We start from the raw sequence: 72089 nt of genomic DNA, 5'->3' as shown, positions 1-72089 counted from the left end.
CAACAGTTACAAAAGCCAAGTGATGAGCGTCTACCTTTACCACTTACTTGGACAGTTTTGTATTTTGTCATTATATTACCCACCAGGTAATAAAAACAGGTCACGTCAATTTAAACCAATATTCCTCCATGCCTGGAATAAGTCAATATGTACATAGACAAGCGAGAGAAATAAACCATCAGCTTTGTGAATGCATGTCCAAAGCATTGATATCCGGCTGCCATCCTGAGCATCCAATCAGGTCTCTGATCCTGGCTGTAGCAGGGCCAAGAGTAACTCTCTGTGGCTGCTCTGAAGGAGCAAGGCCGTGACTAACATGAACCACCGTCACCATCGCTGAGCTGCCAGCCAGGAAATAAATACAGCTGGAGACGACTGTGGACCAACACGCCTTTCAGTGATGTTTGGTCCCAGGTGAACCTCCATAGAACGGGGGAACTACTAGATCAACACACTCACGCTTGGCAGGCTTTTTGGGGAAGGTGACAAGACCTCAATATTATGTCACTCAGCAACTGCAGGTTCATGTAACTGTAAAATTAATGGTGTTATGAAAGGAAACATGAAAGAAAAAAAATAAAATTACATGGTGTGACTTTTTTAACAAACTGGAACTGCAACATAAATAATCAGTCAAAACACATGTTCTGACTAAAAAGAGAGTAACACTGACCCAGCTGCACCAGTCAACCAAGCATTGACGGGTTTAAGGTCCTTTAATGCCTCTTCTCTCCCATATGTCTTTACTATAAACCTTAAGAGCAGAAATTCCAGGAATTGATGCTATTAAGATATAAATATTGACTTACTCATCATTAGTATCATGACACTTCATAAAACCAGCTGTGGGGTAATCTTCTGTGTCTCAGGAGGAACTTCAGGCAAAAGGACCCAGATGATGTCATCAGGGTTACCTTGGTTTGAACACTACCCTTTTAAATGAAAAGTGTCCAATATGAACAAGACGTTTAGAGTTCAAAGATTTGGGCATTTACTAGTAGAATACAACATTTTTAGGTATCACAGCCTGGATTCTTTAAAGAAACTCTCTCAGTACCAAATAGTCAAGAGAAAATTATTAAATTGTGTATTAATGATAAATATTATGGTCCCATTCTGTTATGCAGATATTAGGAGTTTGGCAAACAAGATTATATAATTAAAACAACACCAGGCTCAAGTTAATTAAATCAATGTAAAAAATGGCCTCCTTCGAAAAGCACAGATAAAAGCCAGATGATGGCCCCATTGCCTTGCCTTCTACCTAATTTCCTGCTAAGCGTAATCAATTAATTACTGTATGATTATAAAAGCAACCAAAATGTGTAAAAAGGACAGATGTAAATGTCCTGCAGGACATTAACAACTGTAAATACGAGCCAAGGCAGCGTCTGTCACCAAGTACGATCCACGGCCCATTTGAGCTGCCTGGTGGAGCCGTGCTGCCCAGGCCTGTGTAACTGTAAGACTGGTTTGACCCATGTCCCGTTCTCTGTGGGCAGAGCAGAGGCATTCCAGCAGCTGTCACGCTCCCATCCTTAAGTAAACCCTGCTGGCGTAATCATCCGAGTGAGGCAGCCAGCGGAGTTGCTGAAAACACTGGAATCACGCACTCACTTAACAGTGCCCGCATTGAAAGCAGCTCAGTGAGCGAGGCGGCCCAGAGCAGATCTGCAACACCTGCGACACCTGCCCCCGTTTAATGTGCCGTTCCATTCCTGTGGGAGAGATGGCATAAATGAGATTCCAGCATTTAGAAGCTGTTCACGTCAGATTACAGCCAGAGAAGGAAATCTAAAGTTCAGAAATAAGGAAATTATATGTTCAATTTAAATGACCTCAACGAATGGGGAGCTTTCCCCTGATGCCTATATGGTGTTTACAAGTCAACAACAAACTGCATTTGTGTTAGATGGATGGATTGTTGGATGAACTTTTTAGATCTAGATAAATTTACCTTTTTAACAAACAGACAACACAGTTAAAAATACAAACGATACGATATACAGTACAATAGTGTAACGAACTAAATTGCAATGAATAGGTAGCAGCAATTTGTATGGATAAGTAGATATACATTTTCATGTTCAAGTTTTGTTTGACAGCAATCCCCCTACTCCCTTTCACTGCGATGCACTCCTCCTAGACATTCAGAGGCATTCCCAGGTCAAATGAGATATGTATAATCTTTCCAGGATGTTCTGGGTTGACCCTGGGTCTCCCACCAGTTGGACGTGCCAGGAAAACCTCCAAAACAAGCGTCCAGGACTGTTCCAAAAGGAGTGAAATGCATTACTGTACAGTACGCATATGTAGGCATATCCTGTACAGTGGGGTCCAAAAGTCAGATAAATGAGAAATTGGTCTCGGACTCTTGCACCCCTGTGTATGGACACAGTGAGATGAATTGTGTGAATCCTTTATTATAAACTGCAGAGAAGACCCATGCATAACAGAAATGGTGTGGCATTTACGTGCCATTAGAAACAGTGTGTTCTGGGGGCAAACAGAGAACAGTGAATACATACACTTCATTATGTAATTTCATTATATTGCCAAGCAAAGAACAGAAAAGCCCACTGACTATCAAAACCATGATATTTACCGAAGCAAGACTGAGGTGTTCTCTTCATTCCATACAGTCTTGTTGAACTCACACTCTCTCACTATTTCTGCAACACACACACACACACACACAAGAGGGCCTGTAAGCGTCCTCCTCAATTAGGTGTGTTTAGCCTTAACAGTGCGCCAGCGTCGGCTAAGCCACAGCTCCCTTGAGACCAAGCCGCCAATCTCACTGAGTCAACACATGAATCCATACAGTACCCTGCCTGCTCCACAGGCTGAGGCAGACACGTTCAATCTCACCCACAATTTGCTGACAGCTGGTAGTAGTAGTTTTTCCTTCTGCAACACAGACAGCGCCCCCTCTGGAGGCCTTGCTGCACGCACACACACTGCTGATACACAGGCAGTGCCACCAGCCTCACCTCTCTGAGCTGTGTTTATATGCTGAATTAACGTGACTGTGTGTGTGTGTGTCTCTGTGTGTGTTTGTGTGTGTGTGTATGTGTGTGTGTGTGTAGGTGGGATACACTACACTCATTCATGCAAAGACACCTGGTTGTCTTGGAGAGCGCATGTGCAAGTGTGTGTGTGTGTGTGTTTTGACAGCTGGGTCTAGGTAGGCAGCACCATGTCCTCGGAGGTCCCACAGAAACCATAACCCTTAACCTTGACCTGGCAACTCGGTCGCCACCACACGCAGCCGGCTACACACTGCAGCTCAGGCAACTCTGTTATACACAGTTAAACATTAGGTGGATTCAAGGGGTGTGGTTTCAATTCACATTCAGGCTAAACTGAGTCTGAATCTGCTGATGACACATACAATATGTGTATGTTCTTATGTGAAGCAAGATTAGGAGCTTTGGAAAGTCTCTAAAAGTAAACACTGACACTTTGCCGCTGTGGGAATATTTATGATTTCACTCTTAAGCTGCAGCGTATGGACATTCACACGTCCAGCGGTTTGGCTCCATATATGATCCATTTGGAGTTATATAAGTGGATGTTAGTTCAACATTCCCCCTCTGTCACCTGCTTAGGTCTCGACACCTGGAGGAGACTAGCTTTTCAGCTTAATGCTCCTCTGTGTTCACCATCTCGTCTGCTGTGTCTGCTGCAGCTCGGTGCTAAGCAGGTAGTGTACAGAGGCATTTTAGTGCTTTTTCCCTAAGACGTTGAGAGTGAACCAAAACAATTTTGTTTGCCAAACACTGAACTGAAACTCACTGTAAAGCTGTAAAATCTTGAGTGGATTTGCAGATTCAGGCAATATTACACCTGCATCAAGGTAACTGTGGTGTCACGTACTGACTTTTCATAAAAAAAAGAATATTCCACCTATGAGAGTAAATTTTTGGCTTGTTAAAGGCTAATTTATTTTAAGCTATTAGTGTTTTTTATGCTAACTTTGTTTAAATCTTGAGGGGTTTTGATTCTAATGGCAACTGTTGTAGAATATGGATATTATGCCTGAGTAACATAACAAACACGTAATTTGAGTTATACAAGTGAAGAGAACGGCCCCTCAGGGAGCAACAGATGACTAGTGAGGAGACTAGTGACATTTTGGCTTTCCTTTGTAAGGATGACACAAAAGAGCTGAAGCACCACCAGAAAAACTGTCGTTGAAGTCATTGAAACTGGGAACAAAATAGTGCATCAGTGTTGCAGATTTAACCTCACATTGACCCTTTATCCAAAACTTTATTAATTTCAACTGAATATTCTAATATCAAGTAGCTGTATAATCTGTATAAGAGTATTGCATGGAAATTGAGCCCTGGAGGATGGAGGTGCCCTAACTTTGACTTTTTCTCAAACTTAATAAACATATTTTCCACTTCAAACAGGAATTTGCTGACAACAGTAATAAGTCTACGCATTGTTTTATAAATAACAACAGTCTGCCTTGCGACTGATTAATTAGACAATTCAAAACTATAAACTAAATAAAATAATTTAACAAATTAAGAAACAATACACCCATTGAGAATGCACAACAGTAAAACTGGTAACTGGTTTTAGCATTGTGGCTGATCATTGTATATGCCACCCTTATGTGAAGCAGTTATGATTAAAGCATCATCACTGAATATACTGTACAGGGAGCCCCTGTTCTATAGTGGCCATTAGTCTCTTTCACACAGTTGATATTTGTACACGAGTCATATTAATGTCAAGTTGTGAATGTTCCTATATGCATGACTTGCAATAATGTAATTTTTCTGCCAACGTTGTATTTTTTTCCGGCTTTAACGCTGCAGAAGGGGTTCCCATTCCTCCAAAGAAAAGAGTGTCTGTTGGTCATAATTCAACATCATTCTGTAACATTTTAACCACAGGGCTGCAGTGTGTCTGGCCCCTGTTGGGAAACACTCTGTGTGTGTGTGTGTGTGTGTGTGTGTGTGTGTGTGTGTGTGTGTTAACCTGTGTACAGTAGTTGTAATGATTGCAGGAGGGCTCAGCCAGATCTGCCTGTGTGTGTGTTTGCACGTGTCGTACTGCATGTATATCTGCATGTGCATGCATCTGTGTATACCTTTGCCAGATCCTAAGAATGCGTGTATTGTTTATCACATTCTTGGTGTGTGGAGGGAAACCTAAACCTAACAGGGCTGTATGCTCGCTGCCCTCCGCAGGCTGTCCAGAGGCCGTCCCAGACAGAAAATTGGGAGGGTTGGGGTCCAAATTACACTCGGTAAGAGAAGAGAACGCAGCGTTTGTTTCCTCCACTGTGTGTTCACTGTGTGTACAGTGGCTGGAGTGTGTGTTGTTGAGGGTGATGGCTGTGTGGCAGATGTTTTTCTCTGGGTCGGCCGGCTTTGGGTGAGAGCAACCCCTCTGTGACAGGCTCTTTAAGGGAGATTATCTATAACAGAATATAAACAATAAATGCAAGCACTGCGTGTGTCTGTGTGTTACATTCACAATGCTCTTACCCCAGGGGGAGATGTGTGGGATTAAACCAACAAACTCATGCGATGTAATGCTCAGTCATTACTGGCAAAGAACAATGACATTTGCATTGATACTTTTGGTTTTTAACAGGACATGTTATCCAATGCTGTGTGAGAAGGTGAGGATGAGAAATACACAAGCAGGACCACAACATCAGACAAAGGCGGATCACTGAGAGCAACACCATCAGCAGTTATTATACGACACAAATCAAAGTCAGCGTAGCCGTTTCTAATTGAATGGCTACTATCACCAGGCTTCCTGCCACTCGATTCGTCTCCACCGCAGGGCCTGCGACTTCAAGCAGTGCCCCCTGGGCAGGGTGCGTCTAAACAGGTAAAAACCCAACTTGTCTATACAATGCGATATTCTCTTTCTACTGTTAACATTTCTTTCCTACTGTGTTGCAACATAAGCTGTTTATCGGAGAAAACTCTTAGGATCTGTATCACTATTGGTGTTGCTGTCGTTATTTGTTACATAAGCTGTATTTTAATTACAACTTTCCAGGTATATGCAGCCTAGACAAGGAAACTAGACGTACTGAACACATACAGTAATCATGGAAAAACGATACTGTGGTATTGTCTATAATCAAACCTGACTACCTCATAAACTGCATCAAGTCTTTAGCTTGACTATTCAATTGCAAGGAGCGTTACATTTTCACAAAGACACACTGTACCTTTGTGGCCACAGACGCACATAGTTAGGAGTATTTGTATGTTATGACTGTTTAATCCAGATAAAAGCAGCTGCAGACGTCTATAAACTAGGCGATAATCACTTTTTTGGCAAATGACGATCACGTTGATTCTGTCTGCACTGGTGCACCCCCACTGTTCTGGAACCAGGCTTGACAGTACACACTTTGGAGTTTGAGAGAGAAGTTTAAGCCTCATTACTTCACACCTCTGCAGAACTGGCCAACTGCTGTGGGTAATGAGGGTGCTTGTGCAATTGTCAGTTGTTGTTAAAAGTTGTTGCTCCTGAACTGCGGCGTTGGAGAGGTGTGAGTGGGGGCAGTTGAAGAGGACGAGCAGACACACACAAAGCGGCACATCTCTGTAGGATAGATGACTCACATACAGTAAAGGATGCAAACCCAAGCTAACATCTAACATTTTGGTGTACAAATGCTAAATGGCCATGATGTGATTTGCACTGCTGGGTTATAATTTCTGTGTTGTTAGTATCATTATCAGGATTTTAGTGTATTGACAGAGCAGTGTGTGTGTTATATGATTTTCAAGGACAATTACAGTTTCCTATTTGAATAATGCAAATTAGAATGCAACACTTTAATTATCTCCACCAAGGAAGTTACGCTTTCACATCTGGTTGTTTGTTGGTCGGTTTGTAAGCAAGCTAATGAAATTCCCCAAAAATATGTTGCAGGTTTGAACCAGTTAATAGAACTGGATAAGAACTATTAAATCAAGCTTACCACTCACAGTGCATGGGTCTTGCTGACCATGGTATTCTAATGTGAACATTGTCTTGTATGTTACTGAACCGTGTTGAACACCAACAACATGTTAGAGAGCTCATGATACAGTATGCTCTCCAATTCATAGTTCTACAGGAACACTATTAGTGTTTCTGGGCACTGCCATCTCCACCAGAAGTAGTTGGTGGTAACTCAAGTCCTGTTCCCTCCAACGGCCAGAGATTTCTAACCAGATGCCTTTAAGTCTTTTCAGTCGTCCCTGATGGTCTAGTCTAGTGGCTAGGGTTTGGCGCTTTCACAGTTGTGGCCCAGGTTCGATTCCTGGTCAGGCAACATTATGGAACTTATTGTGTGTAAATTAAGATAGGGAAAACTGATTAACGTGAAATGAATCTGCAACATATTTCGGTACATGTAGAAAAATGATGATGCAAATATAAAATGATAATGAAACAGATAGGAATGCTGATGAACTAACTAATTGTGTAAATCAGCTGCACAACAGATCAACAACCAGATTTAAATAGATCAAATGTTTGTCATGCAAACTCAACTGTTCCAATGATGAACAGAAAGCAGAGTGAGTGGAAAGAGAGAGAGTTTACTGTAACAAAATGAATGTATTGATCATTGAAAGTCTCTTTGGTGGTTGACTCAGCATGTTTCAAACAAATAACTGTAAACCGAAACCAAAGGGACAGCCTCGTCACGGCAGTACACAAACAATTAAAAATCAGTAAAGTAAATATTATGATGACAGTAAAGTTATACTCTTGTGGCACATTCATTCCTGGTGTACCATTTCAAATCCACCACGTCTTCAGCCTGGTTTGACGTGTGTATAATCGAAGGGGGGGGTGTCCATGCTCTGCAAAAGTAAACACAGTGGTGTGTTTGGCTGATCGCTGGCGTTTAGAGATTCTACTAAGTGGCACCTGGCCACTGCCAAAACAAACAAACCTGTGTGTGTGTATGTGTGTGCGTGCGCATGTGCATGTGAGATGCATGTGTATCTGCATGCACACATGTGGGCGAGCGTGTTGCTGCTAAGTGCCACTGTGAGACGGCCAAAACAAACAGGTTTAATGAGAAGCAGCAGCTCTTGGGACAGAGAGAGAGAGAGAGAGAGAGAGAGAGATGGAGGAGACCCAGCCAGGCCAAACACACTGACCCTAGTGTCTCTCTCACGCAGACTTAAAGGACACACTGTTCCCCTCGGCCCTCCTCCTATAGCCATCACCCTCATCAGCCTCAACCCTCTCTCTCCTCCAAGCTCCTTCCTGCCCCTGACTCTCACCCTCCCACTGACCGCTGAGGTGTGAGGGTGAAGGGGGTGAGAGGCGGTGAGGGTGTATGTGGGGCAGGGGGGGTGTCCGAGGTGAGTGAATGCAATTAGAGGTAGATTTGCTGTGTGGGAAACACAGGGCAGTTATGCTGCAGTCTTTCTCTGCACTGGCTCAGCAGCTGTTAGCGACAAGAAAGAACATGAGAACACGCCTCAGTGAGTCAGACGATGAAATGTACTGACTAACCCACAAAGCCACAATATCGCAGGCCATTTTAAAACGTATATATCACATTTAAGGATTGATAAGTTACAAAGAACAAAATAAACGTCTATTATTTATCCATGATTGATGGTGGAGCCCTTGTGATGTTGTTGGAACTCACTGGTTTCCACAGAGATTTATTAAAGGAGCTAATATATATATATAAATTATTATTATAATCGGTACATGAGCCATGCAGTCAAGGAAAAGTTATTGCTGTCTTCTGTTTATAATGTTGCACTGTCATGGTTTTCTAGAGCAGGAACTGACTGACATGCCTGGAGTGTTTCCTGACGGTCGTCAGAGTGAATCTGTCAGTGTCACATTGTCAGCTTATGTGGTGAAGTGAAGTAGTTGATAAATTGCTCCGCAGAGAACATTTTGGTGTTCTCACAGATGTGAGGTTTGTCTGTAGACAGTCTTCAGACGTGGCCTGTGGAGGATCTCCAGAGAGTTGGGGTCTGGACTTTCTCCGCAGTGCACATGCTCAACGGTTCTCTGCTCAGACGTGTTCACAGCAGCTACAAATAGTTGGCAGGATTCAGGTGAGGCGTATTCATGACACGACAAAGATCACAAGATTTTGTTTGCAGCACATCTACGCCGGCGCTCTGACCTTATCAACCACAAACTTGTCTTGACATCTTCCTCCATCTTTTTCTACACGTGTGACATCACGAAGCCAAACATTCAATTCAGTTCAATTCCATTTTATTTGTATATCGCCAAATCATAATATACATTATCTCTAGGCACTTTTCATAGAACGTCAAGACATTAAAAATAGTTCCCACAATGAGAAACACTTTGGTGACTGTGAAAAATCTCCCTTAATAACTGGAAGAAACCTCTTGAACAAGAATGAAAATATATTTGTTTTCTTTTAGTTTATTTTTTTTCATTTTTTCATTTGTTGCGTGTTAGAAGATAATCTTTCTGGGGCAATTTAGCGAGCAGGGGACACCTCGTTCTACCGTCCGAGGCACAGCCGCTCCTGTGTGAGCAGTGTTTCAATTTGTCCAGGTAAGGTTATAAATAGGACATATTTGCCCGTTTAATGGAGTGTACATGGAATTTTCTGCGTCCACTTTTGTGCTTGTTTTCCTGGGTTGGGCTCACACATCAACAAACATCATTAACAATCTTTAAGTCATCTTTTTTAGAGACACTCTTGAAAACACCCATATAAAATTTAAAATGGCAACTGCTGTTGTTCATATGCTTCATGTTTATCATGAATTGAGAGGGGGGTTCAATCTTTCAAAACTTAAAAATGCTTAATGTTACTTCTATAAATACCACAAGTGCTTTCAATAGGTGTAAATATAGCATGTAAACTTATATATCTTTCTTTGCAATGATAATGAGGGGGGCAACTCTCTGTTACTCTAAGGATGAAGTTTTGACCTGAGCTTATGTTAGGACCGGCTCACTGAAGACTAAGGCCCTGTACACACCTGGTATTAACATGTGGTTTGTGTGATCCAATCACAAGTGGACAGCTCTAAGTACAGCTGTGAACGCACTCAGATCGGTTATAGATCCTGTCATACCCGACCACATTCGGAGAAGGCCTGTGCCACATCTAACACTGGGAACGTGAATGTATTCCTGGACGCATTGAAGGACCGCCTACTCAACTGATGTCCTCTGTGTGATTTGCTCTGCCATGAACTATCGGTTATTTTTGTTTTTTCTTCTTCTCCTTTCTGCTTCCCACCATGCATTGCGTCTTTGCTATAGGAAATTATGTGTTTATTTGCATATAGTGCAGGGTAGTGAAATCTGCACATTTTAATGCCAGGTGTGAACGCCAGTCTCATATGTGGCTCAGGACATAGCTGCGGTCTCATGCGGGTTCATGTGCGAGGAAAAAACGACTTTACCCAAAACTGCTCTGCACATCAAAGTCCATTCCTTATATTGTGGGATGTTTTCTCTCAGTAGAGAGCAGCCACATTAATATCCTCTTTCTCTTTCTGACTTTGCCCCATCACCAGATGGAAGTGTGTCTCTAGCCCTTTCCTCACACCTCCTCACCACACGTCTCAGCCGATACTGCTGAGGTGCCAGTGACCACAGCTACCGGTCGCTGTATGAATATGAATTTGAAGCGGAGTGGTGTTAAGAAGGCATAAAATCATTCCCGGCATCAAAATAGGAACATACTGGCAGGGTTCATAGTGTGTGTGTGTGTGTGTGTGTGTGTGTGTGTGTGTGTGTTTGTGTGTGTGTGTGTGCATGCGCTACATTACCCACACTGACCCCTGCTTGTCAGGTCACATCCTGTCCATATCTTTTTTTTTTTTTTTTTTTGCTAGTTGCTGTTTGCTTTGGCGGGTGCAGGTCTATTGGGGTTCAGGTGTGAAGAGAGCAACAGAGTGTGTTCGCATTTTTGTGCCTGCGTGTGTGTGTGTGCGTTTATGAAGGTCTTTGTGTGTGCGTGTACAGTAAGCGTATGTTTGTAGATGCGTGTGTGTCCAGTTATTTTAGGCACAGTCACCATGGTGGCTTATTTTTAGTCCTAAAAGACTTTGTGTGTGTGTGAATATGCACATGACTATGGGGATTTGTACACATCATGCTTGCGTGTGTGTGTGTGTGCTTTGTATGTATGCATGTGTGTTTTTTGGCAGTGGACAGGCGAGCAGGATTAGGAGGTTGTGGTAAGTTTGTGTGTTCAGGGCCGCTGGTGTGAAAGAGCAGTCAGAGCTGTGCTTCCCCTGGAGAGAGGCAGTTTAATTTAGAAGAACAAGGCTCCTAACACACACTTGTGCTGCTGCCGTCTCCTTGGCTCGTCTCTCCACACCTCATCCATCCCCTCTCCAGCGCTCTCTGCCACTCTATAAAACTTTATCCATCCCTCCATCTTGTCTTCCCTTACTTCTTAACCTTTTCATTTCTTTTCCTCCTCACTCTCCTCACTCTTGTGCTCTGACTTGACACTTAATCCTCTCAACTTATTTGATAGGTTTTCATCATGTAGGTTAATATATGAAGCTCTGTTTGTGTGTGTGTGTGTGTGTGTGTGTGTGTGTGTTTGTGTGTGTGTGTGTGTGTGTGTGTGTGTGTGTGTGTGTGTGTGTGTGTGTGTTTGCGTGTCTGTTCTTTGCATCATAAATCCTCAGGGCAGCATCTTAAGATACATCTTTTTCCAACCTCTAGTGTTTTATATAGATTTTTGTGTGTATCTAAAAGGTCAGAAATGTAAAAATATCCCCAGTAAAGGGAACTCCTACGCTGAAGCTCCTGAAACCCCTTGTCACTAGTCCAGCTGATACTTCTGCATCATTGTGACATCACATGACATCACTATGACCCACACCTAACGGCTAGAGCGGTCCGTTTTGCCAAATGGTTCACTCAGGACGGCTTTGCTTTCTAGCGTCCTCCATTTTCGTGGCAAAACAAAACAGTACATCACTGGCTTCTTACCCCCCCCCCCCCCCCCCCCCCCCCCCCCCCCCGTTGGTACGACAATATCAATGTGATGCATATCAGACTCTGATGAGTGTACGATGAATCATAGGCACAATAATGTAAATAGAGAACGGTCTAAGAGAGCAGTGGCAGGTCATCAGCGTCATCTATTGCCAGAAAATACAGAAAAAAATAAATAAACATGCAGTGGAAATAGTGCTGGAAACCACAAAAAGATGGAGGAGAAATTGTTTTTCCTAAAGTTGAAAATGAAGCCAGAGGATTCTGCATTCTGTATTGAAGACCAAAGATTTAACCATGCTTCTCTCACAACCGTCGCCACCATGAGGAGCGATAATGTGAATGAGAGGTTAAAGGAATCCTGAAGATTGACCCCTCAGAATCCTACTGAGATGATGAAGGAAAGGAAAACAGAGAGAATGGAGTGTGTGTGTGTGTGTGTGTGTGTGTGTGTGTGTGTGTGTGTGTGTGTGTGTGTGTGTGTGTCTTCGTGTGTGTGTGTGTGTGTGTGTGTGTGTGTGTGTGTGTGTGTGTGAATAATTCTAGTATACTGTCTGTCCCCAGAATATGATCCTTAATCCCAAATTACATGAAATAGAGAACAATAGCTGCATCACATTGATTTATAAAGGTCTGAGAGTACACAAAAAAGAAAAGTGTACAGCTGTAGGAATTTCAGCAGCAAAGCTTTATTGAACTGCCAGGTTTTTCAAGAGGACTCTGCAGAACGTCCATGGTGACAGTGACATTGATGTAAGATAGGGAACAAGCCATTATCCTCTTAGTTATCCGTTATCCCTATGACCTATGTCAAAGACAGTTCAGAAATGTAAATATTTTTATATAAAAAAATAGATACCTAAAGGCAGAGACGATGTCATTTTGAGTTGCAGTGAGGTGTATATTCACCACTGCTGAGCAGAAGGCAGAAAGTGGTGTTATCTTGAAGCCCAACTGTGGAGCTGGTTCCATCTCACTCCGTATCCCTGAATTTCTGGCAAGGATTGGCTGTGTACTACATGTGACAACAATCTTCAGTATTCTTCGTATGTTTGTGCTATGGGGTAGGGTGGAAAGACAGAAGCCTTTTCTTACCAAGAAAAACATCCAAGTCCGGCTAAATTTTGCAAAAACATACATGAAGTCTCCAAAAGCATGTGGGAAAATGTGTTATGGTCTGATGAAACCGAGGTTGAACTTTTTGGCCATAATTCCAAAAGGTATGTTTGGCGCAAAAACAACACTGCACATTCACCCAAAGAACACCATACCCACAGTGAAGCATGGTGGTGGCATCATCATGCTTTGGGGCTGTTTTACTTCAGCTGGAACAGAGGCCTTAGTCAAGGTGGAGGGAATTATGAACAGTTAAAAAATACAAGTCAGTTTTGGCACAAAACCTTCAGTTAGAAAGCTGAAGATGAAGAGGAATTTCACCTATCAGCATGACAACGACCCAAAGCACACATCCAAATCAACAAAAGCATGGCTTCACCAGAAGAAGATTCATGTTTTGGAATGACCCAGCCAGACCCCAGACCTGATTCCAATTGAACATCTGTGGGGTGATCTGCAGAGGGCTGTGCACAGGAGATGCCCTCGTAATTTGACAGATTTGGAGCCCTTTTGCAAAGAAGAGTGGGAAAATATTGCCAAGTCAAGACGTGCTATGCTATTAGACTCCTACCCCAAAAGACTGAGTGATGTAATAAAATCAAGAGGTGCTTCAACAAAGTTGAGGGTGTGCATACTTATGCAACCAGGTTATTGTAAGTTTTTTATTTTTTATTTTTCCTCCTAAAAAATTTCAGTTTGTTGTTCAACTGAATTGTTCACCTTATAGGTCACATTAAAGGTGGAAAAAGTTTGGACAGGATTTATCTTTGTCTCATTTGTTTACATCACAAAATCCTTGAAATTGAACAGGGGTGTGTAGACTTTTTATATCCACTGTAAGCATGATGCAAAGGTATTACTGCTTAAATGATCTATATGACACATATTATATATCCTGCAGTATAAGTGAAAATATCACTTGTCCTTTAATCTTCATCAATTTACTAATTCCACAAACATGTGTCTGTTTATGGAATGCATATCTCGCAAACCGTGCACCTCATGGTCTTCACACTCGGCTTGTGTATTGTTAATGCCCCAGGGAAGTGCAGTGGCAGATTGTGTGAATACTCAACTGATCTCTGAAATAGCCAACAGGCAATTAATGAAAAAATAAAACCAGTTCAGTAAATCATTCAAACTTATATATGAACCACACACGTGAACTGAAATAAAACCAATGCAGTTTTGTTTTATGAAAAACATTGGCGATAAAATATTCATTGCAGATGAACCAGGTAAGATGAACACAAAGCTTTCTGTGTCATGACACTGTAACTTCAATCTGAACCATAGACTCTTTATAAAAAGCTCTGCACAAAACATCCAGGACAAACAATAAAAAGACTCACTACTGACAAGGAATAACTCTGAAGGAGCTCTGGAGAATTAACAAAGGACAGGCAAGCAGGCAGGTTTACATCGGGCCCTGCACTATAGTTATCAGACAATAAATTCACCTCATGAAAAGGGTTCATCTCTAACCCTCCACTGTAATGTCTCTGTCTTAAATGCAGCACATGAGCTTCTCTAACATCATCCTTACAATATTAACAACATCTCAGCAGGTTCATTGTGGTGCCATGCAGCCGTGCAGCCGTGCTCCACCTTCTTCCTGTGATTTGCTGCTAAGTTGGGTCCTGTCATTACTGCGGCTGTTTGTGCTTTGCTCTTCCCAGAAATCACTTGTCAATCAGACAGTGTGGTCAGCGCTGTGACGTCTTTCACCCTGGACTTTCTGTGGGTGGCACACGTCTCTGACAGCTGACAACTCACTAACTGCCCAGTTTGTCGACTGTTTCGTTCAAATAAACCCAAACTACATGACACACACCACGTCCTTTCGGGTTTTGGGTATTTTTCCCGCAACCCTCCCGGCTCTGGAGGTTTATGACAGATCATTTCAAATATTTCATCAGCTACATCTGAGTCAGAACAACTTGTGTGTCACATTAACAGCTGACAGGAATCAGCATTAAATCATTGTTACTTTCATTCCTGGAAATACAACTTTTAGAAGCAGTGCTTTGAACCAAACACACCGATCTGTGAGTTCAGCAGCACATTCAACCTCTGCTGGTGATTTCCAGGCTTTTCACGTGTGTTTTTCCTTCATGCTGCTATGTGCATATGGAGCAGCAGGTCTGGCTGTTGTCTGCAGCGTTCAGCTGAAGTTGCTCTTGGCAGGATATTATTCCAGGGGAGAGCGCTCTCCTGTAGTTGGAGGATAAATCCAGGTAAACCGTTGGTATGCCACGCGATAAATCTCTGTGGTGTAGCTGCTGCCAGAGGGCACACATGCACACATTCAGAGCTCAGGTTCACAACAACACGGGAGACTACCAGTGCTGTCAGGTAGCCTGGTCCGAGAGGATGGTTTCCCCACCTCGTATGTGAGAGTGTTCAGTTATTCTGTCCTCTCATAATGACTGTTTTTGTTTCAGAGGTGATAAATGTGTCCTGGACCACCCTTCAACTTGTGTCAGGCTCACTCCTCACCCAACTGATTTATGCACTGCAGAGGAGCCCTGAGGGGGCAGTGTGTGCAGTATGTATGTGTGTGTGTGTGTGTGTGTGTGTGCATATATATGGTGTGAGTATTCACTATCCGCTATGAGCTCTAAATCAAGAGTGAAAATACAGGGAAGCTGTTTGATTGTTTTATAGTTATTATTTTTTGCCCTTTAATCAGCAATCAGGGGTTCAGACCAAAGATTTCAACAGTATTATTATTTCATTAGAGGCTCTGCTGTCAATATTCTCTTCTCTTCACATGCTACTTACAACATTAGCTTATTGTAAAAGATGTTCTATGTTAAGAATATTTGTGCTATTCAAAATACTCTTACATTTAGCTGATGTCAGTGGACTGTTGGACAAGGGCGACATCTTGTGGTCAGAGCTGGACGGAGATGAACTGTAAAATCAGGGATAGCTGGTAATGGTCAAATAGGTAAATCTAAAAGTACTCCCACCTTCTTTTCTTTTCTTCTGTGTGAGGACACTGACTGGACCCCTGCATAAACTCATCTCAGCCTAAGTTTTGAAGAAAATTTGTGAATTATCTTTCCTCAGCTGTTGTTGTTGACAGACTTCTAAAAGACATCTTTACCACCGGTGGTTTGTTTTCCCATGTTGAGTGTGAGCATAAGCTGTTGCGAGATACTAGACTTAGATAATGAACGGCCACGGACCAACATTCCCCTTAAATTCAATCATACTGCACCAAATTATACAAACTTATATCAGCACTTAACTCTGCCTACTACAACTTTTTTATCGAGAACCATTAATTTGTAAAAATTAAGAAAATTTAAGCCCTATTTCCCTATGTTGAAAAATGTTTTAAAGAAATTTACTGGACCAGCCCCTTGGTCCCTATCTGAAAAATGTAAAGGCTTCTTCGCTGACCTCTTCACTGACCCATGCTGCATCCTTCCACTAAGTTTTGTAGAAAACCATTTGACTGTTGGAGTGAAACCTTGCTTACAAATAAACCAACAAACGGAGAGGGGTAAAGAAAAAGTCCTTGCTGGAGGTAAACGTTACAATGTTTACATAGAACGCCAACCCCGGTTCACCTCAACAAGAGGTAAAAAAGAAGGGAACCCGTTTGTTATTGTTCATTTGAACAGTTGCTACTCTTTAGTGTCTCTAAGTTGCTTAATTATATTATTTAAATTCATATAGAAATAGGGTGAAATTAGGGTTCCTTTTTGTCATTCTACATTTATGGATGTGTGATCTACCGACTACCATACAGAATCATTGGGTTTATAATGAGTTCAATGTGTAATAAGAATTTTACCGTCAAATCTGACTAAGATAAGATTTACACAATGTATGATGCTTCAATTGAGTCCAAAAATGTAGAAATGGATTCAAAGAGTCTGGCTCGTCGTTCTAAAGTGCACAACACTGTTAAACAGGGAGTACCCTCACAGCTAAATTGTCATTATAGTCATAGGCCAGGAAACGGAACATTTATTCAGACGTTTTTTTGTACCCGGACTTGTTTACTGGTGGCACACTAGGAACAGCTGCTTTGATTCGGCTAGGCTAGAAGCTAGTTACAGTCAACTGACTGACTAACTTAAGTGAATTTTGTTTTTTATAATATTCCTCCAGCTCCTATATTTCCCAGGTAAGTGCTCCATTATCTGGACTCACATGGTACTGTTACTGAGTTATTACTTTAGGAAATTTAAACGACAGTTAGCTAACATTAGCAAGTCAAACGTTAGCTAGCATCAACTTCATTTGCTGACGTGAAACCTACCAGGATTAATATCAGACTTTAAGCAGAATAGAAATATACAAAATAGAAACCGATGTTTTGTACCTTTGTAACGAGGCTAGTTTATGACAGAAAGTGTCGATTACAAGTGTTATTGTTGCTAATAAACATGTTGCGTCCCTCACGTTACTATCGGTCTGTCTGTCAGTGTGATAATAATGTTAGCTTGAGGAATGTAGCCTCACCGTCAATAGGATGAATCTAAACCTATTGCTAAAGTTTTTCACATTAACACTGAAGACTAATGAACTGTTCTATGTACTTCACACCTCAACAACACAGAGCATCACTTATTTAAGGGGATTATAGCCACGTTCAGATGTTGTCGTGTGTGTGTGTGTGTGTGTGTGTGTGTGTGTGTGTGTGTGTGTGTGTGTGTGTGTGTGTGTGTGTGTGTGTGTGTGTGTGTGTGTGTGTGTGTGTGTGTGTGTGTGTGTGCGTGCGTGCGTGTGCGTGTGTGTGCCGAGTTGTTATCCTCTGATAAAGGGGCGTTGCTGATCACTTGTATGTTGCACTTAAGTAGGAACTCAATGTTGTTGTTGGTTGATTGTGTTATAACTGAGAACCAGCTCAGTCTGTGAGATTGTGTCAAAAAATATCAAGCTCTCTTGAATCTCCTCAGGTTGATCAAGGCCTGTTGCCATGGAGCCCGCCTGCCGTAAGGACAAGCCGAAGCTGAACTCGACCCCGACCAGAGGAGACCGAGCCAGGCAGAAGTCTGCACAGCAAGAGCTCAAACAGAGACAGAGAGCCGAGGTGACACACTTCATCACTACTCCTCAATCATGAACCTGATCTGATGTCCAAGTTAAATACTTAACATTGCCTCCGTCTTTATTTTCAGATCTATGCCTTGAACAAGGTGATGACAGAGTTGGAGCAGCAGCAGTTCGAGGCCTTCTGTAAACAGATGCAGTCACAGGGAGAATAGATTGTCCTGCCTGCTCTGTCTTTGTCCTTCACCTGGACAAGGTCACCTGAAACCATCCGAAAACACAACATACACTGTTGCATACACACTTGAGTCGTTTTCAGACATGAACTCCAAAGAGAATGTCCGGATGAGGGGGTCTAGACCTTCTCCGGAGTTTTCCTTTCACATATGAAGAGTGCAGCAGGAGATTCTCCGCTCAGACATGTTCTCAACAACACATACATCTCTGCAGTGTTCAGGTGAAGGGTGGCACTGCATTCCGAGGCTGGATGCAACATATTGATGGCTCTTTGGAAATCACATATTTTAGTTTACTGCATATCCACACCGGCTTCAGCCCTAATCACCAAAGGCTCTCTTGACTTCTTAATCAGTGTGGCACCACTTTTTTATTCTGAGATATTTATAAATATACTTTTTTGAAACCCAGGAGAAAGTTCCATTCGGACATTTGTCATTAACCGGAGTTCAGTGCATGTCTGAAAGTTGCTTTACATTTCCATGCTGATATTCGGTTAGATTTAATGCTGTTTGTACTTCCCGGGAAGTGTTCAAAACAATCCTCTTTGTCCCTGATGTGTTTGTGACCCGAGTCCATAATAAGAGCAGAAAGCAGAGTTTCATATTTCCTACAGACACGTCAAGTCACTGACATTTCAGTTCCTTCAATATCAACCTTTGTAGCATTGAGGCAATGTAACTCAGGCAACAGAGTTTTTGTACCTTTTTTTTTTCTTTCCACTAGTGTCCACATTCACATTTAAATGTTATATAGGTCAAATGCTCATATTAACTTGAATTGAAATCACTCAAGACACCACAGTGTTGATAACAAAGGAATGGGACAGTTAAAGGTTAATACTTTGTAGATAAGATCTATTTTGAGTACTTGGTTAATGTTACATTTCATGAGTTTGCTCAACTTGAGCATCCAACTCAAGTCCTTGTCATCCATTTGAATGAGTTTTGTCCCTTTGTCTCTGTTTATAAGTTATTACCACAATCAGTGTTTGAAAGTTTTAGTCTGTGACCTTTACCTCTGAGGCTCAGTCTGTGACTACATTGCTCACAGCATTACATCTAAATTATTTGTATGTGTTTTTGTTGCTCTTTTGACGTACTAGACTTTTTAACATGGGCCGTGATAAATAAACATATTGCACTAAACTGAAAAAACTGGCAGCCAGCCACAGCTAGTGTTGAAAGACTGCATTTCACAGCCAGGGGTTGTAAGAATGAGTGGCTGAACTTAAGCTAATTTACTGATTCATAAGCATGTAGCTTTAAACTAAACAGTGCCCTTTATTTGCCGAGGAGTTTTTTTTAAATTTCTGTTTTTATTTGATAGTGTCTACATGTTGCATATATGTTGAATCTAAGCGTATTGAGACATTTAAATATAATTTGAATTGTCATCCAATGAACTTGATTTATTGATCCTGGATGAAGTTATCGTGAGTAAACACACCTATTTTTAAATAATAGCTATACATGAGTAAATGTTCTAATTATAATTTGGTTAAATTAGCCTACACTGCTGACAGAAACCTTCTGAGCATAAAACTATACTAACTTCTTTTATTCTCTTTCTGGCCTAGTTTCTTTAGACATTTTGCCAACATGTGCCAGGCTATGGAGGACCATACATGACTTAAGTATAAATATATATATAAATACATGTATAAATAAATACAGAAATAAATAAAAAAGGAAATAAATACAGAAATAAATAGTACAGAAATCTATAAATCTCTTAAATTTATTTCCACATTTATTTATTTCCACATTTATTTCTACATTTCTGTGTCCGTATGCTAATGAGAATGGCGGGCCTAAGCGCAACCTCATGCAGGATTGGTCACAGGAGTGTAATGATCCAGTCCTCCTTCTTCTGCCTTTCAATGCTGACTCGTGTCCAGAAGCTGTTTGCAGCGTTGAGCCAGTTCACACTTAAAATGAACTAGTTCAAGTTCATAGAGTTAGTTAAGGTTATTTTTTATTGGGGTGATTTAGGTGTCAGTAGTCCTGACTGTGAGCGCCACGTCTTGTGTTCGACTGAGCACAAGGAGCGAGCCGAGAGGAGAAGGAGGAAACAGAAACTCCAGCTCGGTACAAACCACCTGCAGCTTCTGCTCTGATCATGAAGCCGCTGATCTCTGAGCAGATGTGACCAGAGAAGCTCTGTGTTTCCACTTTTTCCACTGTTAACCTTTTTTATTTTTATTCATTTATTTATTTATACTTAAGTCATCTATGATCCTCCATAACAGGCCTCACATTAATGGTCGATATTCATATCGCATGTTTTCTATTCTTCATAACAACTCAGAGAAAATAACTAATATGCGATGTTAAAGAAAGGGATGAAACATTCATGGATCTGCACCATGATTATGGTTCAGGATCTTCACTGAACCAAATTGCATACTTCTACCAACTCTGATGTTAAGCTGTCGAGTAGTTTTTGCATAATCTTAACAACAATTAAACGGACAAGGATGGTGAAAGCATAACCACCTTAGTGGAGGTAAACAGGGGGACACTTTAAATATTGGTGCAAACTCAAGATCTGAATTCAGTGTTTCTTAAAAACTGAGTAAATATCATGTGAATTAGGTGAGAGTTTTTGAAAATATCCAGAGATCAGCAGTTTCGGAAACACTCAAACTGAGTGTCACTGAGCTTGTATAAGTTTTCCTTCATTCAGATGTTTCATGTGAACATTAACTGACGCTACTGACCTGTTTCTGCTGGATTTTATACATTGCGTTATGAACTTACAGCCAAATGACAGTGGAGGATGTCGGATGTCCCAATTCCCCTGTATTAACCAGCCGCCACCCCACTGATAAAAGTGTATGGTGAACAGAAGATGGAGTCTTGGCCCACTAACCCATGTCTGCACCAGAAGCCCCACAATATTGGCCATTGCCACAAGAGGCTAAATCATCATCAGACAAAGCCATTGGGCACTGAAATTGAGTAAGTAAAAACTGTCCAAATCAAATCACCCACCTACTTCCACCTACAGTCTGACGTCATTTTATTCAGTTGATTAGATCTTAATAGCAAAATTTTACTTGATTAAACAGAAAGTACAGTAGACGACAATTTATTTTATCATTTTAATTCATATTTGACTGATTACAACGATCAGTCATGTGGTTTAGCCCAAGCACATGTCACCGTGCAGAGGTAGTAGTTCAGTTATAGATCAGGAATCATGACTATTTTGTAAGCAGTAGTTTTAAGGTAAGTAAAGCCAAGCTGTCACCATGACAGTGCTCTGTGGTGATTCATAGTACTAGATTAGTAACTAAAGTCTTCATAGCAGCTGCATGTTTACACTGCACGAGCAGCGACATAAGGTGGATTCAGAGAGTTTTCAGACCTTTCACTCTTTTAAACTAATAAAATGAATGTTTACCCATCAATCTACACTCAATGATCCACAGTGATTTAATGAGATCATGTTTTAAGAAGATCCTTTAGCAGCAATTGCAACCTCAAATTTGGTGGAAGTGCTTTGTACAGATGGTTTTAAGGCTGTTTATCCCATTCTTCTCGGCAGATCCTCTGAGGCTCCATCGGATTGAAGAGGAAGTGTGTGAACTAACGTCTTAAACTCTCCACAAAGGTTCTTTATCTAATGGCCTAGATAAAGTCCAAACTTTATCTAGGCCACAGTCAGAGACGTGTCCTGAATCCCTTGTGTTGTCTTGGAGACATGCCCCCAGGGCATTGCTGTGTTGAAAGGTGAAATTCCCTCTATTCTGACCAGTCTCTGTGTCCCTGCTGCTAAGAACCTCCTCCAAAACATGACACTACCACCAGGTTCTCCCATATTTCACAATTATTGTGGTCAGTGTGCTGCTGGAAACACTCAAACCTCTGCCATATGTTTACTGGAGGTCTACAGAAAGTTCATTGGAATTGACTCGGTTTTTGTTCTGAAAGCACTGCGCGCTGTGGGACCTTATAGACACACATGTGCTGTTCCAATTTACAGCATATCCAGTCAATTCAGTTTATCCACAGGTGCATTCAATGTCCTGACACTAGTGGAGGTAATTTAAAGCTGCACCTGACCACAGTATTTAGTGTCAGAGCAAAGGGCCTGACTACTTTTGCAAATGAGGCATTTCAATTTTTTTAATTTGCAGGAATGTATGATTTGCAAAAATATAAAATGGTTTAAAATTAAATCTACAAAACAATCAAATGTGTAAAAAGTGAAGGGGTCTGAATAATCTCTGAAACCACTGTGCAGTGGTGAAAGCTACAGTAGGTGCATACCCCCCACTCTGTACCCTAATATATCCCCCTGCCTCTCTCCCCTCTTTATCTTTCTGCGTTTTCTTTATTTCCCTTCTCCTCCCTCTCTTGTTTTTCTTTCCAATTAGACTTCAACAGTAACAGAGCTCCCAGTGACCCGCACTCCAAACCAGCCGTTCCAGAACTTGGCGTCTTGTCCTCCATGTTCAAAGGAGATGTGGCGCAGTCCGGGGCCATACTCAGAAAATGAATTGCTGATCTGAGGTTCAAACAGAGAGGGGACAAAAAGCAAGTCACCAAGGTGATATGCCCCTGATGACGTGCCCACTGAACCTGTCAAGGCCTCGCTAGTGCCCTGACCTTTATTGGGGCAATGCATCGCACATGTGTGTTGCGTTAATTTCACAGGATGTACACAACCTATGATCCAAATGGATGCAGGACACATAGGTCCTTATGTACACTTCAAATAGTAACAACGGTTAAGGTTAAAGTGAGTCTTCAGAAAACCAATGTTAAACAAGTAATATCCTCAGAAGTCATGCAGACTATGTGTGCCTATGTGTGTGGGTGTGTATGTGTGTAAAGCTATCTTTGTGAGGACCAGTTTGAAGACCAGGCATTTCGGGAAAGTGAGGACATTTAGGCTGTCCTCACTTTGTGACTCCCCCACCCCCCACCACCACCACTACCATTAATGAACTGTTTGGCGGTTAAGACTTGGTTTTGGGGTTAGGGTTAGAATTAAGTTTAGGTTAGGTTGAGGTTTAGGGTTAGGGTTAGACATTTAGTTTTGATGGTTAGGGTTAGGGGCTAGGGGATGCATTATGCCAATGAGTTTCCTCACTAAGATAGCTGCACAAACGTGTGTGTCTGTGTTAGTGTGTGTGTGTCTGTGTACCTGTCTCCACGAGCAGTCGTCACTGTCGGGGTCGAGAATCACCGGCTCAGGTTTAAACTCCTGCATGACCTCGTGATTCTCATCCAGCAGAGACACGGTCATTTGGTAGGTGCAGCCGCAGTCTGTCCTCCCACAGTACCTGCAGGATGAGCTTCAACGTTAACCAGTGATGCTCCACACCTATCCACTGTGTCCACATGCATTCTCAGTCTGTCTTTGTCTCACCAGTCTTCCACGTTGACGACAGGCTGAGCGTCAAGCTGCTCACTGGAGTAACCTTCTGCCATCAAGTCAATCACCTGCCTCTTCAGACACAGCCTGGGACACACAAACCATAATGCTTTTGTGTTGGATTGATGAAAACAGTAACTCACTCACCTTCATATGGACATACTCACACATTTATAAATAAGTCATATTCAATGGAAATTAAATAGAAGATACTCCTGTGTGTAACATGATGGCTTTTATTATGGGGCTAATTGACTTTTGTATTATCCAACTATACAATTAAAAAGACAACATAATAATGATAAAATAAATAGGGTCAGTTTTTGTGATGAAAAGTCCAATACCCAATTATTTCTCCATTTGTGAAGACTTAATAACTCTATCTTCAACAACTTCAGGCACATAATCCTGGTTTTATTATGAAACTCCCTCTTCTCATGGACACGTGATACATAATTAAGTATTTCAAAGCACAAATCTTTAACACTGACAAAAGTTTCATCTGTTTTTAGCAAGTTGTTTTCTTTTAGCTATTATAATAATCTGATTGATGATTGATGAGTTTTATTCCTTCGATATCTTATTTTTTTATTTAACTATTCTATTCCATTGAAAACCATCCAAACCATCCATACTTTTACTGATAAACATAGGTAAAGTCTGAAATAAAAATATATTTAAATCGTATCATAATAATGATACGCATTAATAGTGTCATAGTTCTATTCCAAGCTGTTTCATAAGTTGTCTACAAGCAGCTTATTATAGACCATAGTTATTATTGTTAGGGCTCCTCTCGAGAATGTATTAATGGAATCAGAATCTGTTTTTATTGCCAAGCAGATTTAAACATACAAGGAATTTGCTGTGGTATGTTTGTGCATTAATATAAAGAAAATTACTAAATTAAAAAGTGGGTAAAAAAATTAGATATAATAAATACTAAGTAACAGAGGAGGGATTGTGCAATAAAAAAAAGTTTTAAATAAACACTAGAGACTGGATGCTCCAAAGAGCGGCAAACTCTAACCTTAAGGAGGTATAGCCAGACCTAACCCAAACCTGATAGTCACTCACTCAAATGAGGTCGCAAAGTACTTGGTCACTCCATCACTGCAGAAGTCGTGGCCACAGTCTCCTGGCATGTCTTCCACCATCCACTGGTTTCCACCGTTCTCCGTCAGCTCCCAGAATTCCAGCTGTTCTGGGAGGGGAAATGCACAGTCTCACGCTGCCAATAGTAGTATGCTGTATTGTCTACTGTGTATACTTAGAGCCATGTTCAATTACAACGGGAGGTTTGATCAAGTTTGACCAGCAAGGGAAGACCATGACCAAGACCAGAACTAATCTTATCCCAATTTTCTATCTATTCTAAATTAAAATTATACTTAAGGATAGTGAAATCACACTCATGCCTTAAGAAATAGTTCACATACTAAATCAATCAGCTACATAGTTGCTGATCCTCTCTAAATAAAAGGACACCTTACCTTCACCACTGGGATTCTTCAGAAGGTTTCTGGCCATGATTACAGCTCATACAGAGAAGGCAGGACCTGTATGCATAAAATAAGGAAAGAGCAAATTGGGTCAGTACATGTGTTCACTCCAGTTTCTATCAGGCTGTCTGGACGAATCAGCACACAGCTCAAATCCAACTGAAATGTTTGCAGTGTTTAGTAGAGTTGGAAACAAACGACTGTGGGTTTGATCGGGGAGGCTGTTGACGGACGTAATGTTTGGTCCCACAAAATTAAACCAGGGCTGAGTCATCGCCCTTGATACCAAACCCAAACACCATAATACCCAGTCTGCTGACTCACAGCACCGCAGCTGGGGCCAAAGCCTCCCTGTGTCCATCCTGAATAGGAGGCATCACAAAGGATCAACTGTCAGAAATCATCCAGCAGGAAAACAACCTGGGCTGGCACATTGGTATAGGAACGATGGTTCAAGGGGCTAGTTTCATTTGACTACTTAGGGAGGGGTAGTGACTATAGTTGTGTTTTATTTAAATTTTTTCTTACCACTATTGTCCCATGTAGCTCATTCATACCATATCAGAAAGAAACCTGATGACAATTTTTCCTTTCAGGTTCCCCCTGAGTCTGTGCCATAATGTTTGTGTTCTTCTGGGTCAGTCATAACACAAGCAATGAGAGCCACTGTAAAAAGTGGAAATATCAGTTTTAACTAAAAGCTATATTTTACCAGAGGCATAGAAAACAGATTTGTGTATGTCAAACACTTTGCTGCATATTCCCTCTGCATTTCACTGCTCATCCTGGCTCCAAACGCTAACAGCTGAGTCATCTGCCACTGCAGACTCTTGTGTTGCATTACAGACAGATGAGATTACAGTGCATGCAAAACAGTGTCCTGCTCTACTGTAAATTACACGTTCAACTCTGTTTAATCACATGCCACAGGAGGAAAGTGTTACTCACAGCCAAGTGAAATCAAGTGCAGTCGTTTGTCTCTTCTATCCCTTTCTAGGATCGACACTTGTGCTCCTCTCCAGAGTTTTACCCTTGTGATGGTGGCTTATATAACCAGGGAGCGCACACACACGTACAGTGAGAGAGAGGGGGGGGGGGGGGGGGTGCATAAACACTCAGAGTAGGGAGGGAGCATCCATCCAGCGGAACTCAGCAGAACCATGCAAGCTCACACTCAGCACAAATGTTGGTTAGAGCAAACACATCAATACCAACAGTAGGAGAAAATATCCAGGACTCTCCAGAGGTAACCATGTCGTGAACATCGCTCTCTCTCTCTCTCTCTCTCTCTCCTGTTCGACCTGTTAAAGTGTGTTTGAACAGAAGCAGAAGCATACTTTTGTTGATAAATTTGCATCGTTGATACAAATGTATCAACAAAAGTATGCTTCTGCTTCTATCTTCTTTGGAGTGGTCTGAACCTCGACTGCTGACAGGAGGAAACTGGACGGTCTCTTGAGAAAAGGCCAGTGGAGGTAGTGGGACAGTGAATGAAAGCTAATCTATCATCTCTGATGGAGAACCAGTCACACCCCCTGCAGGACACCATCACTGGGAAGCTCCTTCAGCTTCATATTGATCACCCTAAGGGTCTGAAGGAGGGGTAGTGCAGGTCACTTCTTCCTGCTGCTGTTAACCTGTAAAGTCAGCTCTGCTCCCAGTCGACCATCCAAGAGTTTAATCTCGTAAAATAATATATATGTGCTATAATTATTTTCTATCAGGGCTATATCAATCATGTTACACTGTTTGTATCATGTTTGCATTGTATTATTTTCTCTGTTATATATTTCCTTGCATTCATATTGTATGACTTGTTTACTACTTCTACTGATGTGTATTTGGACTGTCCCCTCTGCAACTGTAACACAACATATGTCCCCATAGTGGAACTAAAATTATTCTCTTCTCCCCTCTTATCTTATACTACAGTTGGGTATTTCCATTTGATAAAATCTATGCCTCTACTTCTGCATGTGAGAGGTGATTATTACCATACCTTAATATGTTTATCTGAAGGCTATGATAACATTTCAGATTAACATTTTACATAAGAACACATGACCAGCCTACATTGCAGTAAAGACCATATTTAAATAGTGTATAAATTGTGTTAGTAAATCTTTCTCACATGGTTTCATTTACGCTCATTCCACTAAACATTTGAAGAAAAGTCCAGAACAACTTTGATGTCGAACTCTGACATTTGTTCTCTCTGAAGTTTGACATTTGTCCCACTCAAACTTTCCTTCTGACTGGTGATGTCTGTTTACATCACATAATATCGTTCAAATTGCAATGGTAACAAAAACCTGCAACATGCTCTCATCATTACTTCACTGGAATGTATCAGCTTCATAGTGCTTCATCGTGCCGTCGTGACACAAGAGATATGTGAAAACGTGAAACCTCTGATATCTCTTGAATGCATTAGAAGACGTGCATGTACAGTGGTAGTAACATATGACACTTAAAGAGGGAAGTAATGAGGCATTAAACAACTTTACTAGAGTTGAGAAATGCAAAATCTGAGATTGGAAAATGTTTATGTTTTAAATCCACTCTAGGTCATTTTTACAAACCCAGTTTCAAATACTCTAAATCTGAATTTAGACAATGTTGTCTTTTTTATCTCAGTCTTCGAGGTCATCACCCACTGCCCATAGAATCAAGGTTTTTTGGATGGGTATACAAAATTAGGCTTTATTCTGTGCCACCACACCAACAGATCATAACACAATGAATACATTACATTACATTACAACAAACAAAATACCTCCCAATATGGGAGAGGAATGATTCAAATAAAACATCGCAGTTTCACCAGGATTGTCCCTCAGACATTACAGTACAACACTCAACAATCAACAGGAAAAACACTGGGCCATAAATAACAAGTGGTGTATACATTGTACAAAAGCAGGAATTTCAAAAGATATTTAACACTTGGGCTGCAAACGTGGCTTCAAACACACATTTTCCGGTTGAAGGAATTCTGTAGCGTTAGTGCCTTTGTTGGAGGTGCATTTGTTTTCCTGTATTTGGGGAGGATTTTCCAAAGTAACATTTTTCCACAGGGTTTGGCGTTGGAGGAAGTCTGTGTTGTTTTCTTTTTCTCCAGAAGCTTCATAAATCTCACTCCCCAAAAGAGCAGTGCGTATACGACTGCATCACCCTTGTAGTCATTAGTGCAGCACCAGATAGTTTGTATTCCAGTGATACAGCTCCCATAATATCCCTTCATTAAATGGGTTGCCTGCTTATCCTTCTTTGTTTGGGAATGCAACGGGGATTCCAGTTCCTTGGGGCAGCTGCAGGGGAGGATCCGTCTTGGATCTAAGCTTCAGAGGACGCCTGGGGTTTGAGCTGGGCCTTCTCCATGGTGGTACCGTACGGATCAGACCTTTTAAAGAAGCCCATCTGGAGGGAAACAGAGGGAGATGCACATCAATCTGACAAATTCTGGAGGAGGAAATATTTTTAAAGGTTAATATTCCCCGTCTCTTTTAAAGGTTTTACTTTCATCAAGGTTCCTCTGTGGTTTGTTATTTTGCTTAAGTCGAGACTTTAGAAAACAGTCATTTCTGAGCGCGGCTGCGTTATAATATAAGAAGTTGATTTCAGTGTGGCAGACTGTATGTGTTTGTCACAGTGTCAAAGTCAAAGTGCAAATGCATGGGCTCACTACCTGCAACAAGTGTACTACTGCAACGTGGGTATATTTACACAATACCTGAAGAGAAGGTTTTACCACATGCCAGTTATTTTCAATTGTGATGGTATTATTATGGCTATTCTTGAGGTAATTTACCTTGTACAGTAGATATATGAGCAGGGAGAGTAACAGCAGCCCAGCCAACACAGCCAGGATGATGATCCACACTGGAACAGAGTACATGCTGTCCGGCTTGTTCCACATCACGGCCGTCACCACCTGAACAACAGGAACCACAGCACTGAAATGAGCCTCCACATACCTATTCACATGCAAACAAGTTTACGAGGTTTGGGAAATTGTAAAATCGAATAAAAGGATCAGGTTGTGTTACCTTTTTGGATCCCAATGGCTTGGATTTTGGAAGAATAGAATAAGGCATCCTTTCTACTTTGTAGTGAACGGAGCACTCCAGAATATACTGCTTATAAGCCCTCTGTGGACAAGCAGAGAACAGTAGGTCAAGTTTTAAAGAGGCGTCGGTGTCTCACTGATGATAGCTGATATTTTGTATCATATATTTAATGGGCAGATGTGTCTGAGGAGGTAGAGAGGGTTGTCCATGAACAAGAGGGCCGATGGTTCAATCCCCCAGTCGGTATTCTGAAGTTTCCATGGTCTAGATACAAGAACCCCAAATTGTCCCTGATGGCTGTGCAAACAGTGTATGAAAGTGATGGAAAAAGAACAGTGCATAGATGTGCTGCATGAATATGTCTGTCCGTGGTTTTCAGATTGAATCAGGGGGCTTCCTTCGAGGTCGTCAGCAGCAGAAAGACACTCTGGTTTGTGATCAAACTGTTTAAACCAATTCCATTTTTTACATTTACTTAAGCTTTATAGAGCTGATTGGGCAGATTGGAAAACAATGTATACCCCTGCCCCCAAATAAGGTCTGATTAAATTGTAATAATTTTCAAACAACATAAAATGTTGTACTGAGCAGTATAAGTGTCTTTGGGCAAAATTCTCAAGCCCAATTTCCCCCTGATGAAAGTACCACCAGTATGCGAATGTGATACAAAAAGCGCTGTGTATAGATGTGCTGTATGAACATGTGAATGGGACTTGTTCGTGATTATGAATAATAATATTTTTTTAGCTTTATTTATTCCTCAAATTTGCATCTCAAAATGGTGTCCCCCCGTTCTAAAATGATGATGAGCGGTAAAATATTCAGTATAGAGCATGTTGTATTGAGCAAACTGCTGGTATGCTGACCGCCAACAGAGGGCAGTATAACAACAGATGTTGTTGGTTTTCCCTTCAGTCTAGATCGTTCCTGTACTAACAGTGTACGTGGGACCATCAATGCAGAGCAGATTGAGCTCTGTAGTCTCACCTCGACGAAGGTTTCAGCCCAGAGTCTGGAGCGTACAGTCAGGATAACACTGGCTCCTCTCTCCAGCAGCCCAGCGTCACACTGCAGATGCCAGCACTCCACTGTCGAGCAGGTCTGAGCAGGGACAGACACAAACACAGACATTGTGGCATTAGAGCCTGTTTCTCCTCATTAGTGATTGGACAGGGTTCATATTCTTCTGCAGTAATCACACACACGTTTGTACAGCTATCTTAGTGAGGACACTAATTGGCATAATGCATTCCCTAGCCCCTTACCCTAAACCTTACCATCCAAACTAAATACCCAACCCTTAACCTAACCGTAACCTAATTATAATCCTAACCCTAAAGCTAAGTCTCCCAAACAGTCCATCAAAGTGTGGTCACAGGGTCGCAAAGTGAGGACCTCACTTTTCAAAAATGTCCTCACTTTGTAGTTTGTAGCCTCAACTGGTCCTCACAATGATAGATGTACAAGGGCACACACACACACACACCCACACAACCACAAATACACGCAATAGAGTAAAACCTATAAAAAATGTTTTACTGAAAACTGACTGACCTACGCATCTTTGGCTCTAAGTCGAGAGAAATAACCTTTTTTGGCCTCTATGTTGGGCCCAAAAAATTCCCGGGGTGCTCTGTGGTTTTCAGGATTTCAGGTGGCGTCCTTCCAGAAAGTCAGCAGCAGAAAGAAACTTGGGGCATATGTGTAATGTGTGTGGTCGAGTTTTTATATCAAGGCTATGATGTGAATTAATACCCATGTCTACCAAACAAGGTCTAATGAATACATTTTCAAAGACATAACACATGTATTATTGTTTCTAATGTTTCTATGTTCTACTTATAAACTATAAACAGTAGGATTTGTCCACGTTATCTCATGCATATTATTCTATTAGAGTGATATTTTGGACTTTGTTTTTCCAGATATTTTCATGCTGTTAAAAATCTACTTTTGCCCTCGCTGGACACGTTGTTTAGAAATGCTGTTTTGCAGAGGCTCATAAAAGTTTTAAGTTTGGATGTTCTGAATTAAAAAAGCCAAAAGAAAGGAGTGGGGTGTAAAGGACATCTAGACAATGCTCTTGTTATCTGGCTGGTATTTGTGACAACGAACAAAACATCCAATTGTAAGATTTTAAGTTCTTCTGACCGGTCAGATTCCTGAACAAACTTTGTTTACTTTTCTAATTTGCAGGCAGCTATTAAATGCTGTGGAGTTTGACATTTTTTTTTCACTGCCTGCAAAGTATCGATTTGAAACCACTATACAAATTATAAAATTTTCACTTTCACTCAACAAGTGTACAGTTCTCAACTTGGTGAGGGTCATCCATCACACCCCCACCCCGACCAATCACAAACATACACACACACACCAACACAGAAACACACACACACACACGCACAGAAACACACAGACACACACAGACACACACACAAACACACACACATTCTCAAGGCAGGCACAGCTGTTTCAAAGATACAAATGTGTATTATATGTTTTCAATGTTTCTTTAGCCCAGTAAACTTGAGAAGTAAATGCAAAATCATTCTATAATACATTGAGTTGAAGTCAGTTGGATCTAGTTAAAAATAATTTTCATCTCTTACATTATTATCCAACTTACAAACACATGTGATGAAACATCTTCATGTGGTTGGATTTTCCTATTTATCTGAATACCATAAGAAATGAGCTGTCAGTGACATCACAGTCAGTGGTGAGCCGCACCAAAGCAGCACAATAGATCACCAACATAATTGATTTCATCTCAGGAACAATTACGAAAACCAGCAGAGATGTTGACCAGAGCTCATTATATCTATTATCATTTCCTCCGCTGAAAGAAAGAATCTCATTAGGATTTAAAATGGGCAGAGCGGCCTCCTCCCTATGGCCTTACTGGACTACTTTAGTTTAAATGTGCAACATGTAGCGTGCACGCCCACTCACCAGAGCCACACACACACAGTTACCCAGGGGGATCGAACAGTCAACACAAGAAGCAGTGACTTTATTTAACAGCCTCTGTTGTGGTTTGTTTGGACTAAACAGACTTGCATCCCCATGATTCCCTCCACATGCTGAGTCAAGGAGGAAAACAAACACTTCCTGGGGTCTTTGGAAAACGCATGGGGTCGACTGTCATCTTGATGAGGAACAAATGTTCTCAGGGGTTAGGAAAGAAACATTAAATCCAAACAGAGTTTCTTATTTTCTCTCTCTACACTCCTTCACATCAGAAGAGAAAATCAATTTTTTGCAGTTGACAGAGCATATATATAATATATATATAATATATATAATTTGTTCGCTTTACCGCACCGTTGTAACGAAAAGAGAGCTGAGCCGCAAGGCAAAGCTCTCGATCTACCGGTCGATCTTCGTTCCTATCCTCACCTATGGTCATGAGGGCTGGGTGATGACCGAAAGGACGAGATCGCGGGTACAAGCGGCCGAGATGAGTTTTCTCAGAAGGGTGGCTGGCGTCTCCCTTAGGGATAGGGTGAGAAGCTCAGTCATCCGTGAGGAACTCAGATTAGAGCCGCTGCTCCTTTACTTAGAAAGGAGTCAGCTGAGGTGGTTCGGGCATCTGGTAAGGATGCCCACTGGGCGCCTCCCTTGGGAGGTTTTTCAGGCACGTCCAGTGGGGAGGAGACCTCGGGGAAGACCCAGGACTAGTAGGAGAGATTATATCTCAACACTGGCCTGGGAACGCCTCGGGATCCCCCCGTCAGAGCTGGTCAATGTGGCCCGGGAAAGGGAAGTCTGGGGCCCCCTGCTTGAGCTGCTCCCCCCGCGACCCAACCCCGGATAAGCGGATGACGATGAGTGATGAGTGATAATTTGTATATAAACAAATGACATGACTGCTCCCCAAAAGCGGTGACAATACGTCTTGATCTCCCCCTAGTGGCTGGATGCAGTACAAGTCCTTAACCCATCTCGATGTTATTGAATGGGACCGGAGCAAAAGTCGGGTCAATTTTAACGTCAAATAAATTCTACTCAAAGACATTTTCTGTCATTTTATATAATTCTGATAACACTGATGTATGTTCAAATGTTAATTTTTCTGAAAGATTTGGTATCAATTATTTGCTATAAAAACGTTGTGATTGCCACTTGAGACTGACTCTCGATTGGTTGAGTGTGAGTATCGGTGGGACACTGCACCATTAGCATACCTGACTGAACTATCACTATCTAGGTGCTAGGTTTTGATGCGGAAGACTGTTCAGAGTACTGAATCTCTTCTGCATTGATTTCTATGCTTTTGAAACTGTCTTCCAGGAGCGCAATGAAAAATCTGTCAAGTGTTTGTTTAATGTAGTCAACAGAAATGTAGTTTGTATACAGTGTGTCCCTGCATATAACTTCTACCTATTCCACATTGTCTCACCAGGTTTCCATGTTCAGCCAGAGGATCACTGTACACCTCCCTCCTATGGATGTGGTGCTCACTGTTGGGTTTCAGTGACGTGAGACTCACTGCTGCTGGAGGCTGGAGCTGCACACATGAAGACATTGACGGATTCAGTAACAGACACAATCGAATTTCCAGGGACAGGAATAGAACGAGGCCTCACCCATGCCAACGATGCTGTGCATGTGTTTCCTCACCTTGAGTTTCAGTGCATTGATGGTTGTTCTGGAGGAGCAGCTGAGTGGCCCCTCGGTCACCACCTCCACAGGGTAGAGCAGCTCATGGCCGGGAGTCCTCAGAGGACATCTCACCTCTAACGTAGAGTGGCTCACCGCACTGGGACCGTTATTCACCAGCTGAAAGAGAGGCGCAGTTTGAAGATGCTGTTTCTGCTTTAACCTGCTTAAGACACCGAATGGCACATCAATCCTCGTCCGATGGAGGTTATGTGAAGACAAATCCACTATTTTCTATCAAATACTTAGAGTATATTCTTTTACTATGATGGTGGAAGCTGATCTTGGATTATGATTACAATAAAAGAGAAATAAAGATCCTCCCTGCGCTACAAAAAACTCATAGACTACCTTACTACAAATACTCTCCCCCCTTTCTGACATCCATCCCAGTGCCTCTGACTAATCCTGTAAATCTGCACCTGCAGTTCATTTCAACCATCATTGAAAACAAAGAGACAAGAGACAGAAGGGAGAATTGTAGAAATATCAGCACGTAAGGTTTTGAAAGAGCTCACTGCTGACCTCATAGACCTGCTGAAGCTCAGGGCCGATGTCCTGCTCCTCCCTCAGAGTCTGACGAATGGTCCAGTTGGGAGGTGGAAAGATGACTTTGTCTGGCCGAGAAACACTGCGACACGCACAAACATGGAGTTTAGGAGTCGTCCTGGCAGCCATCACACTGATTATAATGATTATATAACAGTAAAGCCTCACCCCTGCAGGATGACGTCGGCCACAGCGGCCACCTCCAGCTCGTACAGCACCACGTCACTCTCAGAGTTATTTACATTTTTACTAAAACAAACCACAAAGAGACAAAAAGCGTTTCACAGATATGATAAATCGTCTGACATAACAGGATAGCAAAGTTAATTAATAAAGCATGAAAAAATGAAAATAAAATCAATTGTAGCTGTGACCTACCTACGTATTTGGAGCTCAAACTGAACTGGACTGTTAGTGTCCTTCAGTCTGGGCACAGTAAACCGAAGGCCGGCCCAGATCTAGGAAATAGACAACAGATAAAAGAAAACAATTATTCTCAGGAACAGGAATAAAAACTATGATAAACAAATTTACTAAAAAAGATTCTCACAATGAACAGATAAATAAATAGTTATCCGGGCCTCTATTATTCCATAGAAACAGGCAATATTCATTTGACATTAGAGTCAGACCAAGGTATTGTGTATGGTAACAGGTCAAAATTAAAACATTTTAAGTTTGCTTGTTTATCAATGGATACATTGGAGAGCACTTTAACCTGATTTCATATTACTGAGATGAAAAAACAACAAAAAAGGCAGAAAGGGCAACATGTGGGCTTTGTTGGCTCTTACACTGCTACCAGGCTCCATGGGGTTTCCCAGATCACAGAGGAGATATCGGGTCTGATTCTCTGCTTCATAGCTGCACGTCAGCTGAGTCAAGCTCTGGAAATGACACAGAAACATCAAATATTATCATCTCTTAACTTCTGATATTAACTTTGAGCTTTGAGTTACATGGGCTTTAATAAGAGAATAATGATAACATATTGGCAACTGAGACTTTATTAATATTTAACGGTATTAACTCTGTACATAGATGCACTGTTTGATTCAGTGTATTTCTGATTGGCAGAACTGTACTGTTCAAGACTAGAAAATGTCTATATGAAATACAGAATATTCATACGGCTTGGCGAGTACAGTGACCGCCGCCCCCTCTCACCACATTGTTGCGTGCTATCCCGCTGTAGTCGGCCTCTTGGGGGAGTACCACATACAGCTCAGCCTCGTACGCCCCTCCCTCTCCCTCGTTCCTGGCATTGAAGATCAGACTCAGGGAGTTTTCATCGCCCAGGTAAACCTCTGTTCTGTCACTGGAAGAGGAGAAACACAACATCATCACTGTATTTTCATCTAAATGTTCACTTTTTCTTTAATAAAGTATCAAATAAATGTATCAAGGTTAACATTCTTAAATCAGATGTAAAAAATATTATCATTTTATAAATGAATTAAGTCTTAAAGAAGACCACAAACAGAAATATCCTATCATGTTTCAACATATTAACGTCCTCCCTTTTACATAACATTAGTTTGAGTTTATGTTGGGTTTTTCTTGTGCCACTTGGGGGCAGTATATTTACCTGCAAACTAAGCCTCCTTTAATTCCAGATATAAATATTAAATCTCTTCAGGAACTAAATTCTCTGCCACGGTCACCAGCTTGTCACTAATGTACCCTATCTGCTGTTTGGACCTGAGTAGGAGCTACACTGAGAGGTTCTGTTACTGAAAACAAGTGACTACTGCAGCAGGAAGCAAACACTGATGAGAGTGATAAGAGTAAAAACAGCAAAGCCACAGACCATAAAAACAAAAGCAAGCAGCTGAAAGACACATGTTCTGAGGAAAGCAGTGTTCAGAAATAATTCTCCCATGGGTTCATCTCAGAAAGCAATGATCATGATCCGCCTCTAATATAAAAAACAATGGTCCCTGCAGTGTTAAAGCTACTGAAAAGATAATCAGGTGGGTGTTATGGATGGTTGGTTTCAAACACAGTGACAGGGTTGAGTCTTTATGCAACACTCATTATCCTATTATCCAAGAGTATTTGATTTGTGCACAAATGTAATCAAATTATTTCATTATAGGGTTAGAGCAGACATGGGCAAAGTACGGCACGTTGGGCTTTTTAATCCGGCCCGCCGAACTTGTATTAAAAAAAATATATATATATTTTTGAGGAATTGTACTTTCTTGCTTCTTGTTGTTCTGGGTTTGTACCCTCGGTGTTGAATGCACTTATTGTAAGTCGCTTTGGATAAAAGCGTCAGCTAAATTAAATTTGACCGGGAGTGTGGTGTAGAGGGCTCGAAAGGGCAAATGATCTCCCTTCACTTTTTCGCTTTGCCCTGGGAGCACTTCTGTAAAATGAGCGGATCAAGGAAACGAAAAGTGGACAATGAGTGCCGAGTGTTTAACACGGAGTGGACAACAAAATACTTTGTCACTGAAGTCCATTCGAAGGCTGTATGCCTGATATGCCGAGAAACTGTCGCAGTTTTCAAGGAGTACAACATCAGCCGTCACTTTGCTACGAAGCATGCTAACTAGGCTAGCAAGTAGTCAACGCAAGAACGGGCGGCTACGGCTCAGAGGTTGGCGGCTAATTTACAGACTCTGCAACATTTTTTTCACCGACAAACTGCGATTCAAGAGTCAACTACCAAGGCAAGTTTTGGTGGCATTCGAAATAGCAAAGGCTAGCAAGCCTTTCTCCGAAGGCGGGTTTTGATAAAAATTGCCTTGCAAATAAATGCTTTGCTACTTGTTAAAGGCCAAATCCTTTCTTGTGATGACTTTTCCATGTCATTTTTATTAGTTCACAAAAATACTCCATCCATCTGGTCCTGATCCGGCCCCTCTGTCAAATTTTAGAACCCATTGTGGCCCACGAGTCAATAAGTTTGCCCACCCCTAGGTTAGGGTATGGGTTAGGGTTAGAAATACAAGAGAAATACTAAAGTAACATTGGTAACATTAAAGCGGATAAATCATACTGACTTGAGTGATCCCCTGGCTTCACCTCTACGACCATGAGATGAATATTTGTGTTTTTCAATGGGAGTCTCTTGAACAATTACAATGAAAGTTCAGCATTAATTAAAGATCTTTTAACTCTCATGTAGCGCCATAAATAAATCAATCTTTAATATGTCCTAACCTTTATGACCAAATACCACCATGAAACTGATGTTGTACTTTGGGTACAGTGCTGATTAGCAAATGTTAACATAATAAACCTTTTAAACAAAAATGTTTAACGCTCATATAAAAGCTTGACTGGATGATTGTGATGCTCTGATTACATGGCTGAACCAAAACATGATTGCACAACTTTAAAATATTGCAAGTCGACCTACAAGGCCCTACATGTTGAACTGGATACAGTGATCAATCGTTTATATGGATCAAAAAGCTTGGGACAGAAACGTTCCTTAACAAATTCTGTTTATATAATTCGGTGATGAATGAGACGGCTTATAGTGTTCATTTGAGGTCTTTTCATAAACGTTTGTATGTAAAAAAGTTCTTTTCTTGGCAGTATTAGAGTATTAATTTCCTTTTTCTTCGGTGTTTGAAAGATTCTATATGAATAATATTATTAATATTATTTTCACTCTGAACCTAGTTTACATATCAAACCAACAACATGCCAAAGTGCAACTAAACAAAGCATGGCTGTAGAGTTTCTACACAGATCTAAGAAGAGGTGATATTTCAACATTACGTTTTTACTGTCAGTGTGGAAAAGCTGAATTATCTACGGCAATCAAAATGACCAAACAACAGAGATTGTTTTTGTGCCATCTCTGCTCCTGAGTCCATTTTAAGTGAGTTGGTGCAGCGTTTAACCAAAACGCCCCAGAAGCAGCGATTGTGAAATCTAATATAAAGCAGGGACGTGAAGTCTTTTCCAGACAATGCATCTCTTGTTTTCCACAGCTGTCCCCACAGGCCCTTTTCCCCTGCATATCTGTCCATGACTGACCTGGGAAATGACCCAAATCTGATCACTGTGATTTGTCTCAGGAAACCGACCCCCCCCCCATTTATTCTGCATGTTCACAGAGACGCCCCTGTATGCAAACACGCGTTCAGCGTAGTGATAAATCCTCTCGACACTCTCCAGTTGCAGCCCTCCCCCAGCAGCTACATTCTGTGGTAGTAAATTCATGTTTCTATTGAGCGTCGGGAGGAGAAAGGAGTCTGGTGGAGGGCCGGAATCAGGGTTCTTCTTTCATTCCCCATTTCCTCCTCCCCTCCCCCTTTCTTCTGAGTCTGGACACGGTGACCCCTCGCTAGGTGAGACGACCGCCAGATGATTTTAATTAGGCTCAGGAAAGTTTAGCGAATGCGGAGGAAGCAACGCTGATACGCCAACACTGAGCAGATGATGGGAACAGACACATGTCTGAGGCTGAAAACTACAGTCTCATTTGTCGAGAATATGTAGCAGTGAATCATAAAGCTCATAAAAGTGTAATGGAAGCCAGAGGATACAGCCGGAGCACCAGTGACAGACCTCATGGCTGAGAATGTTAAACGTCCAACTGTTTGCAAATTCTTGGCGAGCTAGAGAAAAACGCTGCATCTTATAGTGGGTCAGTGAGGTTAAATTCTGTTTAGGGGAAAGTGCTGAATCATTTGGTCCCGAGGCAGCTCTTTGACTTTTCATGAGAAACTCTTTTCGCCCTGAGTGTATTTCTTCAGCTAAGAGAAATCACATGCATGTAATAAAAAACAGAGCGAGCTGGCTGGGAGGACAGAGCCTGAGCGAGTGTTCTCTTTGTGAATGGACCAAAACGTTGCCAAACATTTGGCCCACGTCCATTCACAAGCAGGGAGACATGATTAATCAACGATAATAAGTGAGTGTGCCAAGACTCAGGAATCTTTCCTCTGTTCTCCACTGCATGTTATGAGCTGAGCTGTATCTCATCCTTTGAGTCTTACTTTGATTCACAGATTGTCTCCTTTGTATACTTGTCCATTTTACATACGGTTTCTGTTTTGTATATAATTCCTGAGACTCCTTCTTTCTTTTTAAGCTGAAATCCAATGATAAACAAAGCTTGTTAACTCATAGGGAAATCAACCATAAGTTAAAGGGAAAGTCAGTAAAAGTCTGTTGCAAGAAAAAGACTTGTTTACATTCAGTCCTAACAAAACAAATGTGTTTTTGTGTGTGTGTGTGTGTGTGTGTGTTTACTTTCTATTCTTGTGAGGACATTTCAGAGGACAAAGGGCTGTTTGAGGGTTAGGTCTTGGTTACAGGGTTAGCATAAGGTTTAGGTTAGGTTAGGGTGACTGAGATTCTTTTCCCTTGTTAGACCCAGGCATTCTGACAGAGATATGGCTTAGGGTTAGGGTTAGGGTTAGGGATATCTCCTCCCATAATGCACTGTGGCCTACTCATTATTCTCTTAAAAAGTCAAAAAATAAAACTTTATTTCATTATCTATATTGCTTATCCTTAAAGGATTGTGGGGTGCACCCTAGGCAGATTGCCAGTGAATAAATTAGATTAATACAAAACCTGATTAAAATGTATTCGGCAAACCCCTGTGGGTTCTCTTCAGGACAAGGCACAACAACACAAAACGAATTTGTTGCACAGACTAAGCAGGTTGTGACGTTGGTCTGGTCAGAGCAGGAAAAAACACTAGTTTGGGGCTCTGCAGTTATTTGTGATGTGTAAAATGTGTGTGTGTGTGTGTGCGGGCATGTGAATTAAGGAGAATACTATAGCTCTATAGATCATGTCAGCTCATTGTTTTTGCTTTACTACAGCTCCACAGTTCTGATTCCTCTCACTGCTCTCAGGCAGCTGTTTCCAACTCAGCTGCTGCTTCCTGCCCAGCACCGCACAGCAGACAGACAAAGCTGGCAGAAAGCTGAAGAACATATCGGAGCATTTTGCAACTGAAGAGCCGCATATTTAGCTCAGGAGTTGGTGGAGACCACAGTGATGTCACTTATATCAATGGGGTGGCTGGCAAAAGACTTAACACATTACCTATATGATCCTTATGTCAGTATAGGCTATAGCTTGTTCTGCCAACAAATTCAGTTAATACAGCCTCAATCCCAATCACATTGAAAAAGGGTTTTGTGTGTGGTTTCTATAAGTGTTGTTTACTGCTGCTCATCAGCTGTGCTTCATACTTGTTTTCCCTCCACAGTAATCAAAAACATACAAGGCATCACTTAAAGTGCATCAGACAAATGTCCCATTAGAAGTATGGTTTTTTGCAGATCAGCATTGAGCAGAGCTGCAGGTTTTAAAGTTGGGTTTGCGTTGCACCATTTCCCCTTTGAGACAATTTAATATGCTAAAAGGCAGAGAATCAGCCCTTAACTTGTATATTTACTATGAATTAAACAGTTCTTGATCAGGGAGACAAAACAGAAGCTTCCGATATTTAGGTTGTTTCTTTCTTTGTGTGTGTTTGTTTGTTTCTCTTTTTCTCTTTCTTTGTGTCTCACTCTCTTTCTTTCTTTCTATATTCTTTCTTTCTTTTAATTCATTTGTGTTCTTTGTGTCTTTAAAATCATATGTCGTGCTCATCATTACATTGTTGTTATAGACCATGGTTTCTTGTGGAATGAAACTTTTTTTCTACGTTATCGAAGCATGTTCAAGTTGTATTTTGTGAGATCTACAAAACAAATGAATATATGCAAGTCTAATGTTGTGTTTTTGAACTCAGGTATGTGAAGGTGATTTCCTCTCACCCAATTACAGCCAGTTTGAGGTCGGGCACACAGATGTTGTCCTCTCCGCAGTCCAGTTGAATATGGGCCTAAGAGAGAGAGAAGAAAAGGCATAAATGGGGAGAAGAGGAATGGATATTAGGGCTAAAAAGAGAGCGAGAGAGAGAGAGAGAGAGAGAGAAAGAGGTGCCCAGGGAACAGAGTCCGAAGGTAAGTAGAGAATAAAGCCTTGGAGGAAGAGGATGTTTACAGAAGCCAGTACACTAGATTCATGATTTAATTAAAGGATAAAGTTGGATATAGATTATACATAATCCTCCATCCATGCACAAAAACTCTAACAATATTTGTAACAACCAGACACCAAGACACTGTGTGAAAGCAGGATCCTTTACACTGGCGGGATAGAAGTGATGCATGTTTTACATGTGGGAGAGAAGAAAGAGAAGAACAGAGAAACATGGCGAAGGTTAAGGAGGATGAAAGGATGAGGACTTCAGTCTGAGCAAGTGTTTTGTTTCTGTGGAGAAGCCTCGATTAAAAGGAGTGAAAACCGTAGTTGTTATGGATGACTTGGTGAAAGATAAATGTGATTTCCATGAGATTATCTTTTCAAGTGCATCCATTAAATCTTCTGTTTTACTCTCTCTTTTCTGTCTCCACCGTTTCTCCTTTGTGTTCTCTACTGTCATTGTTGCCGCTCGGCCCCGTCTCTCCAACATATGGGAAACATTAGATCCTAAAAGAATGCTACACAGAGCGAAGAATCAGCCTGGCAATGGTTAACAATGTCTCAGAGGAGATTCCTCCTTCAAGTTCCTGGTTTTACATTCACTCTGGACTCCATCGCTCATTTCCCACTGAGCAGACATGAGCTTGCATGCTCTGTGACTGGCTCACTAAGATGAAGTGATGGCTTCCCAACTTATCTTTCCCTTTTGTTTCCAACCACTTTTGATCTCTTCTTCACTTCCATCTCTCCATATTCCCACACATTTGATCCACGTGAGCCATGTTTCCTTCCACTAGGCCGAGCTGTTGCCCTTTTGGCCACCTCCAAGACGTGAAGCAATGAAAATACAAACATGGTTATTATACCTGGTAGACAAATGACTACTCCACTGCATTTACAGACTATGTTCACTGACTGTGGGACACCACCAGAGTAAGAAACGAATGTTAAGTGTTCACAATTAACGTCTGGGAATAGTTTTTTTATCAACTTCCGCGAAACAACAAAATTCGGCAAAACAACAAAACACCTCTCTGTGTATTACAATACGTTCTCTAAAAATGATCGGATCGTTTAATCACTTCAGCTAGAATGGCAATTGGTGCACGGAACACATGCTTCCACTATCTTCACTACCCGTTCTATTTTACAATGAAAAAAAAATCTGTGCCAAAATGTAATGTGCTCTTTTTTTGCCAATGTCCTTTTCCATCACCAAATTCCGTGGAAATCTGCTCCTTAACATCCAAACAAACAGGGCAGAGGTATTCAACCAATTTAACAGAATGATATCAGAAAATATCTATCACAAGAACTCAAATCGAATTTGTTTCATTGGAACAATGATTTGTTTCATTCATTCCATTGACTATGGTGTCACCTACAATAATGGACATTCTAAATTGTGAGCATTATGGAGCAAAGCATTAGACTACATATAAACTAAATCTTATCATGATTAAGAAGTTTTCACATACTGAATCATTTGTCATTTTTTAATAACCCTAACCCTAACCCATCCTTCCAAGTTTTGTGGTAATCCAGCGGCTAGTATTTGTGTAATGATTCCAAATAAGAGACAAAACAAATGCCGATGAAAACATAACCTCCTTGAGGTAATAATAATAACAACAACTCCATATTCATCAATAAAAAATGCTACTATTTTTGCTCCTACTAATATCCAAAATAAAATAACATGTTCCTTTCACATAAAGATTCTTATGAAAACAAGGATTCCATAAAAACAGCCAGTTACAAGCACGTGACATACACACCCACCTCACATACTCACTTAACCTTATATCACTCACATAAACATGTGCACGTTTTTTTCGGCTCTGGCTCTTGCTTTGGTGAGGAGACCACTGACAAAATACATAAACAAACCACAACCAGATGTCTGAGAGCTGAGCCCCGCCCCATACGGAGCTGTCAGTCCTCCCTCTGTGTTTTTGCAGAGCCATGACTCGCCAGTGCTTCATAAAACTTCCAGCTCTTTATAATGGAAACGAGAACAAAATGAAAACCCACATCCAGTGCTGTAATCAGCTCCTGCTCTATCAGGCCTGACCCTCCACCTCTAACCATATGGGCTTCAGCATCACAGAGGGCTCTCACATTTGATGTCAGGTTTAAAATGGCGCCCTGTGACCTCCGTCTTTGCCTTTCAAATAACTTTCCTGCGTGCAGAATGTAAACAGTGCAGTGGTGGGCAGAGTGAAGTTAAACAAATATATCCCAGAACTCCACCGTGTGTATAAGAACAACTTGTACATGATTTTACATTGTTTGGTGAAGTTAAGTGAAAATCGTCCCCGTGGCTTCTCTGCTCTCTCTACTCTGGTAATCACTGTGGTGACCATCTGTTTAGTTCACAAAATACAAGGCGTGTGGCCATCTAAGTGGTGTGGTCTGGCTGTTTGGTGTGGTAATGTGATATGAAGATACACGTCATAACTCCACACAGACATACACTATATCCTTGGGGATCTCATCTTCCAAGAAGAATTGAAACAGAGCAGCGCTTCAGTCCAGTGTGGAAATTCCATTTGGAAAATTCTCAACCTTAATATTTATGTGCGAGCAGCATACACTGTAAATATGTTGCAACCAGGAATTTCTATTGAAAAATTACTCAAATCATGAATCCACTTAAATAGCGACTGCTACAACGATGGAAATATATGTCATGGCAAATTTTGTTTTTGATCCAACATAAGGCTTTCCAAAATCTATTTTCTCCTACTAACCTTTAATGATTCAGTTTAATAATCAATGATATTTCTCTTAAAAGAATCTTTGTACTGTCCTGTGGTTGCTTACGTTCGAGTTACACTGTGGGTTCAGTATTTGATACTTAACAACCATCTGTGGGCCATTTGTGGAGCAGACTTTGCCTCTCAGGCTGCATAGAGGCTTCTGTTCTGTGATCATATTAGAGAAGGTCATCAACTGTGTCTCAATTCCGGAGCTGATTTCATCGCAGCTGCGTGACTGCACTGTCCCATTTCAAATGCGGCTGACAATGCGTCCTTCCATCCCCGAGAAACAAAGCCTCCAACGGGTGGATCCTCCCTGGACCAAACTATCCCAAGATTCATTGCACTTCAGTGACGAACCGTTTTCAAGAGGTAAAGCAATGTGTGTCATTAGATAATCCTTACCTTCTGCTCTATGAGCTGTACTGTCTGATAATCCAGGATTGGTCTGAGGCCATGCTCGGCCACCGCAGCTTGAGGATCCAGACTGAAGTTGAGACTGATGTGAATGGGAGAGAGTTTATCCCGAAACTCCTCTTCACCCTGCAACAAAGAGGCCAAAGTCTGAGGAACTGATGTTAATGACACAAATCACGCATATCGTCTCCACAGGCCGATGAACCTCTGGCTTGTACAACTTTTTCTTTAATTTCCAACAGTGTTGATACTTTTACTCTATAGCTGCATCATTTATGATAAGATTTACTAAGATTTACCATGATTATAAATGAATAGTCTAATTGACCTCATCACACATTAACTATGTTCTACTAAATCAATCCTTTGCTTATATACAGTTTATATTTTGTCCTTACTATATTATTGTTATTATTATTTGTAGGGATTCTTTTTGTGATCATGTGATCATATTGTTTATATATCTGTTGAATCAGTTTTATGCGACCAAATTTACCTGCAGGTTCCTGTGTTTCGTATCATATTCAGTGTTTTATTCACAGTTATGATGATGTTACTTGCATGTATAAATCAACCTCTTTTTTCATGAAAGTGCTCATAGCTGCGAAACCCTGAGTTAAGGGAGCCAGTTGAAAACCAGTTTGATGATACAAGCTATACAGAATTGGACATAAGGTTCGGTGAAGCCAGAAAACAAGAAGATATCTGGTTATGTAGAACTTGCTTTGTCGTACAAGCCTCAGAGATGGAATCATGTTTTGTTCTGTTTCCTTGAACATGTTGACAATTCAGGTGAGGTGCAATTGTATTAGATGGTTTCAAAAATAAAGTCTTTGAGTGGAGACTGTTGAGAAACCCTGTTGCAAATGACCGAGAAAAACAGTCACACGGAATGAAATCAAAAGCAGATGTTATTGAAACTATTTGCTTAAATGGGCGATTCCAACTGCTTTAGTTTTCTGTGATGTGACATGAATTCTATTCGACCACCCACAATGCCGTGGCCCCTCTAAAGAAACGTGAAGGCCCATAAGTGTGGACTGACAGGTGAGTGCATGTTTGGCAGCTTCTACTCAGACCATCTCTCGTCCTGTCATGGCACACAGACTCCTCTGATCATCATGCTCTTACAGTGAACACCAACACGTATGACTTAAGCATGTTAGTCAGATATTCACTTTGATCAGGTCACCACTGAGTGACGAGAAGATTGGTACTGTAGCAGTTTCCCCACAAATGGCACTTCAAACAGAAACTTCAAGCTCGGCCAATTAGGAAATGACTTTAACCTCGCTCTGCAGCGGAGAGTTAACTGCATTCACCTGGTGCTGCAGGTGCAAAACAGCCAATGACTAGACGACATCAATGAAAAGCAGCAGGACTCCAGCAGAGCCTGGAGAAGCAGCACATTTGTTCAGGCTATAAAGAGCCTGAGATGACTGGACTGTGAAACTGTTAGCGCACAATACTTGAACGTTTGTGAATGATCTGTCTTTGTTTCCTTCCTCGGATGGAGGCAGTAAACATCACTGGAACTAGAACTATGAGACCACATTTAAATTCACGAGATCCGGATATTTATTTGGATCTGCACCTTATTACACACACTCATAAATACCAGTCCCTTAACCATAATTTTTTCATCAATATCCATTAATTACTCTTAGTGAAGTTAACAGAAATGTTGAAAAACTGCCTAACAATATTAAAGAATGTGAAAAATGAAATCATGGATCTGCACCATGCACCCATCTTCCTTGGGCTATGCCCCGCCCCTCCACAAACGTTAATGCAAATTGTTTTTGCATGATTTAGCTAACTTACTTTTTTTTCAATGTGAACCGTTGTAATTTGCTCTATTGAAGCTCCATGTGAATTTTGGTGTAAATCTACCTTTTCCTCACAGATGTGGGTTATGAATAGGAAGTTCATTGGCACCAGTAAAGTTATACACCCACACACGCCTGCTAATAGTGCTGGGAAATTTCCCCTCCTCTGAGCCAGCTAGCTTCTTCTCCCTTACCACATGTTTGCACGTTCTGTAAATCAACCCGGTGCTTGGGTTACTTGAAAGTGGATAATCTCACGATTCAGGCACAATTTAAATATTCTCTCTATCGTTATTTGTTCAAAAGTTATTTATTCTTTTGTTGCTACTCTCGTCTTTTGAGGATACAAAAGTGGGACTTACTGTCATTGTTTATAAGATGACAGACGTTCACCTAGAAGAAACTGTATGTTAAGCACAAACACTTAAACCTTACGAACGGTCCAACCTTAAAAGTAGCCATGTGCTGGTTTTGGCCCAAACTGAAAGGTGTGAAGAGTTATCAGACGAATGACCTGACTCACATGAGGTCACTGTGCTCCTTGACCCCTGAAATCCAATCAATTCATCTTGACAAAGCGACAACTGATCAAAATATGAAGAAATTCCCAAAGGCAGACCTAAGATACCATGTTCAACCAGAAAACATAACACTTCCAGCCAGGGTATAAAGACTCTGATATGAAATACTTAGATAATTTCCAATCTCTTTGACACTGATGTTTAAACACAGCTATTGTCACTGACCCTAAGATAGATCATGGAGTCATGGCAGGAGGGTTCTCCATTGGTGAGGCTGAGGGTCTTCACCAGACTGGGCTGCTGACTGTCCAGGAACAGAGTCCTCCTCGTGGATTCCTTCTGGGCTTTTTTCACACTGTCCAACTGAACCTCCACCACAAAGCCTAGATAAAACACACACAAAAAGACACATACACACGCTGGTAAATATTGTTATGGTAAAGTACTTTTGCATGCAATTTGTTCTCCATACAGTATAGAGAAAACACTGCGAGGGTACTGCTGCAGCCCACATGACAACAACTATGCAGACATCATAGACAATACACACACGTGCATTTAAAATAAACACACACACACTTTTCTAAACTGCTGGAGTTACCCTGTATTTACATGATTGTTCTTTTATCTTGATCTTAACTGCCAAATTGACCACAGAGAGGTCCAGCATACTTGTGGCTACACAAAGAAAGCTAGGTAATAGGGACCATATGTGTGAGTTTGTGTGTGTGTGTGTGTGTATGTGTGTGTTTGTATATTTGTGTGTGTGTGTGTGTGTGTGTGTGAGTGCCTCACCTAGATGAGAGGGGAGGTGCTTCCCTTTAGCCAGCAGGCAGAACGTGATGCTGACACTGGAGGTTGGACAAAAGCAAACAAAAATACTTCACATACGTCCACACAGAGCTTCAATCATAAGGCTTAAAGATTTGAATGAAATCCCTTTTTTTTTTACTGTTAATGGCTGAAATGATCATTCAAAGGATTTAAATTCACCATTCTTCAATATTGTAGTGGAGTCTGGCGTGTCAGCTCCTGATTCAGATTTCTCAACAATAAAATACTCAAACAATATCTGGCAACATTACACACATCTCCCTCAATGAGAAGACTCCCTCTCTCCTCGTTTGGTCCTCAACTTGAGCTCTTCGTCCATATACTCGCTCAAACAAGTAGGGACGACCATCATAGTCAAATGCTTTCGTTGTCCACATCAGACAAAGTCAGTTTGTCTCTATAAAATCAAGACTCCTCTCTCCGACTCTTACGTTTCTACCTCCGTCTTCCTGCAACAAATTCGAGAGTGAAACTCAATTTCAACTTCTTGTGAGACTTGGGTTGTTGCAGAGTGAATGAGGAGAGAGAGAGAGAGAAAGGCAACAAGCTGCTGTACAGTCGAGAGTGAGATTTCTCGTTGAGATATGTAAAGTTGCCAAGGCCCATAAAAACAATATGAGCTTTTTATTGGCGGTCATTTTGTGGACTGTCGCAGTTGCCCCATAATGTCACGGATGCTGATGGAGGCAATCTGCTGCACTGTTTCCAAAAGTACCATTTATATACACACCTACCTTTATAAACATTGTGCCCAGGATGAAAAATACCAGAACTCCCCTAAAGCCACTGTAGAGAACATCACACTGCCACTGCTTCACTTTAAAAACGTTCAACTGATGAAACACAGATGAAAGCCACAGCGGGTTTGTCTCTGCACTCTGCAACACCATGATCCTACATGGAAAATGCATCAGGACAAAAGCGATAATACAGAATTTATTTACCAGTGAACAGTTATAATAAGATCACCAGTTATCTGTTTTAAAGTTATGGCTGATCGGTTGTATAAAGCTGTGGCTCTTTGTGAGAAAATAGCTCTTTAGACCACACTTGCTTTCACCACAGTAACCATGGGTGTCGCCAAACCAAATAAGGAGTGAAAATATCAAGGATTACAACTTTAAAGCACCAAGTGCTACAGGAAATCAATAGAGACACACATAAATATGAATGTGGTTGTGTAAATGCTCACATGAATCGAGGATAGGCCTCATTCTGTTTATGGAGATGTGCTGATGCCAAATAATATCTGAGTCATTTCAAGTTACAGCCCTTTTCCAACCTTTTCAAAGCTCACTGCTCAGTTCTACTTTCTCCACTTTTTCATCTTTCCATACAGCGACTCCACCTTTCTCCCACTTCCTCCTTTCGGTTTCCAAGGCAGCAGAAACACCAATAAACACAATAACAAGACGTCCTTGTATCAACATCCTGGGCAGATGCTAGCAAGTCAGGCAGTTTGGCCAAGTGGTCTTAAAGGGTTCCACGTTTAAAATAAAGGTTAAACTGAGCTCGTGGAAATAGCCTCATCCAGATTGAAAGAGTGGTGTGTTTTCCCTTTTCTTCACTGCTTCTGAGAAGTATGACAGTGAAGTGCGGAGCAGCCTGAACAGGAAACTGGTGAACATGAAGTCATTTGACATTCTCGAGAGGGAAAGTTTAGAAAGCTGGAAATGAACTAAGATGTGAGTTACATAACATTTGCAGGACTTTCCATGTTGTGTTACTCTGTCAGAGCGCTCACTACCCTCTCTTAAACTCTTAGGGGGTTATTGTTCAACCATTAAGGACATTTCCACTGCAGTCACAAACACTGTATAATCATCTCGTTAGTAAGTGAACTTTACCAAGACACATCAGTGGCTTCATTGATCAGCCGACAAGTCTTCTCCTCCTGGTTGAACATGGTCGGCTGCACTGTGAGAGAGGCGCTGGCGCTCACTATTGGTCGAGCCCTGATTGAAGACACAGACCATGGACAAATATGAATACACGTAGAGGGTCTATTTATATCTCCTAACACTGCAGAGTGGAAACGTACCTGTAAAGCACTGCTTTATCTGCCCCAAAAGCACCAACAATCAGATCTGCAACATGGGAAAGGGAGTTAGAAGAAGTTGGCCAACAAGAAGATGGAGTGCTGAGAGAGCTCTGCTGCTGGACGGTTTCCTGCAGTACCTGGGTAGCCATTTTGATCCAGGTCTCTGTTGCCGCGCAGAGCAAAGCCAAAACTGGCTGGGAAAGAGCTGGAAGCCCATTGGCCAGAGAGAGTCTGACTGGGCGTGTCCATCAATCCTTCAGCATGACCGTTATAAATGAGGACCAATCCCTGCTGGTCGTCTCCTCCGTAAGGACAGCCAATGGCCATGTCTGATGGTAAACAACAGCAACATACAAACTGAGCGCATTCAATCAATGTAGATTACATACAGAGCAATGTAAAGTAATTGTAGCACAATATACATATATTTGTAAATCTTGGTTGAATCATGACTTGATAAAATGCTGACTTGTCATAATAACTCAGTTAATTGATCTTTTTGACCTAAAGTTTGCTATAGAATAAACTATTAACTAGGGCTGCAAATACAGATAAAAAAAAAATGTATACTTTCCTACAACCCAGGATGAAGAAGATGTTTTTTTTATCCAAAACGTTACAACCTCAAATTAAACCAACCACATGTTGTGAGTCCTCAGTATATGAATCAATGTGTAATGTATCACAGAGACCCTCATATCAAGTTTTAGTTTGAAAAAATATATATATATCAAAATATGCTAACAAAATAATAATCATCTGCTGTCCAACATGTAATTCCTGCTGCATGTGTCACCAGTACCATTGAATCCATCTTGGTTGAGATCACCCAGGGGAGCCAGGGAGCTGCCAAACCGGCTGAAGGCCTGGGGGCCGATGAGGTTGGACTGGCTCGGCTCCAGCAGCAAAGGGCCCTTCTGGAGGTACACGTACACCTTGCCCAGCTCCTCCAGACGCCCATTGGTCCCTCGCCGCATGAACATAGGAGCTCCCACCACCAGGTCATCCAGACTGGGGAGACAAGCAAATCGTAGCTGGTAAACCCATCAGAGTGCCTTCTCCCATTCCCTTTACTGGGCAGGTGCTCTTGCACCTTTGCAGACTGTCGTTATAACAAACAAGAAGTCAAAGAGAAAACAGTTTTCTGCAGAAATCTGTTTGTGTGTTCTTCCTCCATGCGTCAATTTCCATGCATCATTTGTGCTGCATGTCCCAGTGTGTGACACACACTGTGTGTACACACTTCTGGTGTCTGGGAGCATATTTCTATCACAATCCCTAAAAATAACTGCAAAATACTTTTGCAGTTACTTTTTGCTGGTCAAAAGCAGATCACAATAACAATGTCCCAACTATGAGCCTGGTCACAACTCATTTTAAATCCAATGGGTGAGAGTTCAGTTGCTATTTGAACGAAGTGCACTATGGATGGGAAAATGACAATGGGGTGTCACTTTGAAACTAGCAAAGCCTTTGTGTCAGATAGAGCCTCCCTGTCTAAATTAGTTTCCACAGGGAAACTTAAAGACACAATTAAGTATGCATTTTCTAAATTTATGTTCTATATGTGTTAGTATATCATCTAACCTCTACCACATGTTAAAATTTATTTTTTATTATATCAATGTAACCACTGCTCACCTCAGAGGAAATATGTCTATCACGATAGAAACTACGTTAATAACAGTATTAACAGTTGAACTGTTTAGTCTCTCTATAGTTTTGTTAGCTCTTGAACTTACTATGTAAAGAGCCTTGAGATAATATATGTGGTGATTTGGCACTCAACAAATAACAGTGAATTGAATTGAATATTCAGTACAATTACTGAAAAACATTTTAGATCAAATTTAGTTTTTTTGCATCATTTACATGCAACGGTCATTTTAAGGTCTACAGTGAAACTGTAAAAACCAAACCAAAGTTCTCAGGGTGTGATTCTACCAGAGTTAGAGAAGTGAGACTGGGAGAAAAGCTTCACACACAGACAAACTACTAACAGAATGAAAAGAAGGGGACATTTTTCTGACACATTACAGAGTGACAGGGTGAGAGAAGAAGTTTGGGTAACTTCTAAAAAGTCCCAGTGTTGACCTATGTTTCTGTGACCTCTCACTTCACTCCTCCAGTTTCTCTCTCGCCCAGTTCAGTTTCTTTTTTTGCCACCATCTGTGTCTCTCCATTCACTCACCCGTCGTTGTTGATGTCGGTGGCTGCCACTGCGTATCCAAAGTAGGACCCCATCTGGAAAGTATTACAAACAAGAGCCAGTTAGCCTGTAATCACACCATGGTGGATAGATCCCTTTTTTTAGATCCTCATTTTTTCCAATTTCATTTTCCTTCTGCGTGTCCTTTTGACTTTTCTACCTTACACCACTTCCCCCAGAAGCTATCCTCTCCAATCTCTCAATCCCACAATCCCCTGGGGTGTCCTCTTCTCTCTTTTCATGCAGCTCAGAGTGAAAGCTTCTGTAAGTTCGAGGAGAGGTAGGGGGTCTGGGTATCATGGACTCAAACTCCTTTAAATCTCACTCAGAGAGAATACACATGGGGGCTTTGTATTTTCCGGTTTAATTTCATACCATAAATGATAAATTAGGGTCAAGTTTCCTCCTTGGGTGACTCTCAAGTCAAAGTGATGTTGTAGTTGAGCCACACAACAGTGAGTTTGGAGAACCTTGTGAAAAACAAGAACGATTGGCATAGTTTTTCTGTATCTCACATGCGGAACAGCTTATTGCAACATACATCAAACTGAAGCTCAGGACAAACTGAAGCTCCTATTGCCCTGTAGGAGCAGTACTGTATTCATTCACACACAGATATGTATATAAATTATGATATATATATCATCATTTTCTTGAACCGGCTGATTGTTCATCTGTTGTAGTTTAAGATCAACAATTTAAAACACATATATTTTCATGTCATCAACTGTCATTGATTGCATTCATGATTCTAAAATGTGATTTCCAGGTTGGTGAAAGCAGCCTATGAGCAATTTTCTCAAAGGGACCACTTATCCTTTGAGTTGCTAATTGGGCGAGAGGCAGGGTACAAATTGGACCAATCACCAGTGTAGGGCAGGACTAATATATACAGACAAACATTCACACTAACATTCACACCTATGGTCAATTAAGATAGTCAGTTAACTCCATGTGTCTCGACTGTGGGAGAAAGCTAGAAAACCGACGCAGACACGTGGAGAATATGAAAACTGGACCAAACCGGTACTCCAACGACGCAGTGGCCCTAACACGAATAACAACTGTCATACTTACAAGGGCTCACATCACTTGACATATTTTGTTGTACTTATGTCATGCCACAGATAAAATGCACAGTTAAGAATCGATCTTTTTAAGGATCTGGTTGTTTCAAAGTCAACACATAGGTCTAAAGGTCACCATGCTTCTACTATTAGGCCCCATCGGCTTTGGAACTTCTGAAAGCCCATTTTTACAGACTTGCCTTTGTCGTTGTCTTTTTATATATTTTTTGTTTTATTTCTTTTATTCTTTTTTATTGTATTTATTTGATTTTAAGTGATGTTGTATTCTTGTTCCTATTATTTGTATTTGCAATCACTGCTTTAACGTTATACAGTGTGAATGCGTGAATGCACACTGTACACTTTGAAACACTTTGTAAACCCTGATTTTACAGTTACTTCTATTATTATATACTATATTGTGTCAGCCACCTGTGGTATGAAGTGTGCAAGTGTTGCAGGTATCGTCTTTGTACAAAAAAAGACACATTTTGAAGTCTTTTTCACCGGAGCAGCATGGTCTCTGCACAAAGAACCTCGGGTGTGTTTTCTCAGCTGACTTCCACAGCACAGTCCCAGATCCCACACAGGGAGAAGCGTTCGTCCACAGAGAGCAGAGAGTCAGGGAGGCTGGAGTTTACCTCCGATCACTCTCACTATGACTTCACAGTTTACTCAGCTCCCTCCACCCTGACACTGACACGGTGAACACTCAGTGATGAACTCCCACACTGAACACACACTCAGACACATGTTCTCCCATGTGTGCTGAGTCACATGCTCGTAGGCCTTGTGAAATTAACAACAAGTCAGTTTCCATGTGATGTCACAGAGATTTTTGGTGTCCATAGTAACACCTTCTTTCGATGTTGGGTCTGAAGAAAACTAAGTCACACATGACCACCAAAAAACCTTAAATGAAAATAATTGGATATATTGTATAATTTTATAAATATATATATATATCATCTTATAAGATTGTGTATCAATTAGGGCTGAGGAAACACCAAGAGGGAATTTCCTACCAAACTACTGACGAAGCCTCATAAGACTGTCAGCTGAACTTTGGGAAAGTGTTTTCACAACGAGCAATGGATGTTGATTTTAATTTAGGATGAAAAAGGTTTGGTCAGGCAGCACAAATACAATGACCAGTGACCTGTTCAATGTGTCAGTTTGGATTCATTATAGACTTTAGCATATTCTTTACCGGCACCTTTGGGTCACTGTGGTTCTCAACTGTTGCACTTGCTTCGAGAAAAAAGTTAAATGCTAGAAAAATAAAATACGAGTTATACTTCTGTAACTAGAAGCCTAAAGAGTGTCTGATGGAGCGATGCCACCTCCCCTCCGTACTCACATGCTTAATGAGTGCAGAGACAGCACTGTGCTGGAGTCTGCTGCTTCTGGGTTTGATTTACAGATTTAAAAAGCCATGAGCTGTGCTTACTGTAAGCCAGACCTCTGACCCTGATATAGGCGTCCTCTCCACGGGGCAAATTCCTTCATCTTCTACACATGCCACCTTAAATGTGTGTACCCACATATGAAAACAAGGGGCCAGGCCAAAGTACAGAAAATCTCCAGCTAGATGTGCACATACCTGCTCCCCTGTCAAGTTGATCATAGACTTCAGATTGCTTCCATTTAATATGGACACCTATTGGAGACACACAGAAATCATTACGGATTACACATTGTGGCTCATAATGTCAAAAATGCATGATAATTCAGATAAAGTGAATTCAGCTGTATTATTTTGTACTGCATGTAGGTTTTGGTGGATGATATTTTACTTTGTGTGTTTTTGTTTTGACTATTTCGGGTTAAAGGTTATAAAATGAAAAATATGTTGACTCCTTACTAAACCATACAGCATGAGTCCTTTTGGAACCCCTGTAATGAAATCTGCAACAAAGAAGGAGAGAAGAACAGGGGTCAATCTGTGTTGGATAAAGCTTGTTACCAGGCCAAAATAAAACAATTATTAAATATTCATCGTAATTCTTTTGGTTTCTAAATGTTCATGATTCCTGAAAGATTGAATCATTCCTTTGTGTCACAACCCAATCACCTTTGCCCATACTGAGCAGAAAAATATTAAACTTGATGGAGGGTCTGCAACTCTGTGCTCAGCCATGCATCTTGTCTCTCAGTAAAGTAAATATGACCCTCACCTTCCTCATCATCCCCACTGAACTCTCCACCAGCCACAGAGTAACCTAGAGGAGGGATATAGAGTAAAGAGGGAATCAAATTTGCAGGAGGAGCCAATGTAAGAACACAGCAGGATTCTCAGCAACTTTCTGGGTGTGTTGATTACTTTTCTCACACGTAACACATGCAAAAGAAAAAAGAAAGAAAGAAAGAAAACTAATATATATCATCGAGGTACTCTGGGGACCCCGCAAATCCTCAGAACTTTTCATGAAATCCAATCAAACTTTTTGAAGGAGGAGCATCAACCTCATGGTGGTGCTGGACAGAAAGTTAAGGGATACGAAATTATCCTCTGGTAATCATGAATATCAACATAGCATTCAAGGGCATTCTGTTAATGAGATGTGTTGCATGGCCCAAATTCAAAAAAGTACAGTGAGTAAAGTGTAAATACACATGGCAACTGTAGTGTATGATGCTTCAGTATGGGTTAGAAGTAACAGTAGTAAATGTACATTTGTACATCCTTACCAAGATAACTGTCATCATAGCTTCCCTGCACCTGTTTGGTCTGAATCTGCCCGTTAACTGACAGCAGAAAATAAGAGGGGTAGTAGGCCTTAACAATCTCGTCTGTGGTGGCGGAGATCAGCTGACCTACAGGCAGGCAGGGAAACAAAGGGTTAAAGATCGAAGGTTAAAATAAGACACGTGACTTTTGGCTCCTGAGTGGTTCCACTGTAGCTCATTGACAGACAAATGTGATGGATTGATTCTCTGGATTCCTCCAAGGAAAAAATCCATCGGAAGACTTAAAAAAAACACACTGCTCCACATTCCTGTGAGCTCACCTTGCCAATAAAAGCTGCCTGGTCCTCCAAGCACAACCCTACCATCCTGTAACACACAGCAGTAGACAGAGCTGAGGAATCTGCGTGTCACCAGTTGCATCATGAGTTTCAAACAAACTCTGCAAGTGTGATGTTTAATCTCCAGCTGCTTACATCAGCCGAAACAGAGAAACTGTGACTTCAGCCAAACTGCGACAAATATGTTTCTTACCTTAGTGAAGTCAGCGCTGAATCCACCCTGACAATACCCCTGTCCAGCAGGCCCATGCCTTTCTGCAGGGAACAGCAGCAAAACATGGGGAACATAAATAAATTGTCTTTCTCACACAAGCAACCACAAGGAAATATTGTGATGAATGTGAAACGCTAAAAAAAGCCTTTACCTTAACCCTTACTGTTTATTTTGTCATGTCATAAAAAACGCTTTACTGCAATATTTTATGGCATTTTGACAGCACTTAACGTTCTTGACAGGGCATGGATGTAGGCCTGAAACTTGCAAAAAACATGCAACATGACACGAAACAGGCTTATTCCAAACAGAAGAAGGACCCTGACCAGCCAAGAACAAAAGAGAGTCTATTGATGAGGGCAACAAAAGAACAGATGAGCGCTGAAAACCAACCCCAGCAAAGAATCAGAGTGATATGAGCAGATAAAAGCTGCTACAACTGATATCTGCTCAGACAGGGCCCTAATTTACATGATTGAGAAAAGGCAAAAAGGGTAATGAGTAATGATATGATATAACAGAAGAAACAGTGCAAAATGCCCACATTTGCTACAACCATGGCTTTGGCTTCCAACAATTTTATATGATCTACACCCTATAGCGGTATCCTGAATATTTAATGCCAGTTCACAGGTAAAAAAAGAAGGACTTCATCACTAATTCTGAGCTACAGTAGAACCTTTTATTCTCCAATGGTTGTTTTAAGCATATATTTGCTTCAAGGATGTCAAAATGGCCCCATTAAAACTATGCTGAATTAGCCTTGTTAGCATTGTACCCACTGATACAGTGATGGCTCCCTGAACACACCGGTAACAATACTTTAATACAGATAAACCTAAAAAACTCTGAATCTCAGACACAATAAGGATCCTTTATATCAGTGGTCTTCAACAGGGGGTCCGCCACAAGTTGTTGTTTTTTTTGTTTTTTTTCAAAAAAAATGTTTCCACAAAATTCACCTCTTCAGAACCAGAATTGTATATATTGTCTTTAGATACACATTGACATGAATTCAACATATTGTAGCGAACGGATAAATTGAGGCAGAAGACGTTATCTTTCAGTCAGCAATGCACACATTCAGCTAGAAACAGTAGCTCTCTCAAGCTGGGCACCGGTTCACAGCCCCTTTCATGCAAATACGACAGCACAGGCACTAGCCAATCAGATCATGTTTATGCTCACGTCTAAAGAGTGCGAAGCTAAAAAATAAAAGATGGCGGACCAAACTCTGTAGATGGTCGTATTTGTAACTAAAAGTTGTTTGTTTGACTTTTTTTTGCTTAGATTAAAATTTTTTTACAGATAAATAGACACTGTACAGGTACAGGTGTACAGGTGTACAATGTAAAAAAAAAATACTGTAACTGAAAAATAAGTCTGAGAGGATTTGCGAGGTGTCTGAGCCACCTTTCTAATGTTAGCATGCTACTACCCACAAGGGTAGTATTGAATGCAAAATAAACGGGTAGCTATGTTTATACATGGCACTAGGCCCAGAATAATATAAACACTATTTTATGCAATTTATATAGTAGGGGGTCCCTGCTCCATCTCGCCATCAGTTTGCGGGACCTTGGCCTGAAAAACGTTGAAGACCCCTGCTTTATATGATTACTAAATGGGTAAGTTACTCTCAAGCTAAAACTACTGAATGTCCTGAAGGATAATGCTTCTATGAGCCGTAACTGCCCCTGCTGTAACTGCTGAAGAGCTGCTAATGTTGCTACATACATTCTGGATTACGTTTGCTAACCTATTTGCCTTATCAATTTAGTGGTGACTATGGTCTTCTGCTGTCTGGTGTCATAAATGCAGCTTTCAGTCCTGTGGAGGTTTATCTCATGTGAATCTGCAGAATCTGTAACGGATGGACAAGAGTTTAAGTCTGAAAATGTCTGGTTTCTTTTTCTAGTTTGACCCATCACGTTAGAGCTTGCTTTGGTTGCCAGGTAAACCGTCTGAGTGGAGAGTGAGAGAGGTGGAACCTATTCAGCGTGGAAAATGTTTGACTTGTTTGGACTCAGACTCTTAACAGTGTACGGTGAACGGAAGACAGAGTCTTGGCCCAGATATCCGCAGTCTAAAAAGGAAGCCCCAAAAATATCGACCATTGACCCCAGAGGCCTATTCGTCATGCCGATGGGATCTGAGATGTAGAGGTTAGCTCTCAATGCATTAACTCTACCTGTTCTGCAGGGGGCGTATTCCACAAAAGTTTTAAGGCCGTCTACAGAGAGGTAGCAGGTTCCTGTAACATCGGCGAAGGGTGTGTCATGTTCAGTCCTCCAGTAATATCTGGGAGCACAAGCCTGGAAAGAAAAGAGAGGCAGCTCATTGACAAAGGAAACTGATCATGTTTTTAGCTTACATGTTTTAACTTGACCCTGAACTCCTTCCTTGAACACCAACAGTGCAATAATATCAAGAGAAGCTACAAGCTTTTAACACGCTAAAGTGGTTTGACGCGAAACGAGCAGGACTAACATTCTGTCCTATAGTTTGGAGATTCTTTCTAGTGCATTAACGTGCAAACTTAACATCTTTTTGCAGGGTTTCTTAGTATTCAGTGCTCTTTGACTCTATATGAGGCAAATTTCTGAAAAAGAAAGCAAGCCAATTAAATGCTTAACACAGACAATTTCACATTTTCTAGATGGTGACAAGATTCTTAGTACCAAAACCTATTATTTCCAGGTGACTTTATTTTTGTGTCGCATTTCAAAGCACAGAGGGAGTAATTGTCTTTCTACGACCTGGACTCTATAGTGCATTAAACTACCCCAAATGCTAGGTTTTGGTTGCAACCATGTTACAGGGCAAGAACATTCATTCAACCTAATTAGTTTGCAAGATGAAGGCTGGTAGATACAGATTTCTGTTTCCTGTGACAATGCGGGACTGATCCCATGGGCTTTTAGCAAACTAACCCAGTGTTTTTGGTGCCTAAATCTGGAACAGGTAAAAATAATAATAAAATAGATGATAACATATCACATGAGTTGTGAGTCAGGAGTTGTGTGTCTGCTGGGTGAAAGTCTTGTGTTTGACCCATTTTATACTAAACATGTATTGTGTGTTTTGGCAACACTGAAGCAAGGAGCCAAAATCAAATAAAAAATGCAATTAAAAAAACACTAATGAGGACTGAAAATAAGAAACATGACAATAAGCGAGCGAAAAACAGATGATGTGACACCAATGACCATCAGTTGTTTGAGCAACGTGCACTAAAACATCTGTTCAAGAAACGGTTCATCTAATACATGTAAGTAAATTATCTAAACTGACCAACAACCATGGAACCATTCTTACCAGGATGCTGTTGCCATGGGAACGCACAGTAGCTCCAAACCACTGATGGGACTTGAACTCAACCTGAGTGTTCACATCATTAACATAAAAATATCGATCACCTGGAAGAACATAGAGGAAAAAAACAAGTTGTAAGCATCGCTTTAATAACCGAAAAACATTAGAGTCACATTTTCATTTACAAAATTTGTATTCCTCTGACTGAGAAAACTTTAGTGAGGTCAGGAGCAGCTACATTAACTATGTTGAAGATTCCCCTGTCGTCAGTGTTTGATTCTGGTGCTGTCGGGGCTTCATTTGAGAGCGTTCCCCACATGTTGTTGGCTTTATACATGGATATTTTATGGCCTTGTTCCCGAGCCTGCAGTCTTAATCCATCCTCCATGCTATGGCAGACATCAAACAGCTCAGAGGGACTTGGACCTTGTTGTTACTGTAACCCAAGCGGCTGTACCTCATTGTCAGGCTCTGTTTTAAGAAGAGGCCCTGTGTGTGTGAGTGTGTATGAGTGTGTTGTGTGTGTGTGTGTGTGTGTGTGTGTGTGTGTGTGTGTTTGTGTGTGTGTGTGTGTGTGTGTGTGTGTGTGTGTGTGTGTGTGTGTGTGTGTGTGTGTGTTTGCCTGCATTTGCAATTACAGCAACATTACACCTTCATGATTTTTTTTGCCATATTGTTAATAGTTCATTAAAACAAAAAAAGACATATACTCAAGTCATATTTTAGCTTTGATTTCTATTCCTGATCCAAAGAAATTAACTCTTGAGCCAGGTAGGTGAGCCAGGTTGCATTTAAGTCCTGGGAAAAAATGGATTGGAAGAAAACTGTTCACATCCAAATCCAAGTGTTATATAAGTTTGAGATGTTTGCTGTCCGCCCTAATTTCTTCTTCAGGTTGGACTTCTCTCACTCCTTCAGTGAAAAAACATAAATCATGATTTTTTTTTTTTCCATATAGCATCCTTGAGTAAAAGTAATCTTCAATTTCAGTGTTTTCGCTTTTTAGACTATGGGCTATTTTTCACTGTGTTTGCATACAGGTCATAATCAACCTCATTATTTTTGTTAAATGTTATGTATATATGTTTTGCGGCCATTTGCTCAGTGAAAAATAACATTTCGCTCAGCCGTATACTTTCTATGACGAACTTGAAATTTTAACTCAGTCCTTCATTGTGTTGTACAAAATGTTATTGTGCTAAAACATACTTGTCACGTGTGTTATAATTGTTTAAATATTTGCCTGCTGTCAGAGCAGCACATTGGTGACATTAAACCTTGCTGGCTGTAGCTCAGTGCCCACGTTTGGTTAACGGAGTCTGGCCTGTGGAAATGCAAGACCACTGAGGTAAAAAGTTTGTGTGAGTGTAGACATATTTGTGTATGTGAACATAGTGCGTATCACCTTTCAGACACAGTTTGTGTTTGTAAACATTTTGAGCATGTGTATTTATGCAGGCAGGGTTTACACAGTCAGGGCTCTCAGTCTGGGTTTAACCGCCACTCGATATCAGCATGTGACCACGTACGATAAGTTCAACCCTGTGATCCTCAAACGGTGGTCCTTATCGCTTCCTGGATTTGTGATGTAAGTGATTATATTCCTGGCATTGCCGGAGGCCGCCCCAGCTCCTCTGGGGTCCTTGTCCCCATAATGACTCTGCCCTAATTACAGGGCGCTCACAACATTGGGACCTGAGTCGAGCAGGAAATCAAAGCACTGTGAGAACACTGCAAACACGGCCCATGTCCCACGATGGAGACCTGACGGAGAGCCGGAGCGGAGGAAGGCCTCGTCCACCATTAAAATGCAGAGAGACATCAAAGGCTGGTCACAGTCAAAGCAGAGAAGCGTTGGATTATGGGCTGTACGGTGGCAGGGGGCTGCACTTCTGACCTCAGGGTCAAGCACTGAGGTGCTTAACTCGAGATGCTACCTACAACTTCTCTCAGCCAGTTTTATGGCTGGTTAGAGACAGCTGAGAGTTTAATGTACAGTCTCGTCTCCACTGTTTAACAGTGTCGTTGGGGAAAGGGACATTTTTATATTCTGGAACAACGTGAGTTAGTTACCGCTGCTGTGATTACGATGTAGGGAAAATTGCCTGCTTTGGATTTCAAATATAGAGCTGGTTCTTTTTCAGATCACATTTTTATCGTGTGAGGGTAGAGAGAGGTCAGCCATCAATTTAGATTTTACAAGACACCCTACCTTGCTTGTCAAAGTGGATAATGCTGCAGTTAGTTTGGCTCCAGGGGCACGAGTACACAGCTCCACCTTCGGTGACGTTGGGCTGGCTGGTGTTGGCCTTTGGAGCACCGATCAAAATACTGTAACTAGCCAGGGGAAAAGAAAAAAAAATCATGTAAATCAAAATGAGGAACTCAGCAGAGAAAAAATAAATGTTATATAAAGAAAGATTTGCAAATAAAATGAATAAAAACCATACTATGTTTCAATATTTAGACAGCATGTTATGATATTGTACAAATAGAAAACAGGCATTTTCATTTTCATTTCAACAAACAGGCAATATATAACCAATTCCAGCAGCCCAGTCTCACTTCAAACTCATTCACAGGAGTAAGGGAGGCAGAAAACAATAAAGAGTGATAATAAGAATAATGATGCATATGAATCATGAGTGTTGTGTGTTGTGGACAGGCAGTAAGGAGCAGGCCCTTTGTAGGCTGGCATGAGGAGAGATGCCATGGTGACACGTCATTTGAGGGAAGGCAAGCCACAAAGTCAGGGTTGTGAAGCCTCTGATTGTGAACCTTTAAATGAGGGTGGCAGTGGGGATTTCCACAAAAAGAAATGTGAAGTGAAGGTGATAACGTTAGGATTCATGAAATTTGTGTGGAGGTCTACTAAAAAAGTCGATATGAGGAGATTTACAGACTTCGAATAAAGCCTTTTAGGAGGATGAAACAAAGTATGGGGCAAGACAAGAACCTGTGGGTTAAATCACAGAGGACTTGGGAGCACCTACTGAATTTGTTTCCTGATCTATCTGAGTATAGAGTCTGGCAAGTTTGGCCTTTCTATAATAAAGTCTAAGCAGTAACTTGAATTGCATAAGACTAAACTTAGCACAGTTTGAGGAAGAGTTGACAGCTTTCAGGGTTTCATCCCAGAAGTCATCAGAGAAGGAAATCTCATCATCCCACTTAGCTCTAATCTTATTGGTAAAATACTGCATATTATATAACATACACATTATTGGTGCTGCAAGGTTAAATATCTATCTATTATTTAAAATACAAGTTCAGATAATGTCATTTTAAATTGGGCAAAAGCCTGACTACATCAGGATGAGGTCCAACTAAGGATTGTAGTGCTTTATCGTCTGTTAATGACTGAGTTTAAAAAACCAGTTTAGCCAGAGGAGCGTTATATAAAAGCCAAAAAGACTGTGTACTTCCTACATGATGCTGAATACAGAAATATTATTCAGGATCAAAACCATAATGTCAACTTCCTTAGTGTATCAGTGACTTGTACTGAAGTCATGGGCCAAAAGAAGCAGAATCGCTTGCAACAACATATCAAACAGCCATATATCTGTGAGATATTTAGTATCAATCTTCTATGCTATACCACATATTTTATACACAGGTATGACTTTATTATGAGATTATAATTATTTGAAGTATTTATCTTATTATTACTAGTATATTTTATGTCTGTCTTTATCACTTTTTGTAACTTAACTAACAATGTCTTTCACCTTTACGACACCTTGAATCTAGACTTTTGAATCACTTTGTGATCCTAATATTAAGTGAAGTTACTTGTAAACTGTTGTTATACTTGAGTTTATCAATGTTCTTTTAGCTATGTGTTCGGTCTCTGGGAGCAACTTCCGGGTGAAATATCTGACTTCTTAACCACTAAATGTTCCACCATGTTCACCAGCTAGCCACCAAGTATGTCTGCCTGCTGTTAAGTGCTGAGCAGGTGGTGTACAGTAATTTTTTTAAGAGCTTGTTTGCCGAAAACAACAGCCTGCTGCTGGAAACAATGCTGATGGAAGTCGTGAGAGTGAACCACAGCAGCGAACGTGCAGACAGTAAAACCAAAACAATGATCTGAAAGACACAAGAAAACTCAGTAGAGCTGAGGTTACTTAATATTGACTAGAGCAGCTTTTGAAGTTAAGTCTCTACTTTTCTACATTTCTGTGTTGAAACTATTACAACATCCTCCATGAGACTGGAATTGTAGTGACATGATGGAAAGCAATTACTGTAGCTCTCTGTAGCTTGATGAATGACAATCATCCTTTTTTGAAATGCTCATTTGGTGATGAGTCGAGTCTTTGTTTAGGTTACACGGTCATAGAGACATGCTATGTGGTAGTTTCAGTGTTCTTACAATGAGGAGAGGATGTTGCATGGGAAATTGTGTCTGCAGCCTCTCTAAGTCCAAATCCATGAAAACATTCGTATCATAACTTGTTGAGATACCTATCTCCTGATAAGACAGGGATATGGTTTTAACGCTTAAGTTTGAGAAGAAATATAGGATTTTCATATCATTTTTTTGTGTGCTGGAAGTTGTAAAGTCTATAGTGCAAAATAAAGTTAGAAAACATTAGTCTGGAGATGAATGAATGACAAGAATTGTTTTTGTGAATGTAATTGTGACTATCATGACAACATACAGTGCATGTGCAAGTGTGTGTAAACATGTGAGTGGGTATGAGCTACAGTCTCAGGATTTCAGACATCTCTGCTAAAAGAGCCTGGGCTAGAGAAAATGGCACAACTAAAGACACTGGTGACTGATGACATTAGCAGAGATCACACAGACTCCCTCACCATCCCCCAAAAGTCTGGAGCGCAAGGGAGGAATATTTACATGGCTGGATAAGCTTTCCTTAAAAACCGCTCACTCCACAGCCCCCTCAGCCGCCCAGAGCGCTGGCTTTCAGTGGCTTTCTCTTTCAAAGGTACACCACTTTGAACTGCCCACCGCCCCCTGTGATCTGTGCACATGTGGAGCTGAAACGTTAACCTCAAGTCAATTAAAGGCACTCGTCATGAGAGCTTAACGTCCAACAACAGCCTCCCCAACAATGTGATTTCATGAGCGTGATGACGGATGCCTCTGTTCAGACCTGACATCAGGATTCCTTTCCTTTAACTCACAGTCAGCACGAACATCTGCACACAGGGGGGTGGCTTTCAGGCCCGGCAAGGTCAAAGATGCAACCTGTAATTTTTACCTAAGGATTTATGAGCTCCACCTAATTACACACATTTATACGGTATATATGCAAGGTTAGTCACACACGGGTCGTATCAGTTTAACTCAAATCACTTCTTATTCACTTCTTATGATTTTGTTTTAAGACTTTTAAGACTAATTGTCTGTCAAATAGTTAGTAACAAGTAGTTCTATAGTAACTTAAAGAACATTGGAAGACGGAACAATTACTTTGGTTGAAGTCATTAAACTTAAAATGGGAAACTCAAAAGACGCTGATTTTAAGAGGGCACAAGCCAAAAGAGTTGGGAACCACTGATGTATAATGATATAATCTTCCATTACATTCACAAGAAATGCAATATATATCCATATGCAAACCAGCTTAGCTTCTCTATCCCAACTAATCATGTTCAGGCTACTCAAGATTTTATCTGACTTATTACAATAAACAGAATATGATGGTCATGTGAGCCGTATCCCCTGAATATTGCTTTACTAGGTTAACATGTAAATACACTCATTAAACTCATACATACGTGGGTGGCCCAGAATTATCCGACAAAATACAAAATGATTTGTGAGTTTTCTGTCCTGTTGTCTCAGCAATCATGAGTGAATCAGAGAGTAAAAGGCACAAATATCGACAATCATTTCTGGAGTATTTACTCAAATGTGCAATGTTGGTTTAACCTACACTAAAGCTGCATTTGCTATTTGCTGTCCTGTAATGTGGAGCTCACTGTCAGGTTGGTAAACATTCAAGAAGTTCACTGGCATCAGGTCACAGGATTTCGATAGCCATGTCCCATTTCTGTGGTGGCTACTTATTCTAACCAGGGTGTGAAAATAGTGTGTTTACAATGAGGAATTGACAAAATCCTTCAACACAACAACAAGCAGCTCTAGGAGGCTGCACAGAATCTAAATGGTCACATCCACAATAACTACTGCGTAGATTCTGGCTTCAAATGATGTCATTGGTGCAAGATGGCAGCACTTGTATCCATACTATTGTGCCCTCATTTCTAAACAGCGGGAGACAGACACACGTGGTTCATCTTCATATACAGACTATGCTCACATTGAATAAAGCTAGGTTGTTTAACAGATATAATATTTACCATTATAGTTGCATGTTAGCATTCTAATATTTGCACTAAACACAATTCAACTTTTTAGCACTAAACACGAGAAGCGTAGGTTGATGGGAACATCGTGATTTTGTAGATATTAGGTCATAAAATAAGGTTTTCAACAAGCAGAAGTTTAAAGTTAAAACAGATAACTGTACAGCAACCCATTCAATTATTGTGGAGACATTTCTCTACAAACGTATCAGTGATGCTACACAAAAAGTCAGAGAATAATTTTCTGGTAAACATTAATAACTATAGAGAATTTCATGGTAATCAACCAAACTTATGACATCTCAGTGAGGTTTCAGTACTGTTGTTCCACAATGTAATGCATTATCACAGAAAAATATAATAAAGTGCATTGAGTGGTAAACCATCCTACTTAAAAAAATATTTAGATCCCTTTGTTTAAGTTTAATTGTGAAGTAACATTATTCTGATGTGTTGGTAGGATTGATTTAGGCACATGTATTGTATAATGGTATAATTGTGGAAAACAGTAGAGTAGGATTTTCTAAATCCTAACAGCAAAACTGTATAGTATCACAGTTAGTATATAATACATAGTGTATACATATATTGTATAGTACAGAGCTGGGACTCAGTACAAGAATTATAGCTCATGGGTTTCCAAAGCCACATTCAATCAAAGTCATAGATAGTATATAGCACGAATAATTATAGTAAAAATAACTATAATGTGTCCTTCCCAACATAAAATCCCTTATTTCCATCCTAGTCAATGTGCTGAAACGTTCCAAACCTCACTCACTCACTTTTGTTTTTGCTCGGCTGTAATTATCTCAAGATTGTTTAAAATGAACAGAATCAGTTTTGGAAAAGCCCTCATCAGTGATAACATACAAGTCTCCCAGTCCAAAATGTCTCTCATTATTACCTGACTACTTACTGACTGTTTATTTGTTTAACAAAGTCTCATTCTCCTGATATGAGGTCGGCCCCAGCTTGAACACGCTCGATGGAGCTGCTCATGTGCTGACACGGTGCAAACAGAGATGGCGTGGTGAGCAACAGCAGCGACTCTTAACAAGGCGCCCTACAACCAAGCAGTCCAGTAATTGTCAGAATGCATGACAACCAGTAAAAACAATCCCATCGGCAGAGAGAAAACATCTCCCTCATCGTGGAAAGCATCCTTCTCCCGGCTGCGTTGTTTACCCACCACATGACAAGAACCACTGGGTTCATATGGAGATGTTCAGCAACAATTGCAAGCTGTCAAAATACATGAGTTTGGTCAGAAACACGGAGTGGTATTGTTCAGTGTCAGCAAAACTATTCGAGGCAAATTGGGCTAAAGTCTGTACAAATTAGTGTAGATGAACATCTCAGTAATTACTCTACAACATGCCCTCTCACTGCCAGAGGCTTAGTTAGACAAACTGACAGGATCTTAACCAATTTCCTCACAGGAAAATATACAAATTCATTAAAGCAACATTGCTTTAACTCGGTGAGCCCTCCAGGACGTTAGTGAGGGAGAGCTGAAGCCCAGAGAGCTGATAAGGTGTAACTGGGATTTAGATAGCAAAACATTTATATAGCAGCAGTGCACTTATCAAACAGTGTCTGCCACCAGCTGCTCCGATAAGCTGGAGATCCCTGCCATCTTCGATTCAGAGCTTTCAGGTGATGTAAAACATCCTCCAGAGATTCTCGGCTTGCGCGCAGCACAGCTGTGAACAGCTGTACTGTGAGGACGAGCCAGAAATGTATTACACTGTTTCTGCACAAGTATACTACACTGAGGGTGATGAGTCAGGCTGTTCTGTGTTTCAGTCGACTGTACGCCCTCTATTCAATCTGGTCATCCTTGTCTCAGAGTGACAGAAAAAAAAAAGGAGTTCAACACCATCATTGCATTGATGTATGTAGGCTACAGAGCATCCTATTTTATAAGCTAATAACCTGTTTGAATGTCAACTTTGTAACAACTAACGCAGAAAAAACAACTTGTTCATCCAAAATACGATGAGGTTGAAATGTAAATGATCATGTATTCCAATTTTACATAATTCTACATATGCACAGTGCATGGTGTGACTTCATTAATGTAGTCTTTGTTACCATGTTGATTTGTGTTTAAGCAAGGTCACAGTTACTTCCTTTTAAAGCTGGGCTACAATAACACTAAGTGCTGAACAATGGCCATCGGGGCCACAAGTGATAATTATGGGATGAGCATGTTTGTGTGTGAGGGGGGGTTGTATTGGCCTTGCCTTGCACCTTGACCTTGTCCTTAAACAACGTACAGTGCCGCTGCTTTCAAGGTAAATAAAAATATTCCCTTTGCTGCACAAAAAAAGAGTTTAATCATATTTCTCATAATGACTAAAAACAGGGTAACCATTAATGCGTTGTTTTGTATGGAAATATAAAATACTGTATTGGAATATAACATCCTAGTGTTATAACTGGCAATCTAAGAAAGATCCCTTAACCATTAACTACCTTCTGTGTTTCTCAAGGATAGCTGAAGATTCAAAATCTTATCCTATTTCTGATATATTGACTTCACACTATACCCAGACTACTCTGAGCCCAGAGTTTGACCCGAGAGTTTCCTTCGTGAGGTAAACAGTTAATAGTAGAGTACACGCTGGGTTTGTAATGTTTGATCTTTGACTTGCTATCACTCAGCAGTTCCTCATCTGTTAACAACACAACAGCAGGAGGAAACCTACTGCCTGCGCTCCCTAGTTTAGTCTGTACTCACATTCACATTAGCATATTTCTACTGCAGGTTTCACCCCCCCAATCACACACACACACTTACACAGAGAGAGAGAGAGAGAGAGAGAGAGAGAGAGAGAGAGAGAGAGAGAGAGAGAGAGAGAGAGAGAGAGAGAGAGGGGGAGAGAGAGAGAGACTTGCATGTCTGTTTCCAATCATAATGGAGCAGGAATCCAGTTTGTGTGTGTGTGTATGTGTGTGTGTGTGTGTGTGCGTGCGTGTGTGTGTGTGTGTGTGTGTAGCATCAAGAACCATAATCTTGAATTATGATAAGATCATATGAATGATTCTAATGAATACTGCCTACATAAAAAGTTAATGGTTTTTCCAATACACATCATAATAAAACCTTTAATTATTTGCAAAAATAGACTCTTTAAAAACACACACACATACACCTTATGCCAAATATATATATATATATATATATATATAGTGAATGTAGTATCATGTCATAATAGAGCAAAACACTAACGGGGACTGGAGTCATAAAGACTTTATGTGTGGAAATAAGATCACTACCACTAAAGAGGTCAGTCCCTGTTAAATCCATAGAACCCTACTGTGGTGTACAGAGAGTGTTGCCCTGAGGAGTGGTGTGTGGGGAGACTTTACCTGGACGAGTTACCGAAGAACTCCACTGAATAGCCGAAGTAGCTGCGCGGTGGTCCGGTGAAGACGACGCGCGTGTCGGTGTCCAGGTTAAACGCTGCGCACAGCTGCACCAGGAGAGCCGCCGCCGCCGCTAGGAGCAGCGCGGCGCAGGGACTACTTTCCCCCCATGCCCGGGAAGCTGAAGGTCCAGCAGCGATGCACATCTCTTCTCTTGCGCGTCTCTTCTCTCATCGAAAAGCCGCAGCGCAAAACACATCATCCGTGCCGTTCCTTTCGGATGAAAAACCAATAGGCACAGTTTGCTGAGGAATCATTAATGTGTGTCCTGGATGTGTCCACTTCAGCTCCAACAGGCTGCTGGTCCACAGTGAGTGGAGAGAGAGGTGAGGAGAAGCAGAAGGGAGGCAGGGAGAGGGAGAAGGGGGTGTCAGTGCAACTTCACTTTGGGGTGGAGCTTTCAATATTACCAGTGATATTGTTGCAAGCTGTAAAACGCAAGCGAGACTAGGGTTAACATCTTTTACCAGACTGATGCTGGAGACTGAAGGATAATATGAAGTATCACAAAAACTCTAAGGGATAGTTCACCCAAAGATCACAATTCACTCTGTCTCTACTCACCACTATTCAGCTGGAGGGGTGGGTGAAGGGTTGGAGTCCACAACACACTTCTGGAGTTTCAGGGGTAAACAGCGTTGCAGCCAAATCCAACACAATTGAAATAACGTTGGATCAGACCTAAAAAAACAGATGAAAAATATATACCTCCATACTACTCCCAAGGACCTGCAGGCCCGACATTCAAATGTTACTCAAAACAGTGTCATTTAAACCATGTTTTTAGCTGTTTAATGTTCCCTGTGATCCATGCACGGACGTGGCTCCACAGGATGACATCAGAGGACATTTAGGCTAAAAACAAGATGTAAATGATTCTGTTTTGAGGCGAATGTGAACGCCAGGGCTTACTGACACTTGGATGACACCACAGGAGCAGTATGTGTTTATTTTTAGTTGTTTTTTTTACGTTGGAAGAATCGGTCACCATTTACTTAGATTGTATTGGATTTGGCTGCAGTACTGTTCACCCCTGAATCTCCTAAAGTGTTTCGTGGACTCATCACTTCACCCACCCCTCCAAGGCATAGTGGTGAGTAGATAATGAGTACATTGTCATTTTCGGGTGAACTATCCCTTTAATGCATTAACTATCTCTATGTTATGTAATATATTATAACAGAGTGAGGGAAAACCATTCATGGAGCTTCTTGTTATTCTATTCTGTTTCCATTGGACCTGGTTGATGGCATCAGGAGAAGCCGCTCAGGGGTAATGAACCCAATGGGCTCCTTTCAAAAATCCTCCTCTCAGCACCTTTGGGGAAAAAATGTAATTCTCCCCTCAAATTAGTTTGTATGTTTTTTCACAGATTTGTTTAATCAATCAGTTCTGAAATACCAAATTTGTATTCATAATCGGTATTTTAAACCTTTAAATGAGTTTGTTTGTTTTTATAAAAAAAAACATTGCATTTTATGCATTCTTATTTTCGTGCAGTGACACATAAAGAAATTCCCTCTTAACTCTGCTGTTGTGGTGTATGTACTGTAATGGCTAATTCCCAGGTCACGGTCTGTAACAAAGGGTGATAGGGCTTTTTTTATTAGAGCCAGCAAACATTGGAACTCATCTTTTGCAAAAGCACTTTGTAACATTGTTAAGAAAAGTGCTATTTAAATATATTGCATTATTATTATTTATTTTATTATTATTATTATTATTATTATTATTATTATTATTATTATTATTATTAATGGCAGCCTGGTGCAATGAATCGATCAGCATGTGCTGTAAACAAAAATGTTCTATCAAAAGTGTCATGAGGTTTAACTTAAAGCAACAATGTGTAACCATTTATTGAAATAATCATTCCAGAGATGAACAATTAGCGTTTGTTGTGTGCAGCAACAGTCACGTTGCATGAGGAGGTGGAGTCTGTCCTTGTAGCACATACAAAAAAAAAACATTAAATCTTGTGAAAGCCACGTTCTGACACCATGTTTGGAACTGAGACGAGGTTTGGGACTTGAAATGGGACTAGGAGTTGACAAGACTGGACGGATGCATTGTGTTTTGTTGTTGTGTTTTGAAGTTCTAGGCCACAGTAGATATGGCTTCAACTCTTTGTTTTAAGAGCCTAGACTTTCAGTCAGAGGACCTCACGTTCGTGTATTCTGACGTCTGAAAATGAAAACCAGACATGTGAAGTTGACTTAACTTGAATTCCCTAATGATGTTTACCAAGCAATTAAGTGTTTTAAATTGTAAGTCTGAAGTAGACAGAATTATGGATTGTTTTATCCATAAACAGAGCATGGTGATGAATGTAATGATTCTTATCATTAGAAATACAGATTACTGCTGATAAATCCACTGAACTGTGGGTGTCCTGAGAGAAAGCACCTGGGTGCAAATCAAGTGTTGCGTTGACAGCTCAAACTAGCTCAGGTCACTTTAACTGCACATCTTCCCTGGTAGCTTCCCGTCATACAGAGCTGTTGTTTTCCTCGAACATACTCTTGCAAGTCACGACAGAATTCAGTGTGACTAAACCTGGCAAACCCCCAGTCATCCATCTTCAGTTCTGTCTCTCATCAGCTGCTG

At 41.0% G+C, this 72089-nt stretch overlaps 3 protein-coding genes across 6 annotated transcripts; 1 reads left to right on the top strand and 2 right to left on the bottom strand.

The window, feature by feature from the left end:
- The first annotated feature begins 17093 nt into the window (after positions 1-17093).
- On the top strand, positions 17094-19737 carry svbp (small vasohibin binding protein). The gene is made up of 3 exons (XM_053437079.1): positions 17094-17230; positions 18006-18139; positions 18228-19737. Exons 2-3 carry the CDS (start codon positions 18026-18028, stop codon positions 18312-18314), a joined length of 201 nt encoding a protein of 66 aa, XP_053293054.1. The 5' UTR covers positions 17094-17230; positions 18006-18025; the 3' UTR covers positions 18315-19737.
- A 2926-nt stretch (positions 19738-22663) lies between these two features.
- Positions 22664-26298, bottom strand: fbxo2 (F-box protein 2). Of its 2 annotated transcripts, none has more exons than XM_053443484.1 (6): positions 26175-26298; positions 25218-25283; positions 24802-24928; positions 23719-23811; positions 23494-23632; positions 22664-22851 (listed from the first exon to the last, which is right to left on the bottom strand). In XM_053443484.1, the coding sequence occupies exons 2-6, from the start codon at positions 25252-25254 to the stop codon at positions 22717-22719; spliced, it is 531 nt and encodes a 176-aa protein (XP_053299459.1). In that variant the 5' UTR covers positions 25255-25283; positions 26175-26298; the 3' UTR covers positions 22664-22716. The 2 variants fall into 2 exon arrangements, with proteins under 2 accessions (XP_053299459.1, XP_053299468.1); XM_053443493.1 differs by having other exon boundaries at positions 24802-24923; positions 26175-26250.
- Positions 26299-27913: 1615 nt separating this feature from the next.
- On the bottom strand, positions 27914-69800 carry LOC128456486 (integrin alpha-5). Of its 3 annotated transcripts, none has more exons than XM_053440681.1 (30): positions 69426-69800; positions 61918-62042; positions 59709-59809; positions 58582-58705; positions 56370-56431; positions 56159-56204; positions 55839-55964; positions 55325-55369; positions 55012-55055; positions 54751-54807; positions 52063-52115; positions 50674-50882; positions 50009-50200; positions 49872-49917; positions 49678-49785; positions 47792-47847; positions 47222-47379; positions 44635-44772; positions 41257-41324; positions 35678-35828; positions 35305-35397; positions 34889-34968; positions 34679-34759; positions 34487-34592; positions 33923-34081; positions 33702-33809; positions 30284-30397; positions 29276-29377; positions 29038-29160; positions 27914-28646 (listed from the first exon to the last, which is right to left on the bottom strand). In XM_053440681.1, the coding sequence occupies exons 1-30, from the start codon at positions 69626-69628 to the stop codon at positions 28563-28565; spliced, it is 3162 nt and encodes a 1053-aa protein (XP_053296656.1). In that variant the 5' UTR covers positions 69629-69800; the 3' UTR covers positions 27914-28562. The 3 variants fall into 3 exon arrangements, with proteins under 3 accessions (XP_053296656.1, XP_053296670.1, XP_053296663.1); XM_053440695.1 differs by lacking the exon at positions 69426-69800 and adding an exon at positions 65457-65569; XM_053440688.1 differs by lacking the exon at positions 69426-69800 and adding an exon at positions 64570-64854.
- Positions 69801-72089: the final 2289 nt, after the last annotated feature.

Source organism: Pleuronectes platessa, chromosome 2 (assembly GCF_947347685.1).
Source record: "Pleuronectes platessa chromosome 2, fPlePla1.1, whole genome shotgun sequence".
In the NCBI taxonomy this organism is placed as follows: domain Eukaryota; kingdom Metazoa; phylum Chordata; class Actinopteri; order Pleuronectiformes; family Pleuronectidae; genus Pleuronectes; species Pleuronectes platessa.
Note: the sequence above shows the minus strand (reverse complement) of the source record. Positions and strands in the feature narration are given on the sequence as shown.

Excerpts from the sequence above, each read along its gene's own strand:
- svbp (XM_053437079.1), top strand. The coding sequence starts at position 18,026 with ATGGAGCCCGCCTGCCGTAAGGACAAGCCGAAGCTGAACTCGACCCCG. Across the intron at positions 18,140-18,227 it reads AACAGAGACAGAGAGCCGAG|ATCTATGCCTTGAACAAGGT; the intron begins GTGACACACTTC and ends CTTTATTTTCAG.
- fbxo2 (XM_053443484.1), bottom strand. The coding sequence starts at position 25,254 with ATGGCCAGAAACCTTCTGAAGAATCCCAGTGGTGAAG. Across the intron at positions 24,929-25,217 it reads GAAGAATCCCAGTGGTGAAG|AACAGCTGGAATTCTGGGAG; the intron begins GTAAGGTGTCCT and ends TTCCCCTCCCAG. Across the intron at positions 23,633-23,718 it reads GTCGTCAACGTGGAAGACTG|GTACTGTGGGAGGACAGACT; the intron begins GTGAGACAAAGA and ends CTCATCCTGCAG.
- LOC128456486 (XM_053440681.1), bottom strand. The coding sequence starts at position 69,628 with ATGTGCATCGCTGCTGGACCTTCAGCTTCCCGGGCATGGGGGGAAAGT. Across the intron at positions 50,883-52,062 it reads ACCGACATCAACAACGACGG|TCTGGATGACCTGGTGGTGG; the intron begins GTGAGTGAATGG and ends TTGTCTCCCCAG. Across the intron at positions 49,786-49,871 it reads GATAAAGCAGTGCTTTACAG|GGCTCGACCAATAGTGAGCG; the intron begins GTACGTTTCCAC and ends GTCTTCAATCAG.